The sequence below is a fragment of the Apostichopus japonicus genome, chromosome 20 (assembly GCF_037975245.1).
Source record: "Apostichopus japonicus isolate 1M-3 chromosome 20, ASM3797524v1, whole genome shotgun sequence".
NCBI classification, from domain to species: Eukaryota; Metazoa; Echinodermata; class Holothuroidea; order Aspidochirotida; family Stichopodidae; genus Apostichopus; species Apostichopus japonicus.
The window spans coordinates 24,637,397-24,688,363 of NC_092580.1; the positions used below are offsets into that span (position 1 = coordinate 24,637,397).

Consider the following 50,967-nt stretch of genomic DNA (forward strand, 5'->3'; position numbering starts at 1 on the left):
ACGTGCTGTAAAAGATCGGCAAAAGACGTCATCACCGGGGTTCGAACCACGGATGCAAAAGAGAGTCTCGATCATCAGCTCGTACAGTGCGCCAAGCCATCCCGCCACTGTATGGACTGAGAAATTAGGTGGATTAACTAATACTTACAGCTCCCAGATTAGGCACGTGCTGTAAAAGATCGGCAAAAGACGTCATCACCGGGGTTCGAACCACGGATGCAAAAGAGAGTCTCGATCATCAGCTCGTACAGTGCGCCAAGCCATCCCGCCACTGTATGGACTGAGAAATTAGGTGGATTAACTAATACTTACAGCTCCCAGATTAGGCACGTGCTGTAAAAGATCGGCAAAAGACGTCATCACCGGGGTTCGAACCACGGATGCAAAAGAGAGTCTCGATCATCAGCTCGTACAGTGCGCCAAGCCATCCCGCCACTGTATGGACTGAGAAATTAGGTGGATTAACTAATACTTACAGCTCCCAGATTAGGCACGTGCTGTAAAAGATCGGCAAAAGACGTCATCACCGGGGTTCGAACCACGGATGCAAAAGAGAGTCTCGATCATCAGCTCGTACAGTGCGCCAAGCCATCCCGCCACTGTATGGACTGAGAAATTAGGTGGATTAACTAATACTTACAGCTCCCAGTGTAGGCACGTGCTGTAAAAGATCGGCAAAAGACGTCATCACCGGGGTTCGAACCACGGATGCAAAAGAGAGTCTCGATCATCAGCTCGTACAGTGCGCCAAGCCATCCCGCCACTGTATGGACTGAGAAATTAGGTGGATTAACTAATACTTACAGCTCCCAGTGTAGGCACGTGCTGTAAAAGATCGGCAAAAGACGTCATCACCGGGGTTCGAACCACGGATGCAAAAGAGAGTCTCGATCATCAGCTCGTACAGTGCGCCAAGCCATCCCGCCACTGTATGGACTGAGAAATTAGGTGGATTAACTAATACTTACAGCTCCCAGTGTAGGCACGTGCTGTAAAAGATCGGCAAAAGACGTCATCACCGGGGTTCGAACCACGGATGCAAAAGAGAGTCTCGATCATCAGCTCGTACAGTGCGCCAAGCCATCCCGCCACTGTATGGACTGAGAAATTAGGTGGATTAACTAATACTTACAGCTCCCAGTGTAGGCACGTGCTGTAAAAGATCGGCAAAAGACGTCATCACCGGGGTTCGAACCACGGATGCAAAAGAGAGTCTCGATCATCAGCTCGTACAGTGCGCCAAGCCATCCCGCCACTGTATGGACTGAGAAATTAGGTGGATTAACTAATACTTACAGCTCCCAGTGTAGGCACGTGCTGTAAAAGATCGGCAAAAGACGTCATCACCGGGGTTCGAACCACGGATGCAAAAGAGAGTCTCGATCATCAGCTCGTACAGTGCGCCAAGCCATCCCGCCACTGTATGGACTGAGAAATTAGGTGGATTAACTAATACTTACAGCTCCCAGTGTAGGCACGTGCTGTAAAAGATCGGCAAAAGACGTCATCACCGGGGTTCGAACCACGGATGCAAAAGAGAGTCTCGATCATCAGCTCGTACAGTGCGCCAAGCCATCCCGCCACTGTATGGACTGAGAAATTAGGTGGATTAACTAATACTTACAGCTCCCAGATTAGGCACTTGCTGTAAAAGATCGGCAAAAGACGTCATCACCGGGGTTCGAACCTCGGATGCAAAAGAGAGTCTCGATCATCAGCTCGTACAGTGCGCCAAGCCATCCCGCCACTGTATGGACTGAGAAATTAGGTGGATTAACTAATACTTACAGCTCCCAGATTAGGCACGTGCTGTAAAAGATCGGCAAAAGACGTCATCACCGGGGTTCGAACCACGGATGCAAAAGAGAGTCTCGACCATCAGCTCGTACAGTGCGCCAAGCCATCCCGCCACTGTATGGACTGAGAAATTAGGTGGATTAACTAATACTTACAGCTCCCAGATTAGGCACGTTCTGTAAAAGATCGGCAAAAGACGTCATCACCGGGGTTCGAACCACGGATGCAAAAGAGAGTCTCGATCATCAGCTCGTACAGTGCGCCAAGCCATCCCGCCACTGTATGGACTGAAAAATTAGGTGGATTAACTAATACTTACAGCTCCCAGATTAGGCACGTTCTGTAAAAGATCGGCAAAAGACGTCATCACCGGGGTTCGAACCACGGATGCAAAAGAGAGTCTCGACCATCAGCTCGTACAGTGCGCCAAGCCATTAACCCACTGTATGGACTGAGAAATTAGGTGGATTAACTAATACTTACAGCTCCCAGATTAGGCACGTGCTGTAAAAGATCGGCAAAAGACGTCATCACCGGGGTTCGAACCACGGATGCAAAAGAGAGTCTCGATCATCAGCTCGTACAGTGCGCCAAGCCATCCCGCCACTGTATGGACTGAGAAATTAGGTGGATTAACTAATACTTACAGCTCCCAGATTAGGCACGTGCTGTAAAAGATCGGCAAAAGACGTCATCACCGGGGTTCGAACCACGGATGCAAAAGAGAGTCTCGATCATCAGCTCGTACAGTGCGCCAAGCCATCCCGCCACTGTATGGACTGAGAAATTAGGTGGATTAACTAATACTTACAGCTCCCAGATTAGGCACGTGCTGTAAAAGATCGGCAAAAGACGTCATCACCGGGGTTCGAACCACGGATGCAAAAGAGAGTCTCGATCATCAGCTCGTACAGTGCGCCAAGCCATCCCGCCACTGTATGGACTGAGAAATTAGGTGGATTAACTAATACTTACAGCTCCCAGATTAGGCACGTGCTGTAAAAGATCGGCAAAAGACGTCATCACCGGGGTTCGAACCACGGATGCAAAAGAGAGTCTCGATCATCAGCTCGTACAGTGCGCCAAGCCATCCCGCCACTGTATGGACTGAGAAATTAGGTGGATTAACTAATACTTACAGCTCCCAGATTAGGCACGTGCTGTAAAAGATCGGCAAAAGACGTCATCACCGGGGTTCGAACCACGGATGCAAAAGAGAGTCTCGATCATCAGCTCGTACAGTGCGCCAAGCCATCCCGCCACTGTATGGACTGAGAAATTAGGTGGATTAACTAATACTTACAGCTCCCAGATTAGGCACGTGCTGTAAAAGATCGGCAAAAGACGTCATCACCGGGGTTCGAACCACGGATGCAAAAGAGAGTCTCGATCATCAGCTCGTACAGTGCGCCAAGCCATCCCGCCACTGTATGGACTGAGAAATTAGGTGGATTAACTAATACTTACAGCTCCCAGATTAGGCACGTGCTGTAAAAGATCGGCAAAAGACGTCATCACCGGGGTTCGAACCACGGATGCAAAAGAGAGTCTCGATCATCAGCTCGTACAGTGCGCCAAGCCATCCCGCCACTGTATGGACTGAGAAATTAGGTGGATTAACTAATACTTACAGCTCCCAGATTAGGCACGTGCTGTAAAAGATCGGCAAAAGACGTCATCACCGGGGTTCGAACCACGGATGCAAAAGAGAGTCTCGATCATCAGCTCGTACAGTGCGCCAAGCCATCCCGCCACTGTATGGACTGAGAAATTAGGTGGATTAACTAATACTTACAGCTCCCAGATTAGGCACGTGCTGTAAAAGATCGGCAAAAGACGTCATCACCGGGGTTCGAACCACGGATGCAAAAGAGAGTCTCGATCATCAGCTCGTACAGTGCGCCAAGCCATCCCGCCACTGTATGGACTGAGAAATTAGGTGGATTAACTTACAGCTCCCAGATTAGGCACGTGCTGTAAAAGATCGGCAAAAGACGTCATCACCGGGGTTCGAACCACGGATGCAAAAGAGAGTCTCGATCATCAGCTCGTACAGTGCGCCAAGCCATCCCGCCACTGTATGGACTGAGAAATTAGGTGGATTAACTAATACTTACAGCTCCCAGATTAGGCACGTGCTGTAAAAGATCGGCAAAAGACGTCATCACCGGGGTTCGAACCACGGATGCAAAAGAGAGTCTCGATCATCAGCTCGTACAGTGCGCCAAGCCATCCCGCCACTGTATGGACTGAGAAATTAGGTGGATTAACTAATACTTACAGCTCCCAGATTAGGCACGTGCTGTAAAAGATCGGCAAAAGACGTCATCACCGGGGTTCGAACCACGGATGCAAAAGAGAGTCTCGATCATCAGCTCGTACAGTGCGCCAAGCCATCCCGCCACTGTATGGACTGAGAAATTAGGTGGATTAACTAATACTTACAGCTCCCAGATTAGGCACGTGCTGTAAAAGATCGGCAAAAGACGTCATCACCGGGGTTCGAACCACGGATGCAAAAGAGAGTCTCGATCATCAGCTCGTACAGTGCGCCAAGCCATCCCGCCACTGTATGGACTGAGAAATTAGGTGGATTAACTAATACTTACAGCTCCCAGATTAGGCACGTGCTGTAAAAGATCGGCAAAAGACGTCATCACCGGGGTTCGAACCACGGATGCAAAAGAGAGTCTCGATCATCAGCTCGTACAGTGCGCCAAGCCATCCCGCCACTGTATGGACTGAGAAATTAGGTGGATTAACTAATACTTACAGCTCCCAGATTAGGCACGTGCTGTAAAAGATCGGCAAAAGACGTCATCACCGGGGTTCGAACCACGGATGCAAAAGAGAGTCTCGATCATCAGCTCGTACAGTGCGCCAAGCCATCCCGCCACTGTATGGACTGAGAAATTAGGTGGATTAACTAATACTTACAGCTCCCAGATTAGGCACGTGCTGTAAAAGATCGGCAAAAGACGTCATCACCGGGGTTCGAACCACGGATGCAAAAGAGAGTCTCGATCATCAGCTCGTACAGTGCGCCAAGCCATCCCGCCACTGTATGGACTGAGAAATTAGGTGGATTAACTAATACTTACAGCTCCCAGATTAGGCACGTGCTGTAAAAGATCGGCAAAAGACGTCATCACCGGGGTTCGAACCACGGATGCAAAAGAGAGTCTCGATCATCAGCTCGTACAGTGCGCCAAGCCATCCCGCCACTGTATGGACTGAGAAATTAGGTGGATTAACTTACAGCTCCCAGATTAGGCACGTGCTGTAAAAGATCGGCAAAAGACGTCATCACCGGGGTTCGAACCACGGATGCAAAAGAGAGTCTCGATCATCAGCTCGTACAGTGCGCCAAGCCATCCCGCCACTGTATGGACTGAGAAATTAGGTGGATTAACTAATACTTACAGCTCCCAGATTAGGCACGTGCTGTAAAAGATCGGCAAAAGACGTCATCACCGGGGTTCGAACCACGGATGCAAAAGAGAGTCTCGATCATCAGCTCGTACAGTGCGCCAAGCCATCCCGCCACTGTATGGACTGAGAAATTAGGTGGATTAACTAATACTTACAGCTCCCAGATTAGGCACGTGCTGTAAAAGATCGGCAAAAGACGTCATCACCGGGGTTCGAACCACGGATGCAAAAGAGAGTCTCGATCATCAGCTCGTACAGTGCGCCAAGCCATCCCGCCACTGTATGGACTGAAAAATTAGGTGGATTAACTAATACTTACAGCTCCCAGATTAGGCACGTGCTGTAAAAGATCGGCAAAAGACGTCATCACCGGGGTTCGAACCACGGATGCAAAAGAGAGTCTCGATCATCAGCTCGTACAGTGCGCCAAGCCATCCCGCCACTGTATGGACTGAGAAATTAGGTGGATTAACTAATACTTACAGCTCCCAGTGTAGGCACGTGCTGTAAAAGATCGGCAAAAGACGTCATCACCGGGGTTCGAACCACGGATGCAAAAGAGAGTCTCGACCATCAGCTCGTACAGTGCGCCAAGCCATCCCGCCACTGTATGGACTGAAAAAATTAGGTGGATTAACTAATACTTACAGCTCCCAGTGTAGGCACGTGCTGTAAAAGATCGGCAAAAGACGTCATCACCGGGGTTCGAACCACGGATGCAAAAGAGAGTCTCGATCATCAGCTCGTACAGTGCGCCAAGCCATCCCGCCACTGTATGGACTGAAAAAATTAGGTGGATTAACTAATACTTACAGCTCCCAGTGTAGGCACGTGCTGTAAAAGATCGGCAAAAGACGTCATCACCGGGGTTCGAACCACGGATGCAAAAGAGAGTCTCGATCATCAGCTCGTACAGTGCGCCAAGCCATCCCGCCACTGTATGGACTGAGAAATTAGGTGGATTAACTAATACTTACAGCTCCCAGTGTAGGCACGTGCTGTAAAAGATCGGCAAAAGACGTCATCACCGGGGTTCGAACCACGGATGCAAAAGAGAGTCTCGATCATCAGCTCGTACAGTGCGCCAAGCCATCCCGCCACTGTATGGACTGAGAAATTAGGTGGATTAACTAATACTTACAGCTCCCAGATTAGGCACGTTCTGTAAAAGATCGGCAAAAGACGTCATCACCGGGGTTCGAACCACGGATGCAAAAGAGAGTCTCGACCATCAGCTCGTACAGTGCGCCAAGCCATCCCGCCACTGTATGGACTGAGAAATTAGGTGGATTAACTAATACTTACAGCTCCCAGATTAGGCACGTTCTGTAAAAGATCGGCAAAAGACGTCATCCAAGGGGTTCGAACCACGGATGCAAAAGAGAGTCTCGACCATCAGCTCGTACAGTGCGCCAAGCCATCCCGCCACTGTATGGACTGAAAAAATTGGGTGGATTAACTAATACTTACAGCTCCCAGATTAGGCACGTGCTTTAAAAGATCGGCAAAAGACGTCATCACCGGGGTTCGAACCACGGATGCAAAAGAGAGTCTCGACCATCAGCTCGTACAGTGCGCCAAGCCATCCCGCCACTGTATGGACTGAGAAATTAGGTGGATTAACTAATACTTACAGCTCCCAGTGTAGGCACGTGCTGTAAAAGATCGGCAAAAGACGTCATCACCGGGGTTCGAACCACGGATGCAAAAGAGAGTCTCGATCATCAGCTCGTACAGTGCGCCAAGCCATCCCGCCACTGTATGGACTGAGAAATTAGGTGGATTAACTAATACTTACAGCTCCCAGATTAGGCACGTGCTGTAAAAGATCGGCAAAAGACGTCATCACCGGGGTTCGAACCACGGATGCAAAAGAGAGTCTCGACCATCAGCTCGTACAGTGCGCCAAGCCATCCCGCCACTGTATGGACTGAGAAATTAGGTGGATTAACTAATACTTACAGCTCCCAGTGTAGGCACGTGCTGTAAAAGATCGGCAAAAGACGTCATCACCGGGGTTCGAACCACGGATGCAAAAGAGAGTCTCGATCATCAGCTCGTACAGTGCGCCAAGCCATCCCGCCACTGTATGGACTGAGAAATTAGGTGGATTAACTAATACTTACAGCTCCCAGTGTAGGCACGTGCTGTAAAAGATCGGCAAAAGACGTCATCACCGGGGTTCGAACCACGGATGCAAAAGAGAGTCTCGATCATCAGCTCGTACAGTGCGCCAAGCCATCCCGCCACTGTATGGACTGAGAAATTAGGTGGATTAACTAATACTTACAGCTCCCAGATTAGGCACGTGCTGTAAAAGATCGGCAAAAGACGTCATCACCGGGGTTCGAACCACGGATGCAAAAGAGAGTCTCGATCATCAGCTCGTACAGTGCGCCAAGCCATCCCGCCACTGTATGGACTGAGAAATTAGGTGGATTAACTAATACTTACAGCTCCCAGATTAGGCACGTGCTGTAAAAGATCGGCAAAAGACGTCATCACCGGGGTTCGAACCACGGATGCAAAAGAGAGTCTCGATCATCAGCTCGTACAGTGCGCCAAGCCATCCCGCCACTGTATGGACTGAGAAATTAGGTGGATTAACTAATACTTACAGCTCCCAGATTAGGCACGTGCTGTAAAAGATCGGCAAAAGACGTCATCACCGGGGTTCGAACCACGGATGCAAAAGAGAGTCTCGATCATCAGCTCGTACAGTGCGCCAAGCCATCCCGCCACTGTATGGACTGAGAAATTAGGTGGATTAACTAATACTTACAGCTCCCAGATTAGGCACGTGCTGTAAAAGATCGGCAAAAGACGTCATCACCGGGGTTCGAACCACGGATGCAAAAGAGAGTCTCGATCATCAGCTCGTACAGTGCGCCAAGCCATCCCGCCACTGTATGGACTGAGAAATTAGGTGGATTAACTAATACTTACAGCTCCCAGATTAGGCACGTGCTGTAAAAGATCGGCAAAAGACGTCATCACCGGGGTTCGAACCACGGATGCAAAAGAGAGTCTCGATCATCAGCTCGTACAGTGCGCCAAGCCATCCCGCCACTGTATGGACTGAGAAATTAGGTGGATTAACTAATACTTACAGCTCCCAGATTAGGCACGTGCTGTAAAAGATCGGCAAAAGACGTCATCACCGGGGTTCGAACCACGGATGCAAAAGAGAGTCTCGATCATCAGCTCGTACAGTGCGCCAAGCCATCCCGCCACTGTATGGACTGAGAAATTAGGTGGATTAACTAATACTTACAGCTCCCAGATTAGGCACGTGCTGTAAAAGATCGGCAAAAGACGTCATCACCGGGGTTCGAACCACGGATGCAAAAGAGAGTCTCGATCATCAGCTCGTACAGTGCGCCAAGCCATCCCGCCACTGTATGGACTGAGAAATTAGGTGGATTAACTAATACTTACAGCTCCCAGATTAGGCACGTGCTGTAAAAGATCGGCAAAAGACGTCATCACCGGGGTTCGAACCACGGATGCAAAAGAGAGTCTCGATCATCAGCTCGTACAGTGCGCCAAGCCATCCCGCCACTGTATGGACTGAGAAATTAGGTGGATTAACTAATACTTACAGCTCCCAGATTAGGCACGTGCTGTAAAAGATCGGCAAAAGACGTCATCACCGGGGTTCGAACCACGGATGCAAAAGAGAGTCTCGATCATCAGCTCGTACAGTGCGCCAAGCCATCCCGCCACTGTATGGACTGAGAAATTAGGTGGATTAACTAATACTTACAGCTCCCAGTGTAGGCACGTGCTGTAAAAGATCGGCAAAAGACGTCATCACCGGGGTTCGAACCACGGATGCAAAAGAGAGTCTCGATCATCAGCTCGTACAGTGCGCCAAGCCATCCCGCCACTGTATGGACTGAAAAAATTAGGTGGATTAACTAATACTTACAGCTCCCAGTGTAGGCACGTGCTGTAAAAGATCGGCAAAAGACGTCATCACCGGGGTTCGAACCACGGATGCAAAAGAGAGTCTCGATCATCAGCTCGTACAGTGCGCCAAGCCATCCCGCCACTGTATGGACTGAAAAAATTAGGTGGATTAACTAATACTTACAGCTCCCAGTGTAGGCACGTGCTGTAAAAGATCGGCAAAAGACGTCATCACCGGGGTTCGAACCACGGATGCAAAAGAGAGTCTCGATCATCAGCTCGTACAGTGCGCCAAGCCATCCCGCCACTGTATGGACTGAGAAATTAGGTGGATTAACTAATACTTACAGCTCCCAGTGTAGGCACGTGCTGTAAAAGATCGGCAAAAGACGTCATCACCGGGGTTCGAACCACGGATGCAAAAGAGAGTCTCGATCATCAGCTCGTACAGTGCGCCAAGCCATCCCGCCACTGTATGGACTGAGAAATTAGGTGGATTAACTAATACTTACAGCTCCCAGTGTAGGCACGTGCTGTAAAAGATCGGCAAAAGACGTCATCACCGGGGTTCGAACCACGGATGCAAAAGAGAGTCTCGATCATCAGCTCGTACAGTGCGCCAAGCCATCCCGCCACTGTATGGACTGAGAAATTAGGTGGATTAACTAATACTTACAGCTCCCAGATTAGGCACGTTCTGTAAAAGATCGGCAAAAGACGTCATCACCGGGGTTCGAACCACGGATGCAAAAGAGAGTCTCGACCATCAGCTCGTACAGTGCGCCAAGCCATCCCGCCACTGTATGGACTGAAAAAATTGGGTGGATTAACTAATACTTACAGCTCCCAGATTAGGCACGTGCTTTAAAAGATCGGCAAAAGACGTCATCACCGGGGTTCGAACCACGGATGCAAAAGAGAGTCTCGACCATCAGCTCGTACAGTGCGCCAAGCCATCCCGCCACTGTATGGACTGAGAAATTAGGTGGATTAACTAATACTTACAGCTCCCAGTGTAGGCACGTGCTGTAAAAGATCGGCAAAAGACGTCATCACCGGGGTTTCGAACCACGGATGCAAAAGAGAGTCTCGATCATCAGCTCGTACAGTGCGCCAAGCCATCCCGCCACTGTATGGACTGAGAAATTAGGTGGATTAACTAATACTTACAGCTCCCAGATTAGGCACGTGCTGTAAAAGATCGGCAAAAGACGTCATCACCGGGGTTCGAACCACGGATGCAAAAGAGAGTCTCGATCATCAGCTCGTACAGTGCGCCAAGCCATCCCGCCACTGTATGGACTGAGAAATTAGGTGGATTAACTAATACTTACAGCTCCCAGATTAGGCACGTGCTGTAAAAGATCGGCAAAAGACGTCATCACCGGGGTTCGAACCACGGATGCAAAAGAGAGTCTCGATCATCAGCTCGTACAGTGCGCCAAGCCATCCCGCCACTGTATGGACTGAGAAATTAGGTGGATTAACTAATACTTACAGCTCCCAGATTAGGCACGTGCTGTAAAAGATCGGCAAAAGACGTCATCACCGGGGTTCGAACCACGGATGCAAAAGAGAGTCTCGATCATCAGCTCGTACAGTGCGCCAAGCCATCCCGCCACTGTATGGACTGAGAAATTAGGTGGATTAACTAATACTTACAGCTCCCAGTGTAGGCACGTGCTGTAAAAGATCGGCAAAAGACGTCATCACCGGGGTTCGAACCACGGATGCAAAAGAGAGTCTCGATCATCAGCTCGTACAGTGCGCCAAGCCATCCCGCCACTGTTTGGACTGAGAAATTAGGTGGATTAACTAATACTTACAGCTCCCAGATTAGGCACGTGCTGTAAAAGATCGGCAAAAGACGTCATCACCGGGGTTCGAACCACGGATGCAAAAGAGAGTCTCGATCATCAGCTCGTACAGTGCGCCAAGCCATCCCGCCACTGTATGGACTGAGAAATTAGGTGGATTAACTAATACTTACAGCTCCCAGATTAGGCACGTGCTGTAAAAGATCGGCAAAAGACGTCATCACCGGGGTTCGAACCACGGATGCAAAAGAGAGTCTCGATCATCAGCTCGTACAGTGCGCCAAGCCATCCCGCCACTGTATGGACTGAGAAATTAGGTGGATTAACTAATACTTACAGCTCCCAGTGTAGGCACGTGCTGTAAAAGATCGGCAAAAGACGTCATCACCGGGGTTCGAACCACGGATGCAAAAGAGAGTCTCGATCATCAGCTCGTACAGTGCGCCAAGCCATCCCGCCACTGTATGGACTGAAAAAATTAGGTGGATTAACTAATACTTACAGCTCCCAGATTAGGCACGTGCTGTAAAAGATCGGCAAAAGACGTCATCACCGGGGTTCGAACCACGGATGCAAAAGAGAGTCTCGATCATCAGCTCGTACAGTGCGCCAAGCCATCCCGCCACTGTATGGACTGAAAAAATTAGGTGGATTAACTAATACTTACAGCTCCCAGATTAGGCACGTGCTGTAAAAGATCGGCAAAAGACGTCATCACCGGGGTTCGAACCACGGATGCAAAAGAAAGTCTCGATCATCAGCTCGTACAGTGCGCCAAGCCATCCCGCTACTGTATGGACTGAGAAATTAGGTGGATTAACTAATACTTACAGCTCCCAGATTAGGCACGTGCTGTAAAAGATCGGCAAAAGACGTCATCACCGGGGTTCGAACCACGGATGCAAAAGAGAGTCTCGATCATCAGCTCGTACAGTGCGCCAAGCCATCCCGCCACTGTATGGACTGAGAAATTAGGTGGATTAACTAATACTTACAGCTCTCAGTGTAGGCACGTGCTGTAAAAGATCGGCAAAAGACGTCATCACCGGGGTTCGAACCACGGATGCAAAAGAGAGTCTCGATCATCAGCTCGTACAGTGCGCCAAGCCATCCCGCCACTGTATGGACTGAGCAATTAGGTGGATTAACTAATACTTACAGCTCCCAGATTAGGCACGTGCTGTAAAAGATCGGCAAAAGACGTCATCACCGGGGTTCGAACCACGGATGCAAAAGAGAGTCTCGATCATCAGCTCGTACAGTGCGCCAAGCCATCCCGCCACTGTATGGACTGAGAAATTAGGTGGATTAACTAATACTTACAGCTCCCAGTGTAGGCACGTGCTGTAAAAGATCGGCAAAAGACGTCATCACCGGGGTTCGAACCACGGATGCAAAAGAGAGTCTCGATCATCAGCTCGTACAGTGCGCCAAGCCATCCCGCCACTGTATGGACTGAGAAATTAGGTGGATTAACTAATACTTACAGCTCCCAGTGTAGGCACGTGCTGTAAAAGATCGGCAAAAGACGTCATCACCGGGGTTCGAACCACGGATGCAAAAGAGAGTCTCGATCATCAGCTCGTACAGTGCGCCAAGCCATCCCGCCACTGTATGGACTGAGAAATTAGGTGGATTAACTAATACTTACAGCTCCCAGTGTAGGCACGTGCTGTAAAAGATCGGCAAAAGACGTCATCACCGGGGTTCGAACCACGGATGCAAAAGAGAGTCTCGATCATCAGCTCGTACAGTGCGCCAAGCCATCCCGCCACTGTATGGACTGAGAAATTAGGTGGATTAACTAATACTTACAGCTCCCAGATTAGGCACGTGCTGTAAAAGATCGGCAAAAGACGTCATCACCGGGGTTCGAACCACGGATGCAAAAGAGAGTCTCGATCATCAGCTCGTACAGTGCGCCAAGCCATCCCGCCACTGTATGGACTGAGAAATTAGGTGGATTAACTAATACTTACAGCTCCCAGATTAGGCACGTGCTGTAAAAGATCGGCAAAAGACGTCATCACCGGGGTTCGAACCACGGATGCAAAAGAGAGTCTCGATCATCAGCTCGTACAGTGCGCCAAGCCATCCCGCCACTGTATGGACTGAGAAATTAGGTGGATTAACTAATACTTACAGCTCCCAGATTAGGCACGTGCTGTAAAAGATCGGCAAAAGACGTCATCACCGGGGTTCGAACCACGGATGCAAAAGAGAGTCTCGATCATCAGCTCGTACAGTGCGCCAAGCCATCCCGCCACTGTATGGACTGAGAAATTAGGTGGATTAACTAATACTTACAGCTCCCAGATTAGGCACGTGCTGTAAAAGATCGGCAAAAGACGTCATCACCGGGGTTCGAACCACGGATGCAAAAGAGAGTCTCGATCATCAGCTCGTACAGTGCGCCAAGCCATCCCGCCACTGTATGGACTGAGAAATTAGGTGGATTAACTAATACTTACAGCTCCCAGATTAGGCACGTGCTGTAAAAGATCGGCAAAAGACGTCATCACCGGGGTTCGAACCACGGATGCAAAAGAGAGTCTCGATCATCAGCTCGTACAGTGCGCCAAGCCATCCCGCCACTGTATGGACTGAGAAATTAGGTGGATTAACTAATACTTACAGCTCCCAGATTAGGCACGTGCTGTAAAAGATCGGCAAAAGACGTCATCACCGGGGTTCGAACCACGGATGCAAAAGAGAGTCTCGATCATCAGCTCGTACAGTGCGCCAAGCCATCCCGCCACTGTATGGACTGAGAAATTAGGTGGATTAACTAATACTTACAGCTCCCAGTGTAGGCACGTGCTGTAAAAGATCGGCAAAAGACGTCATCACCGGGGTTCGAACCACGGATGCAAAAGAGAGTCTCGATCATCAGCTCGTACAGTGCGCCAAGCCATCCCGCCACTGTATGGACTGAGAAATTAGGTGGATTAACTAATACTTACAGCTCCCAGTGTAGGCACGTGCTGTAAAAGATCGGCAAAAGACGTCATCACCGGGGTTCGAACCGCGGATGCAAAAGAGAGTCTCGATCATCAGCTCGTACAGTGCGCCAAGCCATCCCGCCACTGTATGGACTGAGAAATTAGGTGGATCAACTAATACTTACAGCTCCCAGTGTAGGCACGTGCTGTAAAAGATCGGCAAAAGACGTCATCACCGGGGTTCGAACCGCGGATGCAAAAGAGAGTCTCGATCATCAGCTCGTACAGTGCGCCAAGCCATCCCGCCACTGTATGGACTGAGAAATTAGGTGGATTAACTAATACTTACAGCTCCCAGTGTAGGCACGTGCTGTAAAAGATCGGCAAAAGACGTCATCACCGGGGTTCGAACCGCGGATGCAAAAGAGAGTCTCGATCATCAGCTCGTACAGTGCGCCAAGCCATCCCGCCACTGTATGGACTGAGAAATTAGGTGGATTAACTAATACTTACAGCTCCCAGTGTAGGCACGTGCTGTAAAAGATCGGCAAAAGACGTCATCACCGGGGTTCGAACCGCGGATGCAAAAGAGAGTCTCGATCATCAGCTCGTACAGTGCGCCAAGCCATCCCGCCACTGTATGGACTGAGAAATTAGGTGGATCAACTAATACTTACAGCTCCCAGTGTAGGCACGTGCTCTAAAAGATCGGCAAAAGACGTCATCACCGGGGTTCGAACCGCGGATGCAAAAGAGAGTCTCGATCATCAGCTCGTACAGTGCGCCAAGCCATCCCGCCACTGTATGGACTGAGAAATTAGGTGGATTAACTAATACTTACAGCTCCCAGATTAGGCACGTGCTGTAAAAGATCGGCAAAAGACGTCATCACCGGGGTTCGAACCGCGGATGCAAAAGAGAGTCTCGATCATCAGCTCGTACAGTGCGCCAAGCCATCCCGCCACTGTATGGACTGAGAAATTAGGTGGATTAACTAATACTTACAGCTCCCAGATTAGGCACGTGCTGTAAAAGATCGGCAAAAGACGTCATCACCGGGGTTCGAACCGCGGATGCAAAAGAGAGTCTCGATCATCAGCTCGTACAGTGCGCCAAGCCATCCCGCCACTGTATGGACTGAGAAATTAGGTGGATTAACTAATACTTACAGCTCCCAGATTAGGCACGTGCTGTAAAAGATCGGCAAAAGACGTCATCACCGGCGTTCGAACCACGGATGCAAAAGAGAGTCTCGATCATCAGCCCGTACAGTGCGCCAAGCCATCCCGCCACTGTATGGACTGAGAAATTAGGTGGATTAACTAATACTTACAGCTCCCAGTGTAGGCACGTGCTGTAAAAGATCGGCAAAAGACGTCATCACCGGGGTTCGAACCACGGATGCAAAAGAGAGTCTCGATCATCAGCCCGTACAGTGCGCCAAGCCATCCCGCCACTGTATGGACTGAGAAATTAGGTGGATTAACTAATACTTACAGCTCCCAGATTAGGCACGTGCTGTAAAAGATCGGCAAAAGACGTCATCACCGGGGTTCGAACCACGGATGCAAAAGAGAGTCTCGATCATCAGCCCGTACAGTGCGCCAAGCCATCCCGCCACTGTATGGACTGAGAAATTAGGTGGATTAACTAATACTTACAGCTCCCAGTGTAGGCACGTGCTGTAAAAGATCGGCAAAAGACGTCATCACCGGGGTTCGAACCACGGATGCAAAAGAGAGTCTCGATCATCAGCCCGTACAGTGCGCCAAGCCATCCCGCCACTGTATGGACTGAGAAATTAGGTGGATTAACTAATACTTACAGCTCCCAGTGTAGGCACGTGCTGTAAAAGATCGGCAAAAGACGTCATCACCGGCGTTCGAACCACGGATGCAAAAGAGAGTCTCGATCATCAGCCCGTACAGTGCGCCAAGCCATCCCGCCACTGTATGGACTGAGAAATTAGGTGGATTAACTAATACTTACAGCTCCCAGTGTAGGCACGTGCTGTAAAAGATCGGCAAAAGACGTCATCACCGGGGTTCGAACCACGGATGCAAAAGAGAGTCTCGATCATCAGCCCGTACAGTGCGCCAAGCCATCCCGCCACTGTATGGACTGAGAAATTAGGTGGATTAACTAATACTTACAGCTCCCAGTGTAGGCACGTGCTGTAAAAGATCGGCAAAAGACGTCATCACCGGGGTTCGAACCACGGATGCAAAAGAGAGACTCGATCATCAGCTCGTACAGCGCGCCAAGCCATCCCGCCACTGTATGGACTGAGAAATTAGGTGGATTAACTAATACTTACAGCTCCCAGTGTAGGCACGTGCTGTAAAAGATTAGCAAAAGACGTCATCACCGGGGTTCGAACCACGGATGCAAAAGAGAGACTCGATCATCAGCTCGTACAGCGCGCCAAGCCATCCCGCCACTGTATGGACTGAGAAATTAGGTCAATTAACTAATAATTACAGCGCCCAGTGTAGGCACGTGCTGTAAAAGATCGGCAAAAGACGTCATCACCGGGGTTCGAACCACGGATGCAAAAGAGAGTCTCGATCATCAGCTCGTACAGCGCGCCAAGCCATCCCGCCACTGTATGGACTGAGAAATTAGGTGGATTAACTAATACTTACAGCTCCCAGTGTAGGCACGTGCTGTAAAAGATCGGCAAAAGACGTCATCACCGGGGTTCGAACCACGGATGCAAAAGAGAGTCTCGATCATCAGCTCGTACAGCGCGCCAAGCCATCCCGCCACTGTATGGACTGAGAAATTAGGTGGATTAACTAATACTTACAGCTCCCAGTGTAGGCACGTGCTGTAAAAGATCGGCAAAAGACGTCATCACCGGGGTTCGAACCACGGATGCAAAAGAGAGTCTCGATCATCAGCTCGTACAGCGCGCCAAGCCATCCCGCCACTGTATGGACTGAGAAATTAGGTGGATTAACTAATACTTACAGCTCCCAGTGTAGGCACGTGCTGTAAAAGATCGGCAAAAGACGTCATCACCGGCGTTCGAACCACGGATGCAAAAGAGAGTCTCGATCATCAGCCCGTACAGTGCGCCAAGCCATCCCGCCACTGTATGGACTGAGAAATTAGGTGGATTAACTAATACTTACAGCTCCCAGTGTAGGCACGTGCTGTAAAAGATCGGCAAAAGACGTCATCACCGGGGTTCGAACCACGGATGCAAAAGAGAGTCTCGATCATCAGCCCGTACAGCGCGCCAAGCCATCCCGCCACTGTATGGACTGAGAAATTAGGTGGATTAACTAATACTTACAGCTCCCAGTGTAGGCACGTGCTGTAAAAGATCGGCAAAAGACGTCATCACCGGGGTTCGAACCACGGATGCAAAAGAGAGACTCGATCATCAGCTCGTACAGCGCGCCAAGCCATCCCGCCACTGTATGGACTGAGAAATTAGGTGGATTAACTAATACTTACAGCTCCCAGTGTAGGCACGTGCTGTAAAAGATTAGCAAAAGACGTCATCACCGGGGTTCGAACCACGGATGCAAAAGAGAGACTCGATCATCAGCTCGTACAGCGCGCCAAGCCATCCCGCCACTGTATGGACTGAGAAATTAGGTGGATTAACTAATACTTACAGCTCCCCGTGTAGGCACGTGCTGTAAAAGATCGGCAAAAGACGTCATCACCGGGGTTCGAACCACGGATGCAAAAGAGAGTCTCGATCATCAGCTCGTACAGCGCGCCAAGCCATCCCGCCACTGTATGGACTGAGAAATTAGGTGGATTAACTAATACTTACAGCTCCCAGTGTAGGCACGTGCTGTAAAAGATCGGCAAAAGACGTCATCACCGGGGTTCGAACCACGGATGCAAAAGAGAGTCTCGATCATCAGCTCGTACAGCGCGCCAAGCCATCCCGCCACTGTATGGACTGAGAAATTAGGTGGATTAACTAATACTTACAGCTCCCAGTGTAGGCACGTGCTGTAAAAGATCGGCAAAAGACGTCATCACCGGGGTTCGAACCACGGATGCAAAAGAGAGTCTCGATCATCAGCTCGTACAGCGCGCCAAGCCATCCCGCCACTGTATGGACTGAGAAATTAGGTGGATTAACTAATACTTACAGCTCCCAGTGTAGGCACGTGCTGTAAAAGATCGGCAAAAGACGTCATCACCGGGGTTTGAACCACGGATGCAAAAGAGAGTCTCGATCATCAGCTCGTACAGCGCGCCAAGCCATCCCGCCACTGTATGGACTGAGAAATTAGGTGGATTAACTAATACTTACAGCTCCCAGTGTAGGCACGTGCTGTAAAAGATCGGCAAAAGACGTCATCACCGGGGTTCGAACCACGGATGCAAAAGAGAGTCTCGATCATCAGCTCGTACAGCGCGCCAAGCCATCCCGCCACTGTATGGACTGAGAAATTAGGTGGATTAACTAATACTTACAGCTCCCAGTGTAGGCACGTGCTGTAAAAGATCGGCAAAAGACGTCATCACCGGGGTTCGAACCACGGATGCAAAAGAGAGTCTCGATCATCAGCTCGTACAGCGCGCCAAGCCATCCCGCCACTGTATGGACTGAGACATTAGGTGGATTAACTAATACTTACAGCTCCCAGTGTAGGCACGTGCTGTAAAAGATCGGCAAAAGACGTCATCACCGGGGTTCGAACCACGGATGCAAAAGAGAGTCTCGATCATCAGCTCGTACAGCGCGCCAAGCCATCCCGCCACTGTATGGACTGAGACATTAGGTGGATTAACTAATACTTACAGCTCCCAGTGTAGGCACGTGCTGTAAAAGATCGGCAAAAGACGTCATCACCGGGGTTCGAACCACGGATGCAAAAGAGAGTCTCGATCATCAGCTCGTACAGCGCGCCAAGCCATCCCGCCACTGTATGGACTGAGACATTAGGTGGATTAACTAATACTTACAGCTCCCAGTGTAGGCACGTGCTGTAAAAGATCGGCAAAAGACGTCATCACCGGGGTTCGAACCACGGATGCAAAAGAGAGTCTCGATCATCAGCTCGTACAGCGCGCCAAGCCATCCCGCCACTGTATGGACTGAGACATTAGGTGGATTAACTAATACTTACAGCTCCCAGTGTAGGCACGTGCTGTAAAAGATCGGCAAAAGACGTCATCACCGGGGTTCGAACCACGGATGCAAAAGAGAGTCTCGATCATCAGCTCGTACAGCGCGCCAAGCCATCCCGCCACTGTATGGACTGAGACATTAGGTGGATTAACTAATACTTACAGCTCCCAGTGTAGGCACGTGCTGTAAAAGATCGGCAAAAGACGTCATCACCGGGGTTCGAACCACGGATGCAAAAGAGAGTCTCGATCATCAGCTCGTACAGCGCGCCAAGCCATCCCGCCACTGTATGGACTGAGAAATTAGGTGGATTAACTAATACTTACAGCTTCCAGTGTAGGCACGTGCTGTAAAAGATCGGCAAAAGACGTCATCACCGGGGTTCGAACCACGGATGCAAAAGAGAGTCTCGATCATCAGCTCGTACAGCGCGCCAAGCCATCCCGCCACTGTATGGACTGAGAAATTAGGTGGATTAACTAATACTTACAGCTCCCAGATTAGGCACGTGCTGTAAAAGATCGGCAAAAGACGTCATCACCGGGGTTCGAACCACGGATGCAAAAGAGAGTCTCGATCATCAGCTCGTACAGTGCGCCAAGCCATCACGCCACTGTATGGACTGAGAAATTAGGTGGATTAACTAATACTTACAGCTCCCAGTGTAGGCACGTGCTGTAAAAGATCGGCAAAAGACGTCATCACCGGGGTTCGAACCACGGATGCAAAAGAGAGTCTCGATCATCAGCTCGTACAGCGCGCCAAGCCATCCCGCCACTGTATGGACTGAGAAATTAGGTGGATTAACTAATACTTACAGCTCCCAGTGTAGGCACGTGCTGTAAAAGATCGGCAAAAGACGTCATCACCGGGGTTCGAACCACGGATGCAAAAGAGAGTCTCGATCATCAGCTCGTACAGCGCGCCAAGCCATCCCGCCACTGTATGGACTGAGACATTAGGTGGATTAACTAATACTTACAGCCGCCAGTGTAGGCACGTGCTGTAAAAGATCGGCAAAAGACGTCATCACCGGGGTTCGAACCACGGATGCAAAAGAGAGTCTCGATCATCAGCTCGTACAGCGCGCCAAGCCATCCCGCCACTGTATGGACTGAGACATTAGGTGGATTAACTAATACTTACAGCTCCCAGTGTAGGCACGTGCTGTAAAAGATCGGCAAAAGACGTCATCACCGGGGTTCGAACCACGGATGCAAAAGAGAGTCTCGATCATCAGCTCGTACAGCGCGCCAAGCCATCCCGCCACTGTATGGACTGAGACATTAGGTGGATTAACTAATACTTACAGCTCCCAGTGTAGGCACGTGCTGTAAAAGATCGGCAAAAGACGTCATCACCGGGGTTCGAACCACGGATGCAAAAGAGAGTCTCGATCATCAGCTCGTACAGCGCGCCAAGCCATCCCGCCACTGTATGGACTGAGAAATTAGGTGGATTAACTAATACTTACAGCTCCCAGTGTAGGCACGTGCTGTAAAAGATCGGCAAAAGACGTCATCACCGGGGTTCGAACCACGGATGCAAAAGAGAGTCTCGATCATCAGCTCGTACAGCGCGCCAAGCCATCCCGCCACTGTATGGACTGAGAAATTAGGTGGATTAACTAATACTTACAGCTTCCAGTGTAGGCACGTGCTGTAAAAGATCGGCAAAAGACGTCATCACCGGGGTTCGAACCACGGATGCAAAAGAGAGTCTCGATCATCAGCTCGTACAGCGCGCCAAGCCATCCCGCCACTGTATGGACTGAGAAATTAGGTGGATTAACTAATACTTACAGCTCCCAGTGTAGGCACGTGCTGTAAAAGATCGGCAAAAGACGTCATCACCGGGGTTCGAACCACGGATGCAAAAGAGAGTCTCGATCATCAGCTCGTACAGCGCGCCAAGCCATCCCGCCACTGTATGGACTGAGAAATTAGGTGGATTAACTAATACTTACAGCTCCCAGTGTAGGCACGTGCTGTAAAAGATCGGCAAAAGACGTCATCACCGGGGTTCGAACCACGGATGCAAAAGAGAGTCTCGATCATCAGCTCGTACAGCGCGCCAAGCCATCCCGCCACTGTATGGACTGAGACATTAGGTGGATTAACTAATACTTACAGCTCCCAGTGTAGGCACGTGCTGTAAAAGATCGGCAAAAGACGTCATCACCGGGGTTCGAACCACGGATGCAAAAGAGAGTCTCGATCATCAGCTCGTACAGTGCGCCAAGCCATCCCGCCACTGTGTGGACTGAGAAATTAGGTGGATTAACTAATACTTACAGCTCCCAGTGTAGGCACGTGCTGTAAAAGATCGGCAAAAGACGTCATCACCGGGGTTCGAACCACGGATGCAAAAGAGAGTCTCGATCATCAGCTCGTACAGTGCGCCAAGCCATCCCGCCACTGTGTGGACTGAGAAATTAGGTGGATTAACTAATACTTACAGCTCCCAGTGTAGGCACGTGCTGTAAAAGATCGGCAAAAGACGTCATCACCGGGGTTCGAACCACGGATGCAAAAGAGAGTCTCGATCATCAGCTCGTACAGTGCGCCAAGCCATCCCGCCACTGTGTTGACTGAGAAATTAGGTGGATTAACTAATACTTACAGCTCCCAGTGTAGGCACGTGCTGTAAAAGATCGGCAAAAGACGTCATCACCGGGGTTCGAACCACGGATGCAAAAGAGAGGAAAGAGAGGACATTTCCCCGAATATTTTAGGTTGGGGAATATCCCCCTATAATTGGTGGCATAGTTTTTTATTTGTGGCTATAAATAGAAAATTGTGCGTGAGATTATTTATCCAAATCATATTTGGCGGTGGCTACACCTTCATCCAACTTATGCTGTATGAGGTAAATGACACTTCGTGGTCGTTTCTGTGACCTGTGACCGTACAGCAAGTTGTCACTAATGATTATTAACATAATATCTGTACATCTCTTGTATATATACGGAAGCGTAGAAGGGACATTGTATTGACGAGTTACCAACTTGACAAAACCACAATTATCTGCAAATTGACGAGTTGTCGAGATGGTAACGTGACAAAATTCAGAAAATTGACGTTTTGACGAGATAACGAATCTCGTCAATGCATCAATTTTCTGCAAATTGACGAGTTGCACAGTTACTACCATCTCGACAAGATGACAAAATTCAGAAAATTGACGTTTTGACGAGATAACGGATCTCGTCAATGCATCAATTTTCTACAAATTGACGAGTTGCACAGTTACTACCATTTCGACAGCATGACAAAATTCAGAAAATTGACGTTTTGACGAGATAACGGATCTCGTCAATGCATCAATTTTCTGCAAATTGACGAGTTGCACAGTTACTACCATCTCGACAACATGACAAAATTCAGAAAATTGACGTTTTGACGAGATAACGGATCTCGTCAATGCATCAATTTTCTACAAATTGACGGGTTGCACAGTTACTACCATCTCGACAACATGACAACATTCAGAAAATTGACGTTTTGACGAGATAACAGATCTCGTCAATGCATCAATTTTCTGCAAATTGACGAGTTGTACAGTTACTACCATTTCAACAACATGACAAAATTCAGAAAATTGACGTTTTGACGAGATAACGGATCTCGTCAATGCATCAATTTTCTGCAAATTGACGAGTTGCACAGTTACTACCATCTCGACAGCATGACAAAATTCAGAAATTGACGTTTTGACGAGATAACGGATCTCGTCAATGCATCAATTTTCTACAAATTGACGAGTTGCACAGTTACTACCATCTCGACAGCATGACAAAATTCAGAAAATTGACGTTTTGACGAGATAACGGATCTCGTCAATGCATCAATTTTCTGCAAATTGACGAGTTGCACACTTACTACGTATAACATCTCGACAAGATGACAAAATTCAGAAAATTGATGCATTGACGAGATCCGTTATCTCGTCAAAACGTCAATTTTCTGAATTTTGTCATCTTGTCGAGTTGGTAGTAAATGTGCAACTCGTCAATTTGGCCCAGTCGAAACCGCCTCTAGAATATGCTGTATCTTTACACGGGGGTATTTTACCAAACACTGACTCTTACTTTGCAAAACATGAACACACAATAAACCAGGGTGGTTGTCCAACTCTTTCGTAGAAAGTTACAACAGAACTGTAGTAACAATAGCAAATACCAGCAATGGAAATACCCGTCGAGACTTTGGGTACCTACCGTTCGGAACAACTGGGTTGAGTGACACCGGATGGGCCTCAATTAGGGACAAACTAAAATGAATGACAGCGAATGACCGAATGACAATTGACTTTGTACAGGGTTAATTATCATTCGCGAATGACAGCGAATGACAACGAATGACAAAGAAGGACAGTGTTGAGTGGAGATAAAGAGATTAACGGAGTGGAGTACAGTAAACTGCTGTTATTGGTTTTCTGCGCAAAAATGATTTGAGTAAAATCGCATGTTATGTGGTTGCAGGGTTTTGGTGTAATTTACGGATAGAAACCACAGGGAAGGTTTTTGTGTGAGAATGCGCTTGAGTGCTGTGCTTTTTACCTCTGTAGATATATATAGAAAGATAACTGAAACCGTTTCAAGATTATAGTATTGTTAGTCTCTAACAATTAATATCAGAAAAAATGACGTTAAATTTACTTTTTAAAATCAGACTTACAATTTCGCTTACTATAAGGTGCGTTTTTATCTTGTCCGTACTTTACTAGATCTAGATACCCACGAAGTCTGAACTGTGATATGCGGTTGAAGCAAATGTCTGTGCTGTCATTACTGTCATTCGTTTTAGTCGACGCAATTTTTTAGTGTGTACAACATATTGTCATTCGTTATGTGTAACGCAATTGTCATTCGTTTTAGTAACACCCCTCAATTATGAAGCGACAAGTTGACGTTACATCCTTTACAGATAACCTTAATGTTTGCAATGTAGGCTAATTCTAGTTCCGATTAACTATTTTCACCACTTCATATTATGCCTTATTGATCAATATCAGAAGGCAGTACGAATATTTGATTCCATGAAAAACCAAACTCATGGAAGAGTTGTTCATAATCTTCAAACTTTTTTTTAACCGCCTGCAACAGAAGGGAATTAATTAGCAACTTGCCAAATATATTATGCAACAAGGGCAAATCGAAAGTTAAGAATGAAGTCATGACATTGCAACCAGACAGTAGCAGTTGCAGTGTTTTCTGTTGTAACGCAATTAGATATGTTTGCCTGGGAGAGGGCATGCCTCCTTCGAGTTCTGCGATAGAAATTTCCGACGCGCGATACAAGCTCATTAAAAGTACATTAGATGCAGCAGAATGGGTACACGAAGATTTGTATAAAATCACGAGACAACAAGGAAAGTGGTAAAAATATGAACATTTGATTTGATTAAGGAAAAGTTATATGATATCCCTTGATACTAACTTTTATGAGCCAATTGCAGACAGACTTTTCGATATTCGTATTCATGTATAACCAACTGTTCGGACGTGTTAAATTATTGTAATTGAAGTTACATACATAACTTTAAAGATTGCCCGATATTCGTGCTTTTTAATGTCATAACGACACGTTTCCAATACTAAGTACGAAAAACGATATGCGTTTACTTGGATATATATAAGTGTAAATAAATAAATATATATATATATATATATATATATATATATATATATATATATATATATATATATATATATATATATAAATACATGTATATATATTAATATACTTATACTTTTATAGGTGTGTAAAAGTAAGTTGGCCTGACGTTTCGATCCTAGCAGGATCTTCTCCAAAGGCTAAAAAAAATTATAGGTGAAATCAAACTAAATGATAAAAGATGTGAAACGGCACCAACTTATATTTCCTTATTATTGTCCTCATCTTCCCCTCATTGTGTTATTCTGCCTATGTGGTCAGTGTGTATTCGTTTGAGGGTATCCTTTAAATTAAATTAAATTTCCATCCGTCTTGTTAGTTATTATTTTGTTATACAGTGTATTTGGTGTATACGTGTTACTTATAAATTATAGGTACATAACCACCACATGGCATTGTTTATTATATCAGGGGCGTATCCAGGATTTTCCAATAGGGGGGCGCCAGGCATGAATGATCGCCGTCCTGGGGGAAGGGTCTAAGGGGAGGGGGTATACAATTTTTGCTTTCAAAGAAGGGCTGAAATGCAAAGTGGTGTCATATGCATGGGCGGCGATCCGTACTTCCGAGTGGGGGGGGGGGGATATGACCTTGTTGACTATCTAAGCGTAGTGCCACCATGAGTTTGCGCGAAGCGTACAAGAAAATTTTGGGATTAACAAACCCTCTAGATGGCCGGAAACGGCACTTCCCGAGGTTTCCAAGAGGCATATACCCAACTTTAAAATAGGGATGTCATGTCCGAAATATCTCATAATCAGGATCCAAAATACTTTTTTTTTTAATTTCGGGTGTTATTTTGGGAAAATTGCCCCTGTCAATCTTGTTTCAGGCGCAACGTTAGAATGTTCGAGAGCTCTGTTATATTATTCGATGAAGAAAATGGCCTCATGCAGGCTATTATAGGCCTATACACATGCAATACACAATTACACATAGTTACATTCCTAGGTACCGATTGCTAGGGCATCCAGGTGAAACGTGTATTAAGCATTACCCTGGTTACATGAGATTCTCAGCTGTTCGAGGGAACATGTACGTGTGTAGGCCTACTATAGGGCCTATATGAATACTATGAGGGTGCATACATGTACTATATCAATACCGTGGGCACAATAATACATTTTGTTGTTATAGGGCCAATGAAGCCTACAGTCAACTATTTTTGCTTTATAAAGACGCTTTATTTGTAAAGATCGCACTGCGTTTATGGTAGGCGAGAAATGAAGCTAAAAAAGAGCCGTACATTAACGAAGATGCATAAATGTAGGCATGAAAATATTCTTATCCCTGGCATTTGGTGGGGGGGATATGGTGCATTACATCCCCTCCACCCATTTTCATGGGGGGATATATCCCCCCCTCCACCCAGGATCGCCGCCCATGGCCATATGTGATCCATTTTTCGACCTTAATAATAAGCAACATTTCCAGTAAATATGGACACAAAATGCACAATTTAGTATGGCTGGCATGTCATTTAGTGTTTATAGTGATAATACAAACACAATTACCATCTATGTTCTAAAACTATTATGCCGCCGAACTTCGCCAGAACCTTTTTTTGGCAAACAAAAAATAAAGCATACGGGAGGGGGGGGGGGGTTGAGCGATCACCGACATCTCACATAAAGGTCGTCATCAATTTTTTTTTTTTTTTTTGCTAAACTTTTTTTTTTTTTTGGTGACGGCCAATAGGGGGGGGGCGCGCCTGTTGCGCCCCCCTGGATACGCCCCTGATTATATTACATGTTTATTAAGACTTCTTCATTCACAGCTATTCCTAAGTTCATGTAGACATGGACAGTTCCATGGACAAAATGAAGAATGCTATTCAAGACTGCAGTATGTGGCACACCATGTGGCAATGATTGTTGTTGGTTTTTTATACCGTCTTTGCTTTTTGTTGTATATTTGTTCGGGTGTGTGTTTTACTGATTTTTTGCTTTCTTTTACGGTATCACATTTAACCAGATTATGTTATTCGATTGATGTGACTGACTTATAATACACTTTTATTACTGCAGTAAAATATAACTTTTCGTATCCTGTCTGCGTTAAATGTTGTGTTTCATGCTCAAAGCAGTTCGACTGGGGTTCAAATATATTGTTCTCAACTTAGTAAATCATGATAGGCGGATAAAGGCTGGCCAAAACAAAATTATTTCACCACAAATTCTGATCACTCTGGAAAGGCAACTGATTATAGCGTTTTTGCTTGCGTTGCCATGATATTTCCACTTTGGAAATAACCCTGAAGAGCTAGATATTAAGGTATGGCCCCTTCGGTAAATCCGCCCTATTCCCACTCTAAAGGCGGAAGAATTCGATGTATAATAGTGACCTCTCGGGATTCATCCGCCCCCCCTCCTTCAAACAAAAAAATAGGTAAACAATTAATTTATTCAACTGGTTTACGACTTCGTTTTAATCCCATTAACCTCACCGTTATCATCACTGCCAATTAAACTGATAAAAATACAGCTTTGAGTCTAGGATATAGCTCCCCGGCACGGTGTCTGATGTCTTTCACCGAGCCAACGCTCAAAATATGACAGACAATCATTTGCTTCTAGAACACATAGTTTAATAGTTTAAAGACAAAACAGTGATTATAAATATCATTCACGTTCACATAAGTTCAAATGTGGGTACTGTTGCCTGTTTGCCATAAGGATAAGCCCAAGGGCGTAGGAACTGGGGCGCTGGGGGCGCCAGCCCCCCCCCAGTTAAAAATGTGGAGGGGCGGAAGTATCATTCCGCCCCCCCCCCCCCGGTTCGCAAGTCAGAAAACCCATCTTCATTTCCAAATGAGAAAAAAATCTCATTTGGAGCACCAAATTGCATCTAAGGCCAGGTGAAAATACAAAATTAAGTTAACAAAATGGAGTTGGTGTTGAAGTGTGCTATATTGCACCAAATTGCATCTGAGGCCACCAAGAAATGCAAAAAATTCCAAAGGGGAGGGGAAACCCCCTCTCCTTAGACCCCTCCCCCAGGCCGGCCGCGAATATTTTTTTCCCAAACTGAACTGACACTGAAATTATTTCCTCGATTCTGATTGGCTGATCAAAGCCGGAATGGTAGTCTGCGTTTATCATTGAATGTATGTGACACTGTTAGTGTTGGTGATACCAATCCTCATGGGCCGCATCATGTCAAAAATACGTGTGTAGGCCTTATATAGGCTAAGTTAGTATGTAGGCCTAAGTGTGCCTACATGTAGATACAATGTGAGGCTTCCAGTTATCAAGAGCTACTGTAAAGGCGGTACGGCCTATATTAGTGAATTTGAGATCTCGAACTAATACGAATACGTATATACGGTTAATGCAGGCCTACTAGGTCACCATGTACAAGAACTTCTAATGGTGCTGGTAAACATATGTGTTTCCGTACGTAGGCCTCAGTTATAAGGCTATATACAACTAGTTAACAAGTCAAAGACACAGACATATCGTCAAATGCCATGTTTGTGTACACTCAATGGCTGACACACACTCACTCGCGCGTCTTCATGGCCAATGCATATTCGACTAGGCCTGCCTAGATTCATTTACTGAATACATTTTGAATTTATGATTATAAAACTATCGCAACCCTGAATGTACACAAACACCTCGTACACACGTACATCGGCTACATGTATACAATTACAAATGCACTGTTTTATTGTGTTGTATACTATACAAAGTACAATAGGCTACATAACATGTATGTGCTGTGTAGAGCGGAGTCAAGCGAGTAAACAAACGATCGAGGACTGCCTATAATGGGCGCAGTAGTTGGGAATAGTTGCTTCACTATATACTTTCGTTCATATATACCTACCAAAAGTTCTGGGAAGTTGCTAATGTGAATATCTTAAATTTGTTCGGGTTGATCAAACTGATATCGACAGATTATGGAGGATCGATGTTGAAAACTAAAGTATATCACGTGCTCGCTGAGAACCAATCAGAATCGAGGAAATAATTTCAGCGTCAGTTCAGTTTGGGAAAAAAATATTCGCAGGCCGGCCAGCGAATTTTTTTTTCCCAAACAGGTTTGCAATTGTGTGTAAATAGTCGCTCATGATTGGTCGGAGAAGTTACGTCATCACAATGGAAACCCTTCACTTCAAGGTTATCAAAATGTCTGCATCCATTCGTTGCAACGAAGATATACCCGTTCAAAATTACCCGCAGCTTTTCGTTAATATATGTAGATGTGTTTGGAATTGGTTTAGACATATTGAGCACACTATAGTATTGTATGATCTACTTTGATCGAAGATTTCTGTGAAGGCATTAATCGATAACATCGCACAGTGAAAGTTTCGTACAGGGGTACATAACACATGCGCTGTAGGCCTATATGTATTAAAACTGTGTATAGTAAAGGCTTCATAATTGACGCACCCCCGTAATTGACGCACCTTCAATTATTACTAGCAACGATAGAGCAGGCCACTTAAACTTTTTGCAGTCTAGCAAAATTAGATATTTCATGAGTTTGAATCCATTTCAGCTATTTGCTGACCAAATTGTGACACTTTTTAAGCTTTTAAAACCCTCCCCCTAGTTTTGCACGTTTTTTGGGCATTTGGAAATCTTACACCCTAAAAATAACCAACATTACCTCATTATGATAACACTACTCTCTGGGACCTGACCTGTCTGAGCTTAGACGCTCAGAGCAAAGCAAACAACATCTAAAGTCAATGGATGTATACTAAGGCCTACACTACAGTTAGCTTATCGACGAATGTGCAATTTAGGGGTATGGAAGAACTTGACACGGCAGACATTTTGTGGTCAAATTCTGCTGAAGTGTACGGTGCATAAGCACAGAACCTTAATTATTTTGAGATCGTAACATTTCTGAGGAACTACACATATGAAAAACACATACAGTTGAGTGATTTGGATTTTTCCTTGATAGACATCGTTGATAAAATCCTTAAGTGCGTCAATTATGAGCCCACCATGCTACACAGTGCAGTGACGGAAATATATCATATTGTACACTATACTGTTTTGCGTATATTCGTTCAAGACTGTACTCGCGTCGTGAAGTTGATTTTGGTGTAGGCCTACCCTTTCCACGAAACGAATTCTGATTTTAATAGAACGGCTGACGAATCTTGAATGACGTAAACACGAACCCGATAGAATGTAGCGTATATATAATAAGTAAGGTCAACATGTTATCCAAGCATTAAAAGTAAAGTTAGGGCGTTTGCAGGGAAATCGCGTAACAAGACTTTATTAAGTGTCAGTGTGTAACTCAGTGTATGCCTTCGAACTTCGAAGCGATGGTCATTATTGATGCTGACGTCACGAGCAATCTGATTGGCTGAAAACTCCGTAATTGCAAACCTGTTTGGGAAAAAAAAATTCGCGGCCGGCCATCAGTCTTCAGCCCCCCCCCCCCTCCCCACTCAAAAGTACCTTCATACGCCACTGGATAAGCCAGTCTGACAGCGATTGTAGGTCGCCATTATGGTTTAAAGGATTTAAGAAGGTAATGTGCATCTGACGACCTGGATACTTCATTCCCACCTTCAAAAATTTCCCAAATAAAGAATTCATCCACATTCGTTTAAGTGTCGAATAAAATTTGTCTTATATGTAGGCCTACGACTAAAAGATGTATTCCGTATATATTATGTCATCATATAACAACAGTATCTCATCACATCTCATCACATATAGATTTAAAAGCAGAACAAAGTGGGAATCCACTCTGACCCGAGTCTGACATATTTTAAGACTTGAGATTTCACTTGAGTTACTTGTTGACATCTTTTGAAACGAATTCAAATTTGTTGTTGTTACGAAATAATAATTTTAATTCTTAATTACGGAATAATAATTCGTTATTGCGAAATACAAATTCATATAATTAAGAACAAAGCAGAACATGTTTCGTGCGGCACAGATAGGCTTGCGTAAGAAACTTGAGTATGTTCTTCCCTTCTAATATATGCGGTAATATGGCGCTATATAGATTCTACAGACAAACGCGTGCAGTGACCGTTTCAATCCGGTGATGAATCTGGTGATAAATCTGAATCCTGGGATGAATCTGAATCCTGGGATGAATCCTGTGATGAATCCTGGGATAGATCTGAATCCTGTGATGAATCCTGGGATAGATCTGAATCCTGTGATGAATCCTGGGATGAATCTGAATCCTGGGATGAATCCTGTGATGAATCCTGGGATAGATCTGAATCCTGTGATGAATCCTGGGATAAATCTGAATCCTGGGATGAATCCTGGGATGAATCCTGTGATGAATCCTGGGATGAATCTGAATCCTGTGATGAATCCTGGGATGAATCTGAATCCTGGGATGAATCCTGTGATGAATCCTGGGATAGGTCTGAATCCTGTGATGAATCCTGGGATGAACCTGAATCCTGGGATGAATCCTGGGATGAATCCTGTGATGAATCCTGGGATGAATCTGAATCCTGTGATGAATCCTGGGATAGCTTCAGGTGGAAACACATTTACGTACTAGTTGGCTGAAATCATCATGCGTAATAGGGAGAGTAGTATATTAGTACCACCCTGGAACACATCACATGACCCTCCATACATGGTACGCGCGTACGCCCGTATTTACTGTGTGATAGTTTCTCCAGATCCATTTACCTCGATGAGCTTCAGGTTGGTGCGTGGCACAGAACTATATCACCTGGGGCTGACTTTCGTTTTCATTACTAAGGTAATGAAAGAGTGATTTAGATATAAGTAATGCTCCTCCTTATTACTTTCAAACTGTTTTGAGTTTTTTTGTGACGAATTTCCTTTCTGAAAGTCAGGTTGTTAAATTATCTGTTAAAATCTGGTCGCCGTTATATGTTATTGTTAATTTACTGTATACTTTCTGTAGAAGTAATAGTTTTGCGAAATATTTTAGTAGGATGGTGACTTCGAAGTTCGCCCACTTAAGACTTAAAACACCCCAAAACTAAATCTTCTGGTATAAATCATTTGAAAATATACTTCATATGGTGGGAGAATTTTGTTATAGTACGATACACGGCCAAACTTTCTTTCCTGCAAACTGTTTTCACGTTGTTTTCCAAGAAGATTCTTCGTGATTGTGGAACTAGTATTTCTTGCTAGAGTATTGCGAATTTCGGCCACGCAACCTACAGTGTGGCGCTGGTAAAAATTGGTGGCGCTGTTGCTCTTTCAGTAATTATAACAGACTTCATAGATCTTCGTCATTTTATTGACAAATATGTAAGTAATTTCTTGCACACGGGTCATTTTGGAGAGAAAATAACTGTAGCTTCGTACTTTTTGGTGAAATTTGGCTCTTCCTGTAGGTTTTCATGGTGAAAATCGTGTATTTCTTAGGGTGCCCGAACTTCGCAGTATGGCGAACTTCGCAATAGTGACTATACTTGATGTCGAGTAATTTACCCAGTTAGGCCTAGGTTGTAATCAAATGGTAAATTGTAAACATTTTCTGTAGTGCAGTTTCTTGGTAACTGAGTAAGGTAAGGCACCTTATCACAAATGTGCAGCTTTGACATTTTCTAACTAGCATTACATGAAGCATTAGCCTACCTCAGTGTAGGCCTAATTTTAGGCCGTAGGCTATATTTGTTGTTCCTGGCCAATCGCCAGCTGCAAAAGAGAAGGTAGTCTATTCACACTGCAGCTGAAAGTACAAGGAGTAGTGCTGTTTGTATTCATAGGTAAATAGTGTGAATAAGGGAGTGCAAGTGTGACAGTTATGTACCAATACTGCCTATGTAATCTGCCACATGAATAGTACTACCACTTCTCAACTAGGTTTAATGCATTGCTTTTCATCTGGCTGCCAGGTAAATAACCACAATGCTTTTGTTTTCTTCATGCATGACTGATTTTGTTCAAAATTTCAGAAAATATGATAAGTATCATCACTTATATTTATGTTTCACTTAACTTGTCCGCTTTTGTATTCATGCTGTTGGATAGGGGTCTTGGTTATTTCCCGTAAAACTGATTACTGTAAATGTTGACAAATTAACAGTTGTTTGGCCAGTTTCACTCTAGCATATATAATAAAGTGCAAAAGACAGTCTAAGGTCAATCAAGATTCATATTACATCTTGAGAGTTTGGTGATCTGATTGTTAGTTTTTTGAAGTGTATATGGATTGGCTAGGTTGTGTGCAATAATATTCCAACTGTAAATAAAGTGGATTCATGCTATTTACATTGATTTCTCCAGGTGTTGCTGATTGTGTCCTATCAAGATGGCAACTAAGCTTGTGCAATGGCTGACACTCTTCACATTATTCTCTAGTGTTTGGTTATCACTTGTTTTAAAACTAATTCCTGTAGAACTTGACCCAAGAATTATGGATGTATTATGGCCAGTAAGTATTGATTGAAAAGATCTTTCTATATTTTGTTAAGCTTTTTTCTTTATGACATTTCATTGGCTAATAAGTCAAATTTAAGCCACAATCATGAAAATGTTCTCAGAACAATGAAGATAAACAAAGCTTTTTTGTTAGTAGATCATAATACTGTAGATCTGACACCAACTGACAAGTCTTTATTGATGAGATCTTTAAACTTGTAGCCAGGTTGAGTATTGTATCTACAATGTGAAATAATTGTTGTAATAGCTGTAATATGTTATAGTATACCAGTATGAGTGAGTGCTCTAAAATGCCAAATTCCAAGCTCCATCCTAATATAAGTATTAGAATAAATTTACTGTAATCAGGTGGGCAAACAATACAAGGCATTCAATAAAGAATTAAAGTTAAATAGTATTTCTGTAAATCCTACGTTTAAGTGTCAGTTTTGTTTGCTGTTGTAACTGACAGTTTGGTCACTGACCACTTGCATCATGTAGTTCCTGTTCCTCCAAATGTCACCTCTTTACCTTATTCAATATTTCAAAATGACCTTTTAGTGACTCAGATCATTATATCAAAATACATGATATGCAGTTTATAATAATCTATTTTAGGATATTGAGGTTGAGGAAGCCGTCATTGTTGGGGTTTCAGCTACCTTAGACGTCTATTTATTATTTTGCGATCATTTACAAAGGAGGTATTTTGTCCTACGAGGGAATGAACGAATGAATCATGTTAATGATCATGTAATCTCTTTGAGCGACCGTACTCTGTCGTCGATTCCTTTGAGATGAATTAACCTGGCTCGACGAATGAGTGGGAAGGGTGAGGCGTCGGTTTATGGTTGCGATAACAAATAACTGCCCGACTATTATTATTATTATTCCTATTAAACCTAAATTCACCTTTAAAAACTGGGCATAGAAGTTTTATCTAGTTCTTAACTTGTAACTTTCAAATGAAATTCCTGATGGTTTAAGTGCCTGGTTATCTGAGTCTCTGCTCTTTATTTATCTTCCCACATTTCTTAACAGCTTCCAATTTATCTTCTTGTGGTGTTTGGGGTAAGTAAACCTAACTTTTTTATGAAGTTTGTAAAGATAAGATGATGAGGTTGTGTGGGCGAGGCTTAGAGTTTTTTAAGTTGAAAGTCATATAGTTGATTTAATTCAGTGAAATGATGACTTTGTATAATATATTAAGGTAATGAACGATAGTGTCACTTCTTACAAAGGAGAACAATACTGACGTTAAATGTCAATTTAATTTCCGTAACTTATTTATTTTACATGCTAATTATATTTTTCAGAGCTATTCATTAGCAACGATTGGTTACCGCGTAGCGACATTTAATGATTGTGATGAAGCTGCCGAATCACTAAAACAGGTAAGTTTATAGTCTGTGGAAAAAGGAAAAACACTGATTTTTTTTTTTTTACACACAATATGATCAATACAGAGTTTACATCAACATGGTGATTGGTAGAAAGATATATCATTATCAAATTTTGTGATGAAGTAAAGTGCAATTGAAGTTTCTCAATGTCTCTGAATAAATGTGTTCTTGTTGTGCTTCAAAATGTACGGTAATGTGACACATATTCAGTACATTACCAGATTGTTACTTATTTGATGTATTTTATATTCAAGTAGTGCTTCAACAAAAGCTATTGGAGTCCTCTCTTCAGTATCAGAAGGACTATACAGTCATAAAAGAAAGAAATAGGTATGCTCAAATGGCCACCAACAATGAAAATCTTGCTTTTTTTTTTCTTGCCACAATAAGAACATTTTTCTTGTGTGTGCCTAATAATGTTACGATCTTGATATTTAATAGTTTTCATGATACTGTGAATTGAACAACAGTGTACTCTTAACTTAATTTTGATTTCAAAAATTGATGCTTTTTTTTGTGTCTTCAATTTAGTCAAGCTTCTGACTTTTGTTGTCTTTGTACAAGTGGGTCTTCAAGATTAGTAGTTTGGAAGTATTGATATAGCTGGATATTGTTTTGATTGGAATACAAGAAGTGTCTTACTTGTTTTCTTTTGGTTTGTTGTTAAAGGAAATTAAAGAAGCCAGAGAAGATCTGACAAGAAAAGGATTTAAATTTTCTTGATGTCATAACTCGCTATGATAGACAAATACTATTCATTCATTGGACTGCTGGGTGATTTGTTGCTGGTCCTATGTTTGGATTCACAAGGCCGACTTTGGATACATGAAGCTGTGGATGCTTCTATTTACCACCGTATGGTTCAAGGTTATTCTCATATTCAAAATGTGCTCTTTTAATTTTATGCAAGCTTTTTCGTTCCCTCAATGTAATTATTCGTGTTTGGTGGATCATAGAATTGAATGCATCTCATTCTATTTAAAAGCTAACCCTGGTATTTATCGAGTTATCAGGTTTGCCTCCCAAACATGCTGTCAAGAACAACAGTAGTCACCTGGACCCCTGATACAAGCAGGGGAAGGGGTGGAGGGGAAAGGGGTGGAGAGGGGAAGGTTGGTAGAGGGTGGTCCCACCATACGTTTTGCAGATCATTAAACATTAGTCTGATTCTTCCTCCCCCAACCCTTCCACTCAATTTCAAAACTTATGTTGGCATCCATGCCACTTGCTCTCAGAGATTTTACACCATGTCCTCAGACAAATTAAATTGTCTCAAAATGTGAAAGTACTAATGCTTATTAGTGATAATAATATTGAGGGGTCAGAGCTGCAGAAGTATCTCTTTACAAAACTTTAACTAATCTCTGGCAAGCTATATGTTTCTGACAGTGCATTATGACTTTACAAGTGATCACTATAGCCCTCAAATTGTTGTGTGCTAAAAACTGCTAAACTGTTTTCAAAATTTCTTCTTGCCGGTAGTTTGCTTTCCAAATCATGGTTATAAAGAAGTTTTAGATTAGACAAGGAGATGTTTCTCTCTGTGGGTTAATATGTTTAAAGGTTAGCAGTAAATGCATTTTCTGAACTTTCATGTCTTATCAATATTGTGACTTTCCAGCAGATGTCGTAAGAATTAAGGAAATATTCAACTGTTCTCAAGTATGGTATATATGTAAAATATGCTTCGCTATGCCAAAGTAGATTTGATCGAAGCAGTCTTCTTGAGCAATACCTTGTAAATTATACCTGTGGGGATTTCTTTCTCACAATTTTTGTTGTTGATTCCACCACTTTGCAATTTATGCTAATTTGAATATCAATTCATCCCAATATACAGTATCCCATTCCTTTTGCTATTTTTTAGCTCATACCAGCATGCTGGTGTGAGCTATTGTTACAGTGCGGCGTCTATCACTCTATCCGTCAACAATTGGTAAAACCGCTCCTACAGTACTCGCACAGTGTTTGATGGAATTTCATGAAACTTGGACACAAGGACCATTGGGTATAGGGCCATCAGAGATGGTCCGAAATTTGGGGTCAAAGGTCACCTGTGGGCCGTAATGGGCCATTTTGTGGATGCAAAATGCTTCTTCTCCTACAGATTCCATGGTACAATGTTGAGGGTTTGTCACGATAGTACTGTGGAAGTTTTACCTTCAGGGTGTTCATGAATTTGAGATCAAAGATCAACTAGGGGTCTTTTGTGGCCCGGGCCGTGGCCCTATATTTTCAAATTGCTCCTGTTCGTACAGTGTATGGCCAGTTATAATGAAACTTAGTCACAACGTTCCTCGGGATGAGAGTTACGAGGGGTGTTCGGAAAATTGAGGTCAAATGTCATTTAGGGGGTCATCGGGGGGTCATTCTTTGTAATATTTTCAAATATCTCAATCTCCTCAAGATTTTGATGGATCATATTCAAAGTTGAACTGATGATTGTTGAATTGTGTATGAATAAGGTGATGCTAAAAATTTTTGGTCAAAAGTTAATTAATTACAATTAATCCCCATTGTTTAAAAAAATCTGAGCCTTCACTTTTTGCCAAAGCTCCTTTAATTTGTCTCCCAGTCTCTGCAGTGTTTGTTTACATTTGTGGTTAAGCTCTGCAGAGGCTGTTAGTGGAATTAAAGCAGGACTGGGAGTTGTTATTAACTGTTGAACTGTAAGCATGAGAGCCCTATAGCCAATCAGCACTTGCCCATTCTTAGAAGTCTTTGAGCCTGAGGTATGTAGGCAGCCAGCCAAAATTTTGGCAAGGAGTGCTTCAGGTCTGCTCAGGTAGAGGGGAGAAAGTTTAATAGGGTAGGTCAGTGGTATTGTTTGAGAGAGTGGGTAAAATAGGATTTAAAGGGGGAAAATAGGAATTATAGCTAGTGGTGTGGCCAGGATTCTGCTAACGGAGGGGGGGGGGGGGGGGTTATCCCTCATGGGCCCAAAATTGGTGGAATCTGAAAAATGGCCTGAAATATGGTGGGCCATAAAGTTTTGTGGGCCCTACATTTTTAAGCTCGAAAAGGTATGAGCTTCTGCACTATTGGTGCTCTAGTTTTACGATTATAGCTAATTTGCTGTCATGGCTACCATTAAGGTCAACAATAGTGATGCAGTTTTTACTCCCTGAATTTGTGCCTGCCGTGCTGAACTGCAGGAAGATATGATTAAAATGAACTTTCTGCTTGTTGAATTTATTATCTGTGGTTTAAGCATCGGCCAAACAAAAGCATTCAAAGCTGTGAATGCAAAACATATTTAGTAGGGAATGTGCCAGGGTGCAATCGTATGAAATTGTTCTCAATAGCTGTATTTTGTTGGTGCAGTTGTGCTTTTAATTGCTCAGCACTTTTGGATTTAAGGGTAAGGCCTCGCTTGCCACCATCCCCTTCCAAACAGGTCTTCTCCGTTAACCTAACAGCTAGGTTGGATAAGTTCTTGATTAGTTTCCAACTCCATTACAGTAACTCTTTCCAGATCTTCTGCTTTTGCCCTCTTTCCTGTGGGAATGTTGGGTTTAAGATTAACTTGTTAATTTAAGGAATTAAAAAGTTATGCTGTTTATGATATTCTGTATAGCCAGGAGCATACACTAGGACATGGAGATCTCCCTCAGCTTGAAGGTATGAGTGAAGAATAAGAACAAGCAAGCAAATAACAAAAATATTTATCATGCTGTACCAAATAATAAACTTTTATCCTATTATTACTACATTTTCCTAGCTACTTCTGTCTCTTTCTGTTTTTCTTTTTTGATTCCTAGGAACATCTCTTTAGCAAGCATGATGCACAACAGTTAAAAATTTAATTGAATTTCCCAAACTTTGTGAGTAATGCTACAGAGAAGGCACAATTTTGTACTTTTGCAAATATGAAAATAATATGTATATAATAAAGAAACATATCAAATCATACAGAGTGTTTCTTGCATATTTTACTTTATTTTCATTTCTCATGCATACAAGATAAAATACCCATCTGCTACCACTAGAAACACCACTTACTGTTTCTGTTGATTAACAAACCGGAAAATGTAGGTAAATGCCCATTTTTCAGTCGGTACTCTTTTGATTGCCCCCTTGGGAGGTGCATTGGTATATCCAAATCTACTCTCCAGTAGAGCCAAATCATAACACCTTAGAAATTTTGTTTGAAGTATAGGCAAACCTGATGATGATCATCAAAATTTCAAGAGGCGAGTGAAGCAAATTTTTTGCTACAATCCTGCCCTCCCCCTTTTCCAATGCTACTTCATTGGACCCCTTATATTCACTTCCAAAAGTTTCTGTCGATCCCAATGACACGAATATAAATATCTTGTGAATTTCAGTCGAGAAAATAAATGATACCCCTCCTTCCTTTCCTTCCAACTCCCCCAACCCACCCTTGTTAGTACTACAAAGGATATATTATACACACTTCTTTCCCATGTGTTACAGTTTGAAAGAAATTTAGTCACGATGTAATAATAGCAGAAGAATTATTGGTGGGTTTCTTGTTTCATTTCAAGCTCAATGGAGTTCTAAAAGAGCTTACTGTGTAAATTAAAATTACTACAACATCTTGACCAATGTTTGGAACCACAGCTAGCAGTCCTGGTGGTATTTTGTACAAACTTTCTTTCTTGAGAAATGACACAAAATCACAGGCTCATCAAGCAAAAGTGACTGGACTAGTTCTTGTTCCACAAACCATTGGGGACAAAACCTAAAAATAAAATAAATAAATAATGAGGCTCCAAATTTTGGCAAGGTAAAATAGAGGTGGATGTCATCCATGGGTGCCTTGTATGAAGCAAAACAGATTATTGTGCTTATTAGACAGATAAAACAATTGCTTAACATTAACAAGTCAGGCCTGAATTGAGGAGGTGACATCATTGTCAATGTCCATCTCAGAGCTGTCTCGATAGTTGTCAAGTTTTTAGAGGTGAATATGTTCAAATCCAGAAAGGCATAGAATATTATCAGCATCTCTTTTTGCTATATTATGATGTAATAACACTAAAAGTCTGTCTAAAGTCACCCTTTAAATCAAACTCTATATTAAACTAAATATTTCTTCAGTATTCAGTATGTCAATATTTAATTGATGGGTGTTACTGGAATTCAAACGTAGACCACAGAGCGGATGCTTCCTGGCTTGGTGTTACAACTATTGGCAATTGCAATATTAGCATCCTTGAAAGGTCACACAAAAAGTAGGTACAAAAATAAACTGTTCCTGTAAAAAATATCAAAAAAGGAATGTGGATTATTGTGTATCCACTTACTACTGAAAATAATCAAAATATCACTCCACTGAAAAATTGGTTAAATGACCCTGTGATATGGTGAACGTATTAATGAATAAATTCATAAATTAAACTTGATTGGATAAACAATAAAAGAAACCATAATAAATTATGTCTAGCATGCTCAATTAAAGATAATGATGCACTAGAATATTAATCAATTAATTAATGATATTGCCCATGTGTATTGCATCAACAAAACAAATCAAGAATTAAGTGAAAGCTGTTGTCCAAATTTAGTTTTCATTCTGGTCACTATTGCCTTGTCCTCCTCGCTGGCACTTCCTTCCTCTCCTAAGATGCGATCAAAGACCGCTACTAACTCTGAAAGTCTGTGACAATGTTCCCAGTATGAAGAGTTCTCAAATATCTTGAAGAGCAGAGACAAATTTTCTGTCCTTATCTGTAATGACAGTAGAAAACAAGACAAGTTGATGCTATGATATACTATGTACTTCACTTTGAAGACTATAGTTGTAGACACGCAGCAGTTTTCATTTTATTCTATTTATCCACAGTTGTTAAATATAGAACGGAAATCGCATTTGCAGCAGTCTATAATTGTTTTCTGGGAAACGACATCGTATACAAAAATCTACTTGGATTGATTGTCCCATCATTTTTTTTTCTGCAGACGCTCATGTATTTCCCAGCCATGAGATCTAAAACTTAAGGTTTGGGAGCATCATTGGTTCTGGGAAGTGTTATTTCCGGCGATCTGGGAGGTATATTTGCCAAAAAAAATCTTGTACGCTATGCGCGAACCCATGGTCGTGCTCCGCTTAGATAGTATCAGAAAAAGGACACGCGACCCCACCATTATCCAAGACTGATCTGCGCCCATGCCTGCACCATAGAAAATGTCCCCCTCAATATATGAAACAAATCGCCGCCCCTGGTACTTTGTATCTCGTTTTGGAGACTATAGCTGTAGACATGGACAAATCACTGTTGCCTTGATCATCTGTCAATAACCTGTGTATGTTTCTTGTTGAATGGTTACAACCAGGCAATGTTTTGTACTTGTTTACAAGGAGTATCTGATTACAAACAATGTGAAACATTGAAGAGAAAAATAATCCACACGATTTGTTGAAATCCCCATCCCAATCAATATCTTGCCCCTAACTACTATAGATATATGATTGATTGAATGTGACTGGCTAGAACTTAAACTACTCCAAGAAATTGGATCACAGTAAGAGATCTGTGATGTCATCTGAGAAAATTTTCTTCAAAACTATTCTTATGCTATTATAATTTTCTTGTTAATTTATTCTTGAAACCTGATACATTTACAATGTTTGCTTAATAGGCTGTCAAGTTTTTTTTTTTTTTTTTAGAAATGTTTCTTTTTCCGCTATGGATAAATGTCTGACAGGCTATAAAGAGAAAACAAGGACATTTTTATTTTTAGCTGGAATGCCCTGATGACATCATCCTTTCAGCTGTTGCCAGATGCAATTACAAAATATCACAAAATATGAAAAATTCATATCTTTGCAATGAAAACATCTCTGAGGATGTGGTTTTCACCTATAGATTCAGAAAGTGTTAAACAATCAACATAATTAGCCACCAGAACATCCTGTTGTTCATTCTTGCTCATTTCTTTCAGAAGAATAAAAAACACCAAAATTGGCAGAGGCAGGTACATCATGGTGATAATGTGGTAGAAAGCTAAGTATCAGCAAACGTTGCCCAACAGGCTTAGACCAACAGAATAGATATAGGCTCCTGATGTAAATTTATGTGTTCTCATCACATGTACACCAGACTACACAGGTCATGAAAAACAGGAATATCTGCTGACAGGATTACATGAAGATTTCAAATCACTCTATTTTGCAAACTGACCTGATTCCCGGGCGAAAGATCGGTCAACTGCCTTACGATGATACCGATCAAAACCTTCATGTCGTTGGTGTAGAATATCTCTGATGTGGTCTGACTTGAAAAAACATCCAAGAGAAATTTGATCAGAGAATCGGGTGCATCAGTGACATGATCCAAAACCTTTACAGGATCCACTGAAAAGGGATGGAGAAATGAAAGTAACATGAAAACCATCATGTATGATGAATAATATAGGTTCTGTATCAATAGGTCATACTTAAGCATTAACTGGATCATCCGATTATCTCTTAAAAGTAGTGTGTGACATATCTGCATCAGTACATGATGCTACAAAGATTAACTCGATCAACTGAGGAGATGGAAAATTCAACACAAAGTATTATGTATGAATAGTAAAAATCTGAAACATCGGCATCAATCAGTGATCCATAAACATTAATAAGATCTGGGACGAAGCAACAAGAAAAAATATCTGTGAAGACCAACAGCAGAATATCTCACCCACCTTATAAACACAAAGTTTTATCTTGCTCTAAACATACTTGCAGAATCCTCTTACGATAGAATACACATGCTACATGCAGGTTAATCACAATAAGTTTGTACCACTATTTTTCATTGGGCATACTCAATACTGCATTCTATCACAGCACAATTCGGGAGATATCTCTTGCTCACCCTCTCTTGTCTGTGAAGTAAACTAATTGCTCCATTGATAACATGGAAACATGTCTATCTTACCTCCTCTATTCACTAGCAGCATGATCTTCTCTGAGAAACTCTTGCAAGGCCTTCCTGTGGCTAACACAGACATTAGTGTATTACTTGCTGGATCTGTTCAAGAAAACAAATTTGGAGGAAAAATTTAAATTTCAAGCTAACTAAGTTTGCAATATATTTGAAAGTTGATGTCCAAAGTACCCACCTATGTTAAAATCGCTTTCATGAATTTTTATGCTTCAGTTGCAGTGAAGTAATATACCAACCCATTCATACATTAGACTAGATACACCAACTGACAATGACATAAAGACCTTGGCTAGTACTGTGTCTATTATGTTACTCACATCTTGACATAAAGAAGTAATACATGACATCAAATGTCATTTGCTCTCATTGCACAACACAGCTGTAACCACTATAACTGAATTTACTGCAAAGTGAAGGTATAGTTAATGGGGCTGTGCTTGTTGCTGTTACTCTCATGGTTCTGTTTAATCTGGTTCTGTTTAAAATATCTGGGAATATGAAGCACATTATGATATTTGTAATAACTCTTATCCTTTTGAGGTACTAGATATATCAAATGGGCAAATATGTAACAATCAACCAGAATTACATAGTAAAAGCAATAGATTACACACTATATTTTCTTAAAATTGCTTTTCCTTTTGATTTTGGTTAATTCATTTGATATTGTAATGCTTGCTAGTAAACATAATACATCAGATAGTATTTTTGCCATAGCTATAGATAATAGAGTCTGGGTGATGCAATTGTTGTATTTATCATTTAATCATTGATATTTTAACATTAATTTGAAGCCAGAATAAATATAGCTCTCTTACTAAATTGATTGATCAATGTTGTCAAAAATGAGGGTTGAGTTGGGTAACAACTAACGAACAAGTGTAAAGAGCTATCTTAAGTTTAGGGCATCCATCCTCAAATATGAAGTAGCCTGTCAAATTTCACGAAATCGGGCTGTATATAGGTTAACCCATCTGCAATACCTTGAAAGTGGAGATTAAATGAGAGGAGAAGGTTGACAAAGATATCAGGATTCTGTTCAGCCTCTTCGTCGTACGGAGGATTCTCAATGAAGTCAAGTACGAAAGACACAAACTCTGCATTCAGGTGATCTGTGGATTTAAGCAAAACCAAGAGTAATTTGTAGGATGACTATGATCCATTGTAGTTTCTGCATTTAATGTTTAATCTGTTTCAATCTGACAGCACCATACTTCATGAATGCAGGATAGCAAATGAATGTAAAAAATGTAACTTTTGAGTTTAGACTTTAAAGCTCAACAACAGAGTCAACAGTAAGGTTAATATAGATCTGTAATGTCAGAACAATTGTCCATACACTGTATATTAATAACAAGGTATCAATTGGTACTATAACACATATCATTATGTTAAAGGGCACAACCAAACTTGGTGAGAAATGTCTTCTGCTAATTTGTTGAAATGCTTAGTGTAACACTATACCAGCCTGTAAGCACGACAACATTTCAATGTTGGAGTGAGGTACCTTTTCTGTATTCTATTATGAAGCTTTTACTTTTCAAAAATTTGTCTTTGAACTAGTTCTAGTTTGGAAACAGTTGACTGGAGTAACTTACCATAATGTGTAATAGGTACCTGCTCTCCAGTAGAGAAGAGCATGACACATAGCAATGAGGAATAACACATCTTCACAAAGTTCTCTTTATCTGTCTTCAGATCTCTCGCTAATTCAACAGGTAAAATAGTCCCTAGGAGGTGGGAAATTGCTTTCAGGTCCAAGCCACAGATACCACCAAATACTCGCAGCAGTAACAGCCGAATCGTTAACCTGTGCTCCTAGAGGGCAAAGGTCAACATTCTCACATAAGTACATATCACATGGATGTCACTTCAGCAACTGGTTCTGTACTGTTAGGTGTTTTTTTTCTTTTTTTTACTTTGCTATTGCTAACACAGACATACATTTTCCTGTATTGAGTTGCAATCAATAACTTATTTATTGTTAATTTGTTTATTGTAAACTGGCTTGAAATATGCCTGGAAAAGAATTTGCAAAGATAGGACATATACCGCCCTTCCTGTGCCGTGGCCACATTTAATCAGGAATTCATACTGCCAGTTTTCACCACCATCGATAATGTTGTTTTTATAAAGTCTAACATAGTGAACATAAATAATTCATCTCATATATATGGCCATTCATCCACCTGTTTTCAAAACTAACGGAAAAGAAAACTAACTTGTCAACACGTTATAATTCATTGTTTGAACGCGAAACATTATCAAATGAATTTATGAAGTGAGCTTACAACTGAATGGCGAAAAAAATGTGAAAGAAGTAAGATATCCATTTAAAGCTCCGGTTTGGATTTGAACAGTTCATTAATTTCTAGAGTGGCTTTAACTGAAAATTTAACACAAACAAACTGAAAGTGATATACAGTGATAGTTACTGAGTGTATTACAAGTACTTTAATTCCTGATTTCTGCACTTGAATATGTGACATACCATTTGATAATAAAGCACTAATGAGGACAAGTAATCGTAACTATTTTTCTGTATAACAGCTTTGCACACTCTTGCATCAGCGTCTACCTGTAACAAGGAAATGAAATGACTTGTAGAGGAATCTATGGTGTACAACAATATCACTTCATCGCAAGCAATCAGTAATGCATACTGTAACAGTAGATGTAATGAAAACAAAGTATATACACAAGCAAAGCTATAGTTTTCAATATATGATTGTTGGCATCAAACGTAAATGTTGATAAGGCGTCCATGCCAATTTTCCTAATAGAAAAATAGTTAAAGCACTATGAAAAATTGGGACAGATCATACACAAATAATTCAGTGTCCTTTTGGAAGTTGAGAATGTTATCACATGAACTAGTTTAGACTTATTCCATAGAATGGAATACATGTGTCAAGATTAAGAAGGCATTGCAGGTTCTTTAAGAAGAAAGCAAGCAATATCTTGAATTTCTTGATTGTCTCAGCTGACTAGTCCATAATATATCTTGTACTTGGGAGGTTTAGCTCAGTGGTTAACGCCCATGCCTTCTAATCATAAGATCCCCAGTTTGAGTCACTCCAAGATTAATGTATGTTGTCCAGTTACAGAGTTGTTGACAATTGACAATTCATAATCATGGATGCTAAAATATGACTCTAAGAGACTGAGTTCGGTCAGCTTGCGGCTTTGATAAGCCAATGATGGCTTCTTCGCGAGTTCCTGCTTGCAGGAGGATCTAAAATACATACATATATATGCTACAAGAGGTTTTGTGGTCTAACAGTAGAGGACTTCCGTGATTTGAATAGCAAAATCTACGAAAGATTGACAGAAGTAAGAAAAAACTGTTTCAAACTCCGGTCTGGATTTGAACAGTACACAACTCCTAGTGTGGCTTTTACTGAAAATTAAAAAAAAAAAAAATGAAAGTGATAGTCCACAGATATAGCAACTTTGAACTTCTTACATTGGAACCACAGTATTTCATAACGGACAAAATTCTGAGCTACTGAACTACTACATGAAATCTGAACAGTAAATTAATCCCTGCAGGTCTGCCCATAGAAGTTAGCTTAGAGAGGAATTAGCTTTACAGCAAGCAAACACAACTTTCAAACTCAATATTTTCGGAAGAAAACTTTTACAAATATCACTTAACCAAGAATCTTGTTTCAATTGTTTCAATTAATTCATGATTTCTGAACTCACCAAAATTGTTTGTAATTCTTCTAAATATTCTGTGATAATAGCCTCATCTTCATGAAGTGCCCAACTTCTTTGCTGTGAGTCATCCTTGCAGCTCACCAGCTCAGAAAAGATGACCTCTAACCTCTCATAATCTTTACCCCCCTCAAGCACAACTGTGGTTGACTCTTCCTGGAGTGGGAATGAAAATGGAAGCCTTAGAAATATCTAATCTATTATCCTAAAGGTTATCAAATATGAAATAGAAGTTAAAAGTACAGTTACAGCATTTGGGATGTCTCTCAAAAATAGTTTTCAAACATTGCAATAGATTTAAAAAATTATTTCTAGGTAGCTTGTCATACATACAGTAATTTGGAAAATGTAAACACCTCCATATTTATGCATACTTTCCATGGCTCCATTTTCAACATTCCAATAGAGAAGTATAATTGTAGAGTAAGAGATACATGTATATAATCTGATCAACCATTTCCAGTAGATTCTGATCTACTTAATTGTCTGACCTTTTCCAAATGGTATCAAATATGGCATCGAACCACTAATAATATGAATTACAATTTTAAAAGTTCTGTGGTAATTTAGCAAATCTATTAACTTTTGGGTCATTATATAGTCACTTTGAGAAAAAAATAAGAAGAAATCAAGTGAGCATTTCTATATTTGAAATTAACCAACTTACTTCCTCAGTCGATGAGCTTTCTAGAATTGTTTCCATCGCAGTTGCTAACTCTGGAATATTTCCAGCAATTTGACTTAACACAACCTTAACTGCTAATTTAGATTTGTCAAAACTGAGGCCTGTGCGATTTCTAACTTGTTCTACAATTTCTGGTAGCATTCCCTGAGGGACATCAATTGTTTTCAAGTTCAGATTTTCACTGGTGTTACTGTTCAGGTTTGCTTTTGATGTCTCATTTGTATATGATGTATCAGCTTTTGACGTGCTTTCTGTGGCGGGAACATTTCTAGCTGTTTCAACTGAGGGCTGAAAAAATGTTTTTGACACTGGCGTGGTCTCTGGGGTGGTTCGTTCCGGAGGAGGTGGGGCTGACCGCGACTTTGTGCTGCATCTTTTGGATGAACGGGTTTGTTTTGCTTCCTGAAGAGATGGTGCTCTTCGCTTGGGCTGTTGAGATGCAAGATCTGTTCCTTCTATAACATTCTTTCGATGCTCAACAAGTTTCCTATATATGTTGAAGTACACAAAAAAAAATATTGGCACTTACAGCTTCTTTAAAGAATTGTGTAAATAAATATGCTTCAGGTCAGTTCAAAAAACACTACTTTCACCCAAAGGATGATTTTAGGCACAAACTCAATGTTGATATATTTTGATTGAAATCACTTCCATTGTTCACGTGGAATTTTTATACCACATTTTTAATTTTTTTTTAAAATTACCATTTTAACAGCTGAGGTTTATCAATGAAAGTGACTTAATTGTATAGTCTAACACAAAGACTATATTAGGTCAGTCCTTCAGATGTAACACCAAAGTCAATGGGAAAAGGTTAAGAATTTTAATGGCCTCATATTACATGACATTAAAAAAATTTTCACTTCTAAGGACAAATGGTGTTGAATGTGGGTGTCTGTTGTTGTTTATAGGAAGTTTAAAGAACATGTTTCATTTTGACTTAGATGTAGAACTAATGTACTGTAACAGTAGATTAATATTAAGCTTTAGGCCTGTACTGAGGAGCCAACATCATCATCAATATGGACATAAAGGAACATTCCACAGATTTAGACAATTTGAAAGATGATAAATATTGCAAACTGGAATACCTGTACAGAAGCTATGGAAGAATTGCTAGCACACAGATGTTCTTTTTTTCTAAGACTATAGGTGACAAATCTCTAAACTTCTACCCAAAGTCATGCTTTAAAGAAATCATTCATCTAACAGAAAGTTTCTGCATCAACAACGTCCTGACTAATATAAAAGTTGAAACTTTTACCAAGTTGTAAATACTGTTTTAATGGTGGAGCTGAATTAAATAACTCCTGCCTTAATTTAATTACTGTACTTACAAAATTGTAGGTCATTGAGAATATGAAGCTGTGAACTAAGTATCTACAGTATAGAATTTGAAAGGATGAAGGAAACAATCTTTATGTGGTAATCTGAAGCAACTTACTGAAGACTTCTCCGTTGTTCTGCATTGAGGATACCACCAGATTTTGTTGCTGCCATATGGATAAATTCGATGGCTCTGTCAATAGATTTCACCACATCATCTTGAGCCAGCTGAAACGATTTTAATGTATGTCAAAACATTTGTAATTACTGTCAAACATTTCATAAAGTATTAATGCAAAGTCACATATGAAAGATGTAAAGATATGACACCAGGCAATAATTCCAAGTGACAAATCGTGGGGTTGTTATGGTACTAGATCACCTGATGTTGAAAGGGGAATTTCAGGGAGACTGTGCAAATGTTTACTACTACCAGTACTAATAAGCTTTCTTGTTCAATGTATAAGGGAATAGCAGCAGTGTTGGTTATAACTTGCATTGCAGTACTTAGGCAGAGCTGCCCTTCTGGTCTATAGGGATCGAAGGAGGATTTATTATGTGTTACTATTTTTTGCATTTTAATGTGTGATTTTAGAGCTCTAGGAACTGCTGGGTCTGTCATACTTGTAACTTTGCTTCATGCTGTACATTATAGAATTGCTACATAGTTAAGTAACCTTGGCATGTTTCATACTTCGCAAAATGAGTGGAAAAAGTTCCTAAAATGCTACACACACTTATTACTGTATGTTGGAATTCTTTATGTTCATTGGTAGGCTAAATGATATTGTTCCTTCTCGCTCACTGTTCTACATGTTAGAGGGTCTTGGTCTCAAAATCTCAGGGCCTATAGGTCTTGTTTTTGAAGATCATTATGAATACGCTACAAAATAGGCCTAAACTATAGGCCAAACTTACAACTTGATCCTTTTCCAAATATTGGACTGGTACGTATCCTGCTTGGCCATGGACATCAACAACATGCCACCAATTTTCGTCAATTGAGCAGTCAATCAGTGTAAATTTGTCCCCTTTTTGAAAGGACAAAGTTCCCACATCTTCTGAAGCAAAGTTATACAGCGCCCGATACATTTTCCAAAGAATTATTGGTTACTGACAAGGAATTGTACTACCTATCCAGCTTCGGTATACACCATGGGATGTGTTACAACTGTGACATATCTCTAGAGTCTTGGTCTAATCTAAGCTGAACTGATTTTGTGCATCATATCCGTTCAACGCCAGGGTGTAGAACGTTTGATTAACTTTGAACGGCGATCGCTGATAGACACAGAAAATGAAATATAAATGTAAAGTCGTATGATATACAGTATATCCTACGTCAATAACAGCGACATGCAAGTAGTCTCATCGTCGCGATTGCCACATAATATCAGGTGATGTACCATGTGAGGAACGTGTGACCAGGGGGGAGCTGGGGCCAGGTAAGAAAAAGAGGAGAGAAAAAAAGAGAAGAAAAAAGGGGAAAAAGAGGGGGGGGGGGAAGAGGAGGAGGAGAGTAAGGAAGGGAAAAGAAAAAGAAGAAGGAGGAAAAAGAGAAAAGGAGGGAGTAAAAGAAAAACGCAGTAGGGCCTACACCGGGAAGATAAAGAGGAACAGTGACATCATTACAGCGCTGATCCCTATTATATACACATGGCCGGGTAGCCAGTGACGGATCGAGGATTTCGGATGGGGCGTGCGCCTCACCCTACCCATTACACCGACTACTCCATTTTTCACGTTTCCATTTTCCCTCTCTCACTAATGTATCTATATATATATACTATATATGGTCAATCATAACGTGTATGTGTGTGTGGACGCCTTAAACAATTGTGCTATGAAACCAACTGTGGCTGGTCTCGAACTCGACCGAGTCGTCGGGGAACATGACGCATTTCGGGACGGGCGACCGCCCCCCCCCCCCGAGCATATTTTTTATGATATCGCTATAGTGATTTCAAAATAGAAAATGCTTAGATGCAACTTACTAGGCAGGGGAAGTGTCATATTCAGCGATCTGGGAGGCATTTTCGGCCAAAATTTTCTTGTACGCTTCGCGCCAACTCGTCGTGGTGGCGCTACGCTCAGATAGTTTGCCAGAGCCGTATATGATAGTTTGCCTACAGGCTTCGCCCCTCCCTCGGCAAATTATTCGCTACGCGCCTGTTCGAAATTGTAAAGCAAACAGCAGATATCACATCCAGGGGCGTAGCGAGCGGGGGGGTGTGGGGGGGGGGTGTCACACCCCCCAATAATTTGGTCGCTGTCGGCAAATTTTGGGTCTGTCGGCAAAAGGAGAAAAGGTGAAGAGAGCGGAAGGGGAAGAAAGAAGGAAAGCTGAATAGAGAAAAGGAGAACAGGAGCTTCTTCCGTGCCAAATTTGACTTAAAATATGCACCAGATTGCATCTAAGGACGTTTCAAAACTAAAAAATTTCCACCCCCTCCCCTTAGACCCCTCCCCATAGACCCCTCCCCATTTCAGTCACCACTTCCAGATCCATCGGCAAATCAAATTCTCCACACCCCCCAACAAAACTCCTTCGCTACGCCCCTGATCACATCATATCAGTGAGCATGAAAATGGAGGTTCCAGGATGAACAGCCTCAAAACTGTCGATGTGTGTAGTAATAGGAACCCAATTTGATTTGGGGGGCTGTAACGACTTGCCCAAAAAATATAACCTAAATTTTCGGCGCGTTCAGCATGTCAATGTTATAATATCATATAAGCAAGCATCGGTTATTACATCGCATGCCATCGTGTACCGTACGGTCAGTGGAAATTGCGCAGTATACCGTCCGGGGATGCTAATGTAAACAACGAAATGTCTTATGTAGATGGAGAAAAAGCATGGAGGTCCAATTATGTCAAATTCTCTTTTACA

At 42.7% G+C, this 50,967-nt stretch overlaps 2 protein-coding genes across 4 annotated transcripts; one reads left to right on the forward strand and one right to left on the reverse strand.

Annotated features, from left to right (window-relative positions):
• The first annotated feature begins 31,248 nt into the window (after positions 1-31,248).
• LOC139960847 (dolichol-phosphate mannosyltransferase subunit 3-like) lies at positions 31,249-38,355 on the forward strand. Of its 3 annotated transcripts, none has more exons than XM_071959463.1 (5): positions 31,249-31,402; positions 32,908-33,055; positions 34,084-34,113; positions 34,359-34,436; positions 35,115-38,355. In XM_071959463.1, the coding sequence occupies exons 2-5, from the start codon at positions 32,933-32,935 to the stop codon at positions 35,166-35,168; spliced, it is 285 nt and encodes a 94-aa protein (XP_071815564.1). In that variant the 5' UTR covers positions 31,249-31,402; positions 32,908-32,932; the 3' UTR covers positions 35,169-38,355. The 3 variants fall into 3 exon arrangements, with proteins under 3 accessions (XP_071815564.1, XP_071815565.1, XP_071815566.1); XM_071959464.1 differs by having other exon boundaries at positions 31,271-31,428; XM_071959465.1 differs by lacking the exon at positions 31,249-31,402 and adding an exon at positions 31,548-31,926.
• Positions 38,356-38,357: 2 nt separating this feature from the next.
• On the reverse strand, positions 38,358-49,413 carry LOC139960846 (NCK-interacting protein with SH3 domain-like). Its single transcript, XM_071959462.1, has 10 exons — positions 48,993-49,413; positions 48,193-48,302; positions 46,731-47,235; positions 46,052-46,219; positions 44,835-44,921; positions 43,942-44,161; positions 43,327-43,455; positions 42,335-42,427; positions 41,594-41,766; positions 38,358-40,139 (listed from the first exon to the last, which is right to left on the reverse strand). The coding sequence occupies exons 1-10, from the start codon at positions 49,164-49,166 to the stop codon at positions 39,942-39,944; spliced, it is 1,857 nt and encodes a 618-aa protein (XP_071815563.1). The 5' UTR covers positions 49,167-49,413; the 3' UTR covers positions 38,358-39,941.
• Between the last annotated feature and the right edge of the window lie 1,554 nt (positions 49,414-50,967).

Excerpts from the sequence above, each read along its gene's own strand:
- LOC139960846 (XM_071959462.1), bottom strand. The coding sequence starts at position 49,166 with ATGTATCGGGCGCTGTATAACTTTGCTTCAGAAGATGTGGGAACTTTG. Across the intron at positions 44,922-46,051 it reads AAGAATTACAAACAATTTTG|GTAGACGCTGATGCAAGAGT; the intron begins GTGAGTTCAGAA and ends TCCTTGTTACAG. Across the intron at positions 42,428-43,326 it reads ATTTAATCTCCACTTTCAAG|ATCCAGCAAGTAATACACTA; the intron begins GTATTGCAGATG and ends TTTCTTGAACAG.
- LOC139960847 (XM_071959463.1), top strand. The coding sequence starts at position 32,933 with ATGGCAACTAAGCTTGTGCAATGGCTGACACTCTTCACATTATTCTCT. Across the intron at positions 33,056-34,083 it reads TTATGGATGTATTATGGCCA|CTTCCAATTTATCTTCTTGT; the intron begins GTAAGTATTGAT and ends ATTTCTTAACAG. Across the intron at positions 34,437-35,114 it reads CTGCCGAATCACTAAAACAG|GAAATTAAAGAAGCCAGAGA; the intron begins GTAAGTTTATAG and ends TTGTTGTTAAAG.